The following is a 72089-nucleotide window of genomic DNA, read 5'->3' on the forward strand; positions in this document are numbered from 1 at the left end:
AAATGAAGTTATGCAGGTTGTTTCATATTGTTCTTCGGAGTTTCGAAAATTCATTAACAAAAAACTATTTCACTCATAAGAATAAAACAAGTACTGTACGAAAGAGTACTTCAAATAGTTTTTCCCACATATACTAGGCAGTTAGTAAACCATTTGCTTGCTAGGCGTCGACAGTAAAGAAAATGGCTGCCACGCGAAGTGAGAAGTCGTTTTGTGTGTTAGAATTTCACTTGTCAAAGTCAGTAATTTCTGTGCAACGTGATTTCGGTTGAAATTGCATACGGAACCAAGTGATAATTCAATTCGTGCATGGTATAAACACTTCAGTGAAACTGGTTGGTTGTGCAAGCGAAAATCAACTGGTCGTCCATTAACTTCAGAAGTCAATGTCGAACGTGTGCGTGCAAGTTTCATTCGCAGCCCGTCAAAATCTACGCTGCTGCAGGCAGAGAATTAGGAATTCCGAAAACAACAGTGTGGAGAGTTCTCCGTAAACGTTTATTATGCACACCGTACCATTTTCAATTAATCCAGCGTCTTTCTGATGTTGATAAAACACGTAGGCTTGATTTTTGTTTACAGTTACAGGAAAAGATTTTAGATGAAGGTTTTGTAAACAAGATAATTTTCAGCGATGAAGCTACTTTCCATATTAGCGGCAAAGTAAACAGTCATAACGTGCGAGTTTTGGGAACTGAAAACCCACACGCTTATGTGGAACACATTCGAGATTCCCCGAAAGTAAACCAGCAAGATGGTTGTCTCGCCCGTTTTCATAACCAGGTTCGACAGTACCTTAACACATCACCTCGGCGCTGGATAGGACGTGCGTCTGAAGAAGACACATTATGCTATGGCCACCAAGATCACCAGACCTCACGCCATGTGATTTCTTTCTCTGGAGTTACGTGAAAGGTAAGTTGTTTATCCCACCAATGCCGCATGATATCGCTGAGCTAAAGGATCGCATAATCAATGCAATCAACTCTATCGAAAATGACATGTTAGAACGAGTTTGGCAAGAGCTAGACTTTTGTGTTGATGTTTGCCGTGTTACCAGAGGAGCACATATTGAATATTTTTATAGATTTTAACAAAAACTGTTTGAGTCCCTGCATCACCTCATACAACTTTCAATTAGGTAAGTGAAATACTTTTTTTGTACTGAATTTTTGTAACTCCTAAGAACATTATGAAACGCCCTATACTTTAGTAAAAAGTGATTGTATCATTGTATATATATAATATACATAAGTTAAAAAATAACTGAAAAAAATTGGTATTTTATTGTGTGAAAAGTGATAAAAAATTGGTAATGAAAGGGTGAAGGGTCATACTAAAAATCTGAGGTAAGGAAGAAAAACTGATTTCATTTTAAGATTTAGTATAAAAAAATACTTTCTAATTCACCCACTTTTATCTCAGTTGCAGATTTTTTTTTGACCTGTGTAATTAATTAAAGAAGCTGTGGATGCAGCACTTGGTAAAGGAAGAAAATTACAAAAACAGACAAGATTGTTAGACAAGTTTGCTCCAGCCAATAAAAAAAGAAATGCTATGAATAATGTATGTACACAATGTTTTGGTGAAATTACTATGGATGAATTTGTGCAAGCAATGTAAAAGTCAAAGAATAGTAAAGTTGCTGGTTTTAATGGTGTGAATACAGAAGTGTAATGTTCCATTTGTGAATTTTCCACATTTTTAATGACTGCTGGAGATATAAAATTCCTACGACTTGATAAATCTATATTTAAGAAATATAAGTGAACCAAGTCCTGGCAGTATTGGAGTATAGTCTCTTGAACAAACCTATAAACTTTGCAGTTCAATATTAAATTGACATTTATTATGTATTGTAGAATCCCTAACTGATGAAAGCCGGATGGGTTAGGAAAGGTGATTTTGTTTTGTTGCAGTGTTTAAATTAAAAGATTTAATTGCAGAATACATTTGCCCTTTGTAGATTGGGAGGAAGCTTTTGAAAATGTGTAAACACCTTTGTATTAACAGCTCCCCACAGTATTTGGCGGAACATAATTTGAATGTACAACAAAATAGCCAGTATAATTGAAGTAAGGAAATGGTTAAGTTCAACAGGTAAAGGAGGGCTACTGCGGAGAGTAGTTTGTCTATTGCAATTAGTAATGAAATAAAACTTCCAGATGAGGAAATTCCAAATCATGGTGTTTGAAGGCAAATGGGCTGTACCTTCTAAAATTGTTTTACAGGATAGAATTCTGAAGCTGGTATGCAAATTTAAATATTTGGGTTATGACTTATTGTTTCATCTGGAGCAGTATGTTAAAAATAAATGAAATAAATTTAGCATGTTGTCTGGGGCTACCCACAGACATTTAAAGGCTAGAACAAAAAAAGAGACAAAATTAAATTTGTATAAAGTAATGGTCATACTTCTTTTAACAGATAGATGAGAGATATTGGTTACAAATAGAAAGGGCAGCTCAAATCCCAAGCAACTCAGCTGTGAAGGAATGTTTTACAAACACCAAAGGAAATGAAAAATTCACAGTGAATTTTGTACATCACACAAACAACTACGATAGAAAATCAAAATAGATTTGACAACTTTAATAAATTCATTGTTAGGCAAGTCATACGCCAATATCAAGTGAAGCAAGGTCAACGCCCTATACTAAGAAACTTAATGTGTCTTTTAAAAAAGAAAATTGATTTTGCAGATGGAATGTATGTAATTACAGAAAGAAGGTTGGCAAATTATATACGCGGACAAAATATACCGGCATTCAATGCATACTACACTATGTTTTTGGATGAATAATTCAATGGATTGGTGGGCCCCTGCTCCAATTTTTAATAGCTAAAAACTATTATTCTTCTTGCTGGTTTGAAAAAGGATTTGTTACCAAAGCATTGCTGATTTTTTAAAATCTGGATATTACCATGAACCATGTAAATGAACTGCATCATAATTTTTTTTGAAAGAGCAGGCATCAACAGCTACCGTCATTTGCTCGGTGGAAATTTATAGCATATTAAAAGATGCTATACCTGACTGAGATGCAAACTACTGCACAAAATGCTGAAATGTTACTTACTCAGTCATGTCAGTCAGTTAATCGTGCTTATTCAAAGTTAATGTTCTATCAAAAAAGGACAGGATAGATGTCTTAATGAACAGTTTAAATCCAGAACTTGACATATTAATTTCAGACAGTAAATTCAGATTTATAGTGAATAAAATGGACCCCCTAATTTCTCAACATTCCTGCAAAGTACTATGGCCTCTGCTTTATTACCTGGATCTGAGCCCTTTTGAGGTGATCTGGACAGTTATAAGAGATCACTTTACTAACAATAATGTGATTTATAAATTGGATACCTGTGTCAGTTTAGTATATGAAATGTAACTTTGATGAATAAGGATGACCGTTGTCAAAGGTGCACACTTGTAAAATTTAAATGAAAAGTATTGAGTTCGGATAGTACTCAAGTTTTAATAAATAAGGTAGAAATAACTAAAACTTACGAACAAAACCAATAAATACAAAAAGTTATTAATCATTATGAAAGTAAAGTAATGGGGTCTCTGCCTTCATCCGGAGGTCCCGGTTTCGAATCCGGTCAGGCATGGCATTTTTAATACGATAAAAAATTCCCATGCACAAGCTTCAAGCTTATGTGGTGAATTAATCATCAAAATTAAATGAAAAAAGTCTTATGGGCTGATGTCAGAAGCGCTTCGGTGTTGACCGGACTTTTCGTATTCAGTCAGTGTACAGTGCTCGGCTCTATTCGAGTGTGCGTTAAACACATTGATCAAGAGGTGGGAATCCCGGTATAAATATTATTAACAGAAGTTGAGCTTTATGAATAACTGGAAATAATTACAGTGAAGACGGGAAATAGTGATTCTAGCGATGGTAATGCTGATGTCAGTAACAATGATGAAGAAAGCAGTATTGAAGAGTTAGCAAAAATTTCTGATAAATTTTGTTTGTTATTTGTAAGGTAAACTAAGGTACCTTTGCGATTAGATGGGAAATGATAGAGCACAATAAAAGCGAGTGGACCAACATCGATGTTCCGCTTACTAGATTGGTCAAGGCATAGAATTACTTTCCTTTCCTGGCTTCGAAGATGGTCAACTGCCTCCCACAGAATGTTCATCTGTTTCCTTCACACAGCATTACAACAGTTCGTTTTTGTACCGGAAGTTCTAACAGTTATATTTTATTAAGGAAAAGTTTAATAAAATCGCAGGCTGAGTAACGTGATCCATCGCCTTAAATAAATATTCTGTTTTCTTTAATTTTTCCGTATTTTGATGCGTTCAGCTACGGCTGTTCATCGATAATGATTAGATAATTGATAATAATTTATTACCATATAATAGCTTTTATTCTTTACCTTTTGTTTCAGTATGTTTTTTAGAATAGCAATTGCAACTGGCATGAAATTTCTGTCTAAAAATTATTCAGGTGATTTTTACAAATATTTGATAACGGACGATTAAAAGGAGAGCTTAAAACTATTTTTTAGCTTCTGAGTACACCGGTCGGTATTGCTTCATGGCATGAGATGAAATGGAATTTTTTTAGCGTATAAAATGCCATGTCTGACTGGAATTCAAACCCGGAACCTCTGGAGGAAAGGCCGAGACGCTATCACTCGCGCTACGGTGGCCGGCGAGAGCTTAAGAACTACCAAAGGAAGGTAACCTAATCGAACACACCATAACAATCATTCAATTTCCTCCTTCAATCATTTGTCACAATCCGAGTTGTTCATTGTTTTGTAGGTTATAGTGCGATGAAAGTAACAAAATATTGTTAAATATTTGATGCGATTCTGTGCTCATTGTTCATTTTGTCCCAATATTAATATTAGAGTTTGTTATTGTTAACTTTTTGACATTTTGTAACTTTGTGTTAAAGGCAGCTAGCCTTTTACTTAACGTTTATTTTGTGAGACAAAATGCGTTTAAGAAGCTATTTTGCTTTTTCCAACTTTTACCAACAATCAGTTGTATATTTTTTTGGTAATTCTTTTAATAAAAGTTTTATCAGTATTGTGAGAAATTATTCAGTTTATGATAAGAGAAGATATATACACAAAGATGGCTCCAATGATCATGTCTGTGAGCATAATGAAATATTCGAGGATTATTTATTGGACGAAGAATCTTCGAAACCCGTGGAATCGCCGAAAAATTCAAAAATTCTTAAAGCTGCCATAATAGGAAATCCTAATGTTGGTAAAAGTACATTAATAAATCAAATAGTTGGAAGACAGGTGTGTAGTCCTTTGTTTTCTTTAGTGTATTGTTTAAATTATTCTTATCACATACATTAGTTGTAAAAACATACTATTCTTATTGTTGGTTTACTAGTAACTTTTAAACGATATTAACTGTAACTTCAGATTGTACTTTTAGAAATTAAATATAGCTTAATGTTTTTTAAAGGAATTAGTGGGCTGTTTATGAGTTTATTAAAGGGCAATTTGTTTTGTTTCAAGCCCTTTGCAAGATAATAGTACTGTCTTAAATGTGTCATCCTGTTAACTGTTTTTATTTGAAATTAAATTGGAGACAAAAAATTATTTGAAATTCACTACATAGTGAGTAATCTAGGGATTTTCATCAAAATAATAGTTCCTACTTGTTATTAAAACATTTTTTGGTAATTATTTAGAAAGAATGACACATTCAAAAGTTAATAATCTTGGCATATGTTGTTATGGTCATTGTGTTTAATAATCAATAAACAAGGAAAAAGTGTTTTTTGTTAAAATAATTATGATTTTTTTTTCAGTTTTTATTAACGTATGAGAAGGGAATAATAGTTAATTATGACACAAATATTACCATTCAAATAACTATATTTTTATATACTACATTCTAATGGAAATGAGACTGACATAGAATCAGTACAAAATGAGTTTCACCTGAGTTTCCCTTGTAAGCTATACAGTTCCCTACCAAAAATTTAATTATTCAGTACTCTAAGTGTAATATACATTATTTTCGGACTAAATAATTGGTTATTGTATACAATTATTGACTCGGCCTACCAACTGGCCAATTTAATATTTAAATTTAATACTTTGCCAACTAAGTATTTAATTTAATATTAGATGAGGTTAGCAAGCGACCTAAGTAAGCATTAGGTTATGTTTGATGATATTGTACAAAGTTTAGAAACTAATGTAATTTAATTTTTGTAAATTAATTGCATTATTTCATTACAATCTATCAACTGAAATTATACATGTATATAAACCTTATACATGGATTGTATGAAAAATATAAACTGTAAACACAAGAATGTTACAAATTCAAAACATTGCCCTCACTGCTATGGGAGTAAGTCATTTTTTAATTTTTAATTTTAAAATCTTTATAAGTCAAAACTACAATAAAGTGATACGAAGATTGACCTTTAAATGTATATAATCTTGCTAAATAATTACCAAACATTTTTTGTTTTCAGATTTTTGCCATATCTCGAAAAGTGCACACAACACGATGCAGAGCTAGGGCTATTTATATTAGAGGAAGTACACAGCTTGTGTTTTTAGATACACCTGGTCTTGTTACTGGTTCTGAATCAAGGAAGTGAGTATTAAAATTTTCATTGATAATAATATGAGTGATATGATATGAGTATTACTATTAATAATTTTATCCTATCTTTCAACCATATAAATCATATATATTTCAAATGAAAAATTGCATCCAGTTTATTTTAAATGAAATATATTTTTGGCTTATTTTCAGAATTCTATCCCACAAATTTTAATGTAATGTACTGTTTATTTATTCTATTAATGAATGCTTCAAGATAAATGAAAAACTAAAAAACGCAAACTTAATTGAGTCTGGAAAGAGAATGTATATTACTGCTATTAGACATAGCCATTTGAATACATAGCTAATTATTAAAGAATTTTGTTTGTGTAGAATGAGTCATTAGATAAATAATAGAAAACTTGATAAGCCTGTTATTGTGAGCTTAGAAATAAGATGTATATTAAAAAAAACATTTGCTCAATTTCAGTGATAATTAGCTGAGATATATCAAGTTAAGCTTCTGAAAATGATTTTCCATGACAGCAATGAGATTGCTGTTAGTAAACAGTAATATGGAACAGTAGTTATTCTTTTAAGGAACTAATGGAAGTTCCTTAAAAACATGGGTTTTATCTGGTTTTATGAATAGTGTCAGGTCAATTGAATTTAATTGTATGAAAATTCTTAAAACTTGAAGTTGTAAGGTTGTTTTCTCCATCCCAGTAGAAAAGCTTCTTTGCTACTTTTTAAAAAGATGCTTGCAGAATAAAGGTGATTTATAGTTAGTCAGTTAGATGGCACCACTGAAAGGAGAAAATAAATTAAATTTATAATTAACTTTTTATAATAATTAAATATAATCTAACCAAACTTAAAAGTGAGTGTTGGTAAAGTTTGGTTAGATTATATTTATTATAAAAAGTTAATTATAATTTTAATTTATTTTCTCCTTTTAGTAACACCATCAACTAACTGACTTAATTACAGTGACTAATTGACGAACTACAGATCAGTTGTGGGAATCTTCTTGAAAATTACCCCTTTTTTCATATAGATTTTGTGCTAACTATTACAACCTTTTTGAGAGAATACAATTTCCCATACGTCTTAAATTTTTATAACATTTAATGAAACACACCAACAAACCCTAGAAAAAGTCTTATTATACTTGCCACAACAGGGCTATGTTAAGTTCAAGTTAAAATACAGTTTGTTCCACCAGGTAATTGCCCTGAAGTTTGAAAAGTTTTATACCAACCAGTAATTTTCAACAATTATTTACAGTAAATATCTTAATAAATATCTTCTGTCTGGAAATAATGAAATGTACAAATTATTTCAAAATGTGTTTATAATTTTGAGTAACTAACTGCTTTGGTGTAATACCTCAGTTAGGTGTAATTACTCTATTATCTTTGCTGGTCCATATTTTGTAATAAATAAGACATTTCCCAGTTTGTGATTAAATATTAATTTTAATAAGATGTAATGATCATTGTTGAAAAGATACATGTTAATGAATATGCATATTGACGTTAAGACTGAACAATTTATAAATTAATAAAGAAAAAGAGAGTGAGTCTTAACACTAGTTACCAATCTATTTTTGTTAATATTTAAAAAAAATTATTAATGAAATTTAAAGGGTGTTGAATTATATCATACACTGTGTTTTCTTAGAATTGTTTTATAAAATGATAGATTTCATAATTTTCTTAGCTAATGCTTAAAAAAAAGAAGTCTTCTTATAATATTATTATAATTTGCCTTAGTAGGCTAATGACTGATACTAATTTTTAATTATTATAACTTTCCATATGATTCTGTTGGTGCTATCTGAATTTGTCTTGTCTTAATTTTTTTGTTTACCACTTGAAATGTCTTATAAATAGTGTTATATGAATTTAGGATGATTTTAGATATTATTACAATGGCCTAAGCGTAAAGATTGCTAGCCTAGAGAAAACAAGCACAGTTACTTGAAATATACCTATTGCTAAGCTTATCTAAAAAAAATAAAAAATTGTAATCTTACAAATCTAGTAAATAAGAAGCAAATTATTTATTAAATAGTGAATATCAGTAGAAAATAAAATAATAGTACTTACAAGGGTAGGCAGTCAGCTTAAAAATGTTTGTTTGTTAGTGCCCTTTTGCAAGATGATATGAGAGGGTGTCTCATCTTTAAATCCAGAATGGCCGTTTTCAACTTGGCCCATTTCAGAGTAAAATACATTTAAAGATTTTCAAGGTTTTGGATTCGATTATCCACATCAATTTTTTTTTAACTTTTTTTCTTACATATACACTACTACAGATGATTTTTTAAAAAATAATTTATATTAATAAAAACTAGAAAAGAATTATATCAATTTCATGTTTTGCTGATTTTATTTTATTTGAATGTAACAATTATAAACCTAAATATCTTTATGAACATATGAAGGATTAACAAATAGACTTTGTTTTTTAAAACTTAAAATAATTAAATAAATAAATTTATATATTTAAATTTTTTCAAGTATAATAAAACAAAATCCTGCCTTTTGTTAATCCCTTGTTCTCCATGTGACTCTATTCTCATTTTTAATAAAGATTTTTACTGTTAGATGACAATCTATAGAACATTTATTGTACGCACTTGTTAGAACATGTGTATAGCAACTGGTTGAAAGACCTTTTTGACTAGGTACTGTAGATGAAATTTTAATGGTACTTGAAAGACAACTGTTTAACTGGTTTTTGATAGGCTCAGTAAATTTAACTAGATCCAATAGCAAAAGACCTTAACAAACTCATCAGCAAGAATGTTAGCAGATTTTCCATCTGCAGAGCAGACTGCCACTACTGTGTTCAAGAAACAGGATGCCGAATCTCTGAGCAACCCTTTTATTTATGAATTTATAGAAGCATAACAACACACTGCAGATCAGTGAGGCGATCAAAAATCGCTTGGGAAATCTTCAGTCATCCACCCTATAGCCCTGACTTAGCTCTCAGCAACTGTTTTCTTTTTCTTCACCTTAAACATGGCTTGCATCACAAAGGTTTGACGATGACAGCGAATTGAAAAATAGCATTAGTGTGGTTTATGTTGCTGGTGGTGGAGAGTCTTGAGGGAATGAAGAAGCTAGTGAAATGCTATGAAAAATGTGTTGAAGGCAGCTATGTGGAAAAGTAGTAAATAAATGTCATTTTTATCCATAAGCAATAGTTTGTTCATATCTTTGAGTTTGTTTTTATTTCAAAATGAACCTTACTTTAATAAAACACGCCTCGTAACTTTGCTAAAAATTTTCCCAAAAAATAGTGCTGCTCATAAAATACTGGAATTTTGAAAAATTAAAAAAATGCAAAATATTGATGAAAGACACTTCTACCGAGAATGAGCTAAGTTCTGTGGAATACAGAAATATTTTTTATTTACTGCAAGTTTTCTAATTTAATTTTTTTTAAATATTTGCATAAAGATACAATACTATGAATATCTGAATAATGTCATGATATATTTAATTTCGCCATAGTAATCCAGTAGTTAGAAATGAAGATGATAAAAAAATGGGAAATCTTAAATTGTCTGTGTGAACAATGTCTCTTTTGTATAAAAAATAAAATGATAGACAGCATAGTTAAATCATTTAATTTAAGTATATTGTTGTAAACTAATTAATTAGATTTATTATCTTTATATAATTCCCATTACATTTTGTAGGTCATACTTAATAAGTCTCTAATTTTAGTTTTAGTTTTCATTAATTAATGGATTTTTTTGTAATAATAATTTTTCTGTTATATTAAAATTATTTATACTAAATATATGTTATATTACAGGTATAATTTAGAAAGATCTTTCCTTAATGATTGCGAGTCATCAATACAGGAGGCCGATGTTGTTTGTATTGTTCATGATGTAGCCAGTGATCATTATAATGATACATTAGATCCAAAAATTTTAAGATTGCTTCACTTTTATCCCAGTAAACATACTATATTAATCATGAACAAGGTAATTATGATATGTTTATATAAAATCTAATTTACTACTTAGTAAAGGTATTGTATATGAAGATTGTTTGCATGTAGAAGCATTGTTGCTTGTAGGACTGAATATTGTAGGGTTAACATGCTGATGTGCAGCAGTAATATTTTCATCTTTGTGTAGAAGGCAACAACATACCCCTAGTAAGTTTGTTATTTGATGTTTCATATTCTTGAGAATGGCTATGCTGTTTACCTAATAATATATTCGAACACTATGGCTAGTATGTAAATTTATATAATCTTTGCTAATCCATAGATTTATTATATTTTATAAAATATTACAATTACACAATTTATTACCATTGATACATGCAAATTCCGATCGCTATCACAATCTGCTTTAAATAGTGATTACAGTTAAATTAGGTATTGAAATTGGTGTGTTAATTTAAATAAGCTAGTTTTGTCTTACCATAATTTACATGTTTATTCATAAATGTGTCTATATATTTATTTTAATATTTTTCCATATGTTAAACATATTAATATGTTTATTAATATTTTATTTATTTCTGATACTTGTATTTTATTCTCTGTATTTTGTTACTGTTTGTCATATGTAAAAAGGTGATTAGTAATAATAGAAAAGTTCTTTATTGTATTTTTTAATGTTCTAGTGTTCCAAAAGTGTTGGTTTAAAGGACTTTTACCAATTTACAGTTTCGTGAATGCCACTTTTTAAAATTTATTTTAATGGCAACACTTTATATTTAACAAAAATCATTTGTCAAAATATTTATTGTTTTAAAAGAAATAATATTTCTTTTGTATTATTTTGAATGAATTTTTTATATAATTTTTTTAAATTCTTTGCCTAATTTTGTTTTGTTATGTTTATATTTATGTATTTTACCATATTACATATGAAGTCTGTAGAATAATAGTGGGGTTTTAAGTGGTTATAGCTTCAGAACAAAGCATTCTAGTAAGATGAACCATATGTTAATCAAAGAGAAACACTTTAAGTTATGTGTATGAAAGCTAGCGCATGCGTGTTGTGTTTCCAGTACATGCAAGCAGCACGATAGCGTTAATCATCATGTTTGCAGTGTTCAGTATGTGTTGTGGCTTGCTATGTTTGAGTCAATTACACGTGTTAGGTCCAGAATACCGTTGTATGTACAATGAAGACCCCCCCCACACGAAAATAACATTTGGCAATGGGACAAATAACTCAAAGAAACAGGCAGTCTACTGAAGCAAACACATCCAGGATGGCCATCAGTGACTGATAAAACAATTAAAGCAATATGAACAAGTTTCTTGCGTAGCCCATAGAAATCTGTGTGGAAGTGTTCTAGACAGTTGGGCATTCTAAAACAACTGTTCACAATGTGTTAAAAAGGTTACATTTTACTGCATACAAAATTCAGGTGTTGCAACAACTTTATCCACAGGACAAAGTTTAATGATTTGATTTTTCTGTAAACATTCTGGATAGGCTAGAGCAGGATGATTTTTTAAACAAGTTCATTTTCTGTGATGAAACAACTTTTCATGTTTCTGGACAAGCACATCAGCATGTTGTTCTTATATGGGGTACTGAACTTCCACATAACCGTTATTGAACATCAGTGTGAAAGTGAAAAAGTGAATGTGTGATGTGCTATTGGACAAGCTAGAGTTATGGGCTCCTTCTTTTGTGCTGAAGAAACAATTACATGGAACATTTAGAAGCGTATGCAGTACCCCAGATACCGGAGAATTCCATTTCCATTTAGATAGAGCTCCTCCACATTTTGCCATAATTGTGCAGGATTTTCTTAATGAAACATTTCCTCAGCATTGGGTCGGTTGAGAAGGGTGGATTACATGGCTTCTGTGATCTCCAGACCTTATAACTCTCATGGATTTCTATTTTTGGGGTTATGAAAAAACACTAGTGTATTTCGTTCAAGTTTGAAATGTGGACCATTTAAAAGAAAGGATCACTGAAGCTGTTTCTTCTGTCATGGAGGATGTTATCTAGCATGTATGGCAAGAGACTGAAAACCATCTTAACATGAGCAGGGAAACTATGGTAGCATATATTGAAATCTACTGAACAGGTAAGAAACGGAGTATTTCTCTATCATTTAACATATAGTAGTTCATCTCTCTACAGTGCTTTGTTCTGAAGCTATAACCATTTAAACCCACACTATGATTTTATGAACACACTATATTTATTTTATGGGACTTGGATGCTTTAATATTTTTTTTGTGGATTTTAGTGTTATGATGTGTTATTTTTTAAAACTGTAACATATTTCATTTTTTATTTTACTTATGTACTGCTTTATTATTTCATCTTTTTCTATACATTTAGTGCTTCCATAGAGTTCTATGCTTCATGATGTTTTTAAAATGACTTTGTTTGTATAGAAACTTATGAACATATATTGTTGAAATGTGGACCATTTAAAAGAAAGGATCACTGAAGCTGTTTCTTCTGTCATGGCGGATGCTATCTACCATGTATGGCAAGAGACTGAAAACCATCTGTTGCGTGTTTTTGGTTTGACAGAGGATAATTGAGAAATTACACAATTAAAATTCTCGCAAGTGCAATTTATTTATATTTAGTATCTTACTAATCATAAAATAAGTAAATTATAGAACACAAACTATAATTCTGCATCTACTATCATATTTACAATAACCAATAAAAATTTATATAAAATGAAAAAGTGAGTGCTATAGTGAGATTACAGTTATAAAATCAAATAACTTTATAAGGATTGTGTACTTACAACTAATTACAAAAGAATCTAGCTTATACTTTTATCAATGAATAGTGACTTCATTGATACATAGTCACTATTCATTGATAAAGGTATTATACATTGTTGTTTGCTAACATCCCTCTGTTCATAGTATTGAATAGCTTCTTGTACTTAGCTGCAGAATGAACCTTTGTTACAATTGGAGTATGCTCATAAGTATTCTTTGCTTGTGCACTTGACTGCTTGAATATTATTGTATACTGTCTCTCTTGCTGGCTTCGGCAGTACTTATATCCCTTACACATTGGACTTGTCCTGATATAACAGCTGCTGATCCAACCTGTTGTTCATTCAAGCGTAATGATTTGCCTTAACCTTATACATTATTCTAAAAATTATTCCCATTGTTCCTCTTTGTTGTTGTTTCTTGAGTTTTCTCTTTCTAAATTTGTTTGTCAATTTAAATTCTTCATTTTCTTTCCCTCTCTTCATTCTTGCACTTTCTATTACCAAAGGCTTATCCACTAATCACAGTGTATATGTCGTAATTTAGAAGTAAACAGTTTTTTTTTAACAGATTGATTGTATAAAGTCAAAACGAGTGCTGTTAGATTTGGCTGATGGACTTACATGTAATACTATGAAGCAATCTAAACATCATAAATCAATTAAGAATAATGTTCAGGATTGGAGCCCAAAAACAGAATTGAGTGTAGAGAAAGCAATAAAGAAACAAAAAGGATGGCCCTACTTTAAAGAAGTATTCATGGTTTCTGCTCTTGATAGAAATGGTGTTGGCGATATAAAGGTAATACCTATTTGACAATTTTTTTTTAAAGAAAATGCTCATTTTTTATGTGATTAGGTGCATACACAGATTACAATAAATACCAGCTAGTATTTTTATTTTCTGTGCATGGGATAATATTGAAGTTTTAGCCTTACCTTTTTAATCCTAAGTAATTGATAATTAATTTAATTTTTGCTTACTTTTTTAAAGATCCCTTTAGGAATAACTACACTGAATTTCAGCTTTGGAGCTATTTAGGAGTAGTGAAGACTTTTCCAATTAATGTAGATGATAAACGGATTTTGTACCTCAGCAGTATGTTACCACCAGTTAAAATTTTTTAGCACTTTGCATTATAAAGTGAAAATAAATAAAACTTTTTTATTTTATTCTCTTAACACCAATGACTTAAGGGAATAATTCTCTGTAAAGATAGATAATGAAAGACATTTTTATAGAATTTCATATCAGTATCTGATTCTGAATCTCTGTTTAATTTAAGAAATATCCAGTGAATTAGTTTAGTTTCTTGACATTATAAAAAATTCTTCAGGCAATTGTTATTAGATTACATAGATTCACGTTATTGTATTTTTATGTCATTTCTTTAATTTTTGTTTTAGTTATTTTCCTTTGCTTTTATACTTGAATATACTTAAAGTATACTTTTATACTTGTTTTATAATTGCATATAACACTAACAATAAATTACCACATTTATTTATCTATTCTGTTTCAAGTAAAGTAATCCTCATTTAAAATAATTATATGGGCTGGTTATGATATCAGTATAAAAGTTATTGTTTAATCTGAAAATGTGTTTATAAATTTCCATTTACCAACTTTCTCTGTATCTGAATAATTTGGTTGACCTGCCAGTCAGTTATGGGCAGTCTCTTGTAATTAGTCTATATATAATCCTGAAAATATAAAATACTTAACTAGGCGATTACCAAGTTTAGAGATTTCCAACTATCCTGTTTCAGTTCTTAACAATTCATCTGTAATTAAATACTTTTTTAAGCTCTTGGGAAATGCAGTAGTAATTTATACCCTGTCCTATTTTTGTATTTTACAACTTTTAAAATATTTTTTAACTTGTCATAGATAATATTAAAAATCTATTTTTATTATTTTTTTTAGGAATATTTATTGAGTTGTGCAAAACCTGGTGATTGGCTGTTTCCACCAAATGTTTTCACTGATCAGACTTACATCAAAATGATTGAAGAAACTGTACAAGCTAAGTTATTCGATAGTTTACCCAATGAAATACCATATAACTTATCCACACAACTTGAGTATTATGATCAGGGACGAGAAGGTATTTTACAGAACCTAATTGTACTTTTACATTAATAAAACATATATTACTGATATATCTTCATCTCCTTTATAATATATGAGTCTGTTCAGAAAATAACTGAACTTTATTTTTTTTAATTTTTATTATTAATTTTACAAATTATTGGTCCTTGTGTCCTTCAAAGTACTCTCCTCCATTATTCACACACTTTTCCCAGCAGTGTTTCCACATTGCGAAGCAGTCCTGGATAGCTTTATTTGAAATGGCCTGTAAGGTCTGTGATGAATTTGCTTTAATGTAATCAATAGTCTCAAAACGGCATCCTTTTATCACTGATTTTAATTTTGGAAATAAGAAACAATTGTAAGGAGCCAGGTCTGGCAATTAGGGAGGCTGAGGTAGGAGAGTCATCTGTTTTTGACACAAAACTGACGAATTAACAAAGCTTATTTTCTGAACAGACCTCGTACATATTGTTTTAGTGTATTTTCATTTATTTTCATTAGTTTTTTTTTTTCAGGTACCATTACGACTGTAGTTTTAGTTGGATGTAAAACACCACGTATTGAAAAACTTGTGATGGGAGCTGGTGGTAAAAGAATAAAGACAATTGCCAGAGCAGCTGAAGAGGATTTATCAAATATATTTAGAGTGCCAGTTAGATTAAGGGTTGTCGTTACTAAAAAGCGAGATAGAAAAGTTAACATTGATGATCTTGTTAAAAGTGGCAGTTTAGATGTTCTTCAAACAAATTAGTTCTTATTTTCTTGTTTAGTAATTAATTATGTTTAATATTGTAATTATTTATTTTTAAATATTTTGTTGTGTACATATTACTGTTATGTAAAATAAAAGAAATCAATGTATAAATTAAATATTTATAAATATTATTGGTTATTATTTTTGGTTTGGTAATGCTTAGGTTGTTGAAAAATAATTTGGAACTATTTTTGTTCTCAAATTTCATACATTGTTGTGTTATTTTTATCTGTTACTCCGATAATTAGCATTGTGGATTCTGAAGTTTTTTTTTTTCATGTGCTGCTTCTTTCTATAGTTTGAGATTTTACAAATAATGTACCTGTGATAACAATTTTTAATCATTGTTTATTATATGGTGTTTGACCAGTAATTTACAAAATGAAAAATTGGAACAGTTTTTTCAGCTATTTCTGTTTTATTAATTGACTTCAAAAGAAGCTTCTTAATCTGACAATAATTTTTTCATATATTTTCAGCCTTTCTAATGATATGTACAGATTTTAATGGTTCTTTTTCATTAAAAAGTTCCTTTGGTGGTCTTGTCGTAAGATTCTTCCAAATAATAATAGTAAAACTTTTTACATGAAATATTTTTACGTGATCACAGACTGTTTTAAGGTATTCTTTTTTGTTATCATTACTTAGTATTGGAATAAGTGGTAATGGCACAATCAGATTTAATTTTGTAATTCAAAGTGTTTTATCTTAAATTTCAAGAAATTTAATTCACTTTTTCGGATTTGAAACAGCTTTATCTTATGCACAGTAATTGTTTCTTTGCATTAATTTTTTTTTATTATCAGGACACAGGTTTCTTGCCTTTTTTCTTCTCTTCATATGGGAGTACTTTTTAATAGGCTTAAACACATTTTAAGTAAAAACTTAAGAGTAAGTAATAACTTAAGGTCTTGTAGGGTGTGGTAAATTCTTAAAACAAGAGTTTTAAAGTTTTTTTACTTACTGCTGTTATATCACTTTTCTTATCTAGTTTTTGTTTCATTATATTAAATCATTTTTACTAGAATTATAATCAAATGTAAGTTATCTGTTGTTGTTTTTGCGGAATAGCTAATGAATAATAAAAATTAAATATTTTAGTTGTACATCAGTTTTACATTAAAAATCCTTTTTTTACTCTAAACCTGAGTGTATTATTAATAATTTTTTATGAATTCTCTTACAATCTCATTTTCTTTCATTTTTAACAATTCATTTGTTTTTTTTTTCTTTTTAATTAACATTTCACTTCTTTGTAAATTCACCATATCATGACTTATGATTTGGTTGTATGGGCTTTTTGCATCATGGGGAGTTTTCTGATGGTTGTTAATGATTTAATTCATTTATATCTGGTTAGCCTGTTCAGAAATAACTTGTTTATAATGCCAGAAATGTGGTATAGTATAAAATATGCATATGTTCAAATTGCATATCATTTTATGTGTAAAAGGAATATAGTATAAATAGATTTATGCAGATATACATTCCAGAATTATACTTTTTCCTTGCATTCATTTTGTATTTATGTTTAAACTTTGGCAGCAGTTGAATTTAATGTTAGCTTGAACCGTGATAATTAAAATAGCGTTAATCATAATTCTTCTGAATTTTGAAATAAGTGCAAATAAATTACTCTTCATTTAAAACCCTAAAAAAAATATTATGTTCTTAAACATTTATTTACTATCTACTTATAATGATTTTTATTTTTAAAGCTTTTTTTTTAATTTTCCTGTACTATTTTTTTATCTAAGAACAAATTTAATTATGCCAGTTTTTATAGTAACTTTTGTAATACATATAAATCTTTTTTAATTTTACTTTCTTTGTATCTATAATTATATAAACAATAAAACATTTTGTTGTACTAATAATTGAATGTCGTTTTGCAGATGTGAAACCTGAAACCCTTTCAGAAATGGGAATTCATAAAAAGCCTGAAAATAAAATACAGTATGTGAAATTACTACAAATCACTAAGGCTTACAGACCGACATTTTCCTGATTTAATTCCTTGTACTCCAAGAAAAAACCATCCGACTCGAAGGTGTATTGTATGTAATAAATTCAGAAGAAGAGAAACAAGATACTATACTGGTGTCCTGATTGTAAAGTTTCATTATGTATTATACCATGCTTCAAGGATTTTCATACAATATGTTAACAAGCAGTGTCTTGCAGGATTATACTGCATTATCTTTTAACTTGTCATTTAAATACATCTGTAACCATCTCAGGAAATAGTATTACTTAAATTGGGAAGAAAAATAAGTGACTTAGTCCTTTTTAGACAGATTTTTTTTGTAAGTTACTAAATTAAATTAAGCTAAAAGTGTCAGGTTTCTCTTGGTTTTCGGCATAGTGGCTATGGAAGATAATGCCCCTTTAAATTAAGAAAAAATCTTTTTTTTACTGATATTATAATTTATTATTAATTTTGTAATAACTTTTTCAAGTTTTACTTTGAAATTGAAATAATTGTCCATGGCAAAATAATATTTATAAGTATAATGCTGGCAAATGAAATTAGAAAATGGTCTATTCCTTTATTTATTCTTTCAGAGCTGGCCCTTCTTTTCTCAGAATGTTATTGATTTAATAGAATATTTTGTTAAACGATAATTAATAACACGTAACTTTCATCTAAACTCTTTGAGGTTGCTCTTGGAAGAATCTTTGAATTTTAATTGTGTAAAGTTGGCACATAATCTGTGGTGCATAGATTATGTGTGAAACGTTTGTATGGTCTAGTGATATGAAGATATTTATTATATTTATTCTCTGTTCTTATGAGAATGTTTAGTATATTAAATAAAATTTCTAATTAAGTGCGAGTATTTTAATAAATCTTATAAAATATTATAATTTTTTTTTCTGTTAATACAAATTTGATAATGTGTAAACCTGATAATGATCAGGTAATGTGTATTTTGTCAAGTATACCTGCATACTTATGTGTAATAAAGAGTTTTTTAAGATCTATTTTGACATAAGAAAAAATTAAAGAACAAAGAATTTGCATTATTTATTTAACCTATATTTCATGAAAGTTACATAAATTTTTGTCCATTTCATATTTTTCTGTAAGTTTAATTGATAAGAAAATAAAGATTTTTTTTACATTTTGGCGTTGTATGATAAATATGTATCAGTACTATAAGTGAACTAAAAAACTACCTTAATATAGTAACTGCCTTAATATTATAGTAATGAAACGTAATTCATCCAAAAAAAAAAATATTTAAGATGATTCCTTAAGTCATCATTATTAATGTAAGTTATTATTAGAAAATAATTAAAATGGTTAATGCTAAAATAGTGTAACAATAAAAAGGAAAAGAAAAAAATGATTAATAACATATATATGTTTCATATACTATGAGTTATCTGTTTCATGACTTCAGATTAGGTTTCAAAATGTGAAACAAATTAAGGGAAAATTGCAAATTAAAATTTCTCTTAATATTTACAAATAATTAATTATGAAGTAAAACTATAATATGATTATTTTTATAATTAATTGATATTATTAAATTAGTTTGAGCTGTGTAGTATTTTTATAAGTAATTGATATTATTAAATTAGTTTCAGCTGTGTAGTTAATTGAATTGTATGCTTGTTGGTGATAATATATATGAGATAACCAGATTACATTTTGTAACATATTTTGGTGATTTAATATTGTACTATATAGTGTACTGGGAGACTAAGCAGCATATCCAAGCTTGTTTCTCATTCATAGAAACGTTTTAAAATGTATTTTAACCTAATTTGTCCCAGAAAATTTTGTCTTGAAATAATGAAATCTCTGCATAACTATATTTATGCATGACTGGAATGATTTATCATTGCCAGTACTACATTTTTTTACATTTGCTGTATTGTCGCGTGGTACGTAATATTGTAAGTTTGTTTTTTTTGTACTTGCTTATGTTTGTTAATTTTTTCATGGATGATAATTGGATTTTTTTATTAATAAATAATATAATATTTCTTATTTGTTGAATGTTAATTTTTGTTAGTTTTGTCATAGAGTGTAATAAAATATTTTGTTTAATCTAGTCTAGCCGTTACATTTATCATAAAAAAATCTTTATTCAAGGTAAAAATTAAATTCTAAATCTAATTTATTTGTTGTTCTATCAAACAATAAGCCAATTTACAGTAGCATTTTTCTTATTTATGGCACATCACAGGAAGTACGATAATTACAGTTTAATATTATTAAAAATGATAAAAATTTGCTTTTAAATGAACATATGTTTTTTACGGGGAAAAACATGTATGTATTCTTCTTCAGTAAAAACTTATATAAAAAAAAAATTCTGCTTATATGTTAAAGCAAATTGGGATCTGACATAAAAAACTGTTTAATACTCTGGCTCAGGTACTTTTTGATGTTATTACAGTTAAATTGCAGTAAGTGTGATAGAGAAGAAATTTTTATGAGATATATATATATATATATAATTCTTTTTTCTTTAGTTTTATATATGCCGTACAAATATTACTATTATTTGTAAATAAACAGGGTAAGCTTCACATTTTTACGTGAAATTTATCCTACACATATATTTTTATGATGGTAAACAATTATGTGTATGTTTGTTAATATAAAAAAAATAATCATAATTATAATTATAACCTTTATTACAGTATTATGTAATAAGAATCAGAAACTAAAATTTTACTTTAATTTATCAACTTTTCCATAAAAAAATCACTTTGGAAAAATATTTATATTTTCTCTGTAACAAAAGGTCTTTTTTAAATTAAGGAAGATTTAAAGTATTATTTCCTACTGTCAGCAGTTAAACAGGACCTGATTATTGCAAACTGTGTAAGTGAAATGACATTTGAGTTCTGGTCACAACATTAAGTGTAGGCATTTGAGTGCAGTTTGAATTTTCACCCCAGTGTAAAACATTATGATATTTTTTAGTGTGTTTGCATTAATTATTTAAATAAATGTTTGGGTATATTTTCTTTTTAAATACTTTAAATGTTCAAAAATAAAGTAAGTATTATAAATGTTTTATATTGCCTTTATCTTATTTTAAACTAATTTTATGATTATATACGTACATCATTCATTATTTTTCTATTTATAATAAATAAATTTTCTTCTTTCCAGATAAATTATTAGAACCTGAGTTTAAACCAATAAAACTTCCTCAACACTTTCCTGATAGTGCCGATCCATTAAGTGTAATGGAGAAACATTTAACGAATGATATAGATGCAATTAATAATCTAGGAAGAAATTTTCCAAATGCTTTTGAAACAATAAGACTTGTAGAACAACACTTTCCAGATGATGCTAAACCAATTAGACTTTTTGAAAGACATTTTCCAGATTTACTTCCTAGTACCCCAAAAAAGAAACATGCCGCACGAAGATGTAAAATATGTTGTAAATTAAATAAACGAAGAGAAACTCGATATTGGTGTCCGGATTGTAAAACTGCATTATGTATTACACCTTGTTTTAAAAAATTTCATACACAGCGTTAAATCTATTTTTAAAATTTTCTTTTATATTTCTTTAGATAATTAGATTAGTTGAATTGATTATTACCAAATACAGTTCAAAGTGGAAAGTATTAGTTTTTATGTCTGTGCATTTTTCTCTTACCTACATCAATTCAAATCTTTCAATTCTGGGCTGGCACTGGATTCAATTTTTGTTTGAAACATGGTATGAATGGATATCAGCTACCAGCAGAATTCACTCTCTTGGTAAAACAAGTATACTTTTACTTATGTCTAAAAAAATTTGTTTTTACAGAGAATTAGCCCCAGACCTCTTGATTGAGTGAAATATCACTCAGCTTCTGAAAGAGTTTATAGCATATTGATTCCATAGAAATGGTATTTCTTTCTCAGACATGGTACTGCTGATATGTTAAATAAATTTACAGTTAATATAATCCACCTTACCAGCATGTTGATGAACCAACACTTGTGAACTGAACTTGGTGATTATTAATACAATTTTATTTTCCATTTGTCAATTTTGTAAAGTTTATAATGGTAGTATTAATAGCATACAGAAGTATATGAAGTGTTATATATTTTTATATTTAAATACAAATGTTTGATAATTTTAATACAAATTTTATGCTTATATCTTGTAAAATTGTATTTATATTTTGTGGGGAAAAACATTAAATCATTTTTGTTAATAATCCTATTTTTAAATAAAAGCTCTTGCTAAATAAATAAATACAGTGAAAAAATAGCAATCTTTTTCATGATCATCTTGTTTTAAAAATAATATTAAATTATTTAAGATAGTATAGAATATCATGTTCATAATTGGAATTAATTTGTAGAAGATTTGGTTTAATTCTTTCAAAATTAAATTTGTTAATTTAATTTTTCACAGATTGTTTTTTTTTTTTTAATAATTTTTAAATTACTTCATTTTATTTGATTTTAATAATTTAAAATTTGGTTTTAAATTATAGGGATCTGTGTTATTTTTAGATACAAATGATTATATTTTAAAAATGCACTTTAGACGTCAAAAAAATGTCAAAGAAATAAAGATTTTTTTATTAAAAAAAAATCAATAAAACAATTTAATTAAATGTTGTTGAGTAACTTTTGATACTAAAATTTGTAACTTTTATCCTCAGATTTGTTTAATCTAAAAATTACAGTTCTGTTATAATTAATAATATGTATAACAAACTATGAAGATTGTTTTGAAATAAATCTCATCTGTAAAAATTCATAAAACTATGATTTATGTTTCATTTTAAAAGTTTTTTTTTAAATTTAATAGTGTACACAATATATTTTGCACAGTTATTTTTGAGACTGTTAATAACCACATGGTGGAGTCTTCCTGTAGCAGTTTTGGAGTACTGTTTTGCTCTTTATTATATTTCACTTGAATATAAAATTAAGGACACATACAAAAACTGGGGGCTGTAATTTAAAATAAATTATAATTCAGAAATTTTAAACAGTTTGTATTTCCAAAAATAAAAAATCCCTTTTGGCTTGCTGGAAGGCAGAGGTAGATTTTACTGGTGCTAAGTAGGGTATAAAAGGATTTCCACCTTAAAGTTAAGAAAAACTTCAAATTAACTCTATGACAATGGTTGCATGTGAAAAAAGTTTCACATGTTTAGCATACAACAAGCCCCATCTTCTTACAATTCCAGCAACATTTTGGTCATTCCAAAAGTACTAATGATCACTTTAAACCGATTCAATTCTGTGCCTATTAAGGGAGGTTTGTTTTTTTGTCTTCAAAATCCCATTTTTTGATGATCTCAAACATTTTTAGTTAAGGCTCTTATCAAAAGAATAGTAGGAGCTTTAAAAAAATTTGATATTTTACTTACGAAAGTTATAGAGATATTTTGTTTTTTCAAAGGGGCCCCCTATTTCCACCCCAATGGTCCGATTTTGCCCATTAACGAACTCTACTGAGATTTTGGGTCGTTATATTATTTGAAACTGATTGGCAGAAAATTATGGCAGTTATCGTGTTTACAAGAAAGTGAAATATATGTCTATGTATATATAAACTTTTGAACTGACGGTGATTTTGGGGGTCTGGGGGATGAGAAATGAGAAGATATGTCAATATTTTCCAGAAGTTGAATCATGGTATCCATTACAATAGGTAGCTTTCTTATGAAATCTACCTAAAAAGAGTACAAGTCATTTAATAATTCTTTGAAATTTACTCAAGTTTATCGAACAAATTTCATGATTTTGTTACAACCCTCTTTACATTAAATATTTATTTTTAATTATAAATAATTTTTTTTTGTATTTTTTCATGAACTATATTTATTTAACATATTCCAGGAAATCTTAGGTCAGTATTACCTAGATTCTCATTAATCCACTTGTCAGCTCGTTGATTTAATTGAGGTGTAAATTCTTCCGACCATCCACCAGTTATCCCTGGAATATTATGAAAAAAATATTAATTACTGTTTAATAACAATAAAAAAATAAGTTCCATTATTTTACTACAATAATTTTCAACATTCTTCAAGAACTACTGATTGTCTTTAAAAAGAGAGATATGACACTGAAAACTGCCAAATTATCAGTTAAATTATCAGTTATTTATTACCACCAAAATATTGCAAAATTGTAGAATAGTTGTTTCAGAGGAGTAGGGTGGATTTGAAATAGAAGATGATTTGGTGAACAATTTATTCACTCTTTATACCTAGCTGGAAAATAAATAGAAAACCTGCTTGGCTTTAGTAATCAAATAAACCTTTTATAAAGTTAACAAATCCTAATTTTAATCAGATAATGAAGGAGAGAAAGTAGTAGAAAGTTTATATATTGGATTAATATTGAAAAAAATATAGATTGGTAGTAACATTTAACTTAGAATTAATAGATATAAGAATAGGATACTGTTCCCTTGTATAAAATTGTTATAACTGTTATCATAAAATGTAACTTACATTTTTTTGTAACAAAAAGGTTAAGTCCTCATATTTTAATAATTTTAAATATCATGCGTTCAAATTAATAAGTTGAGATAATTCAATATTCTCTCTAAATTATCAAATAATTTAGGTTTATAATGAAATGAATAAATTTATTCTATTCAAAAAGGTGATTATCTGACTTCCTAGTATCTAGACATTGTACCTTATCCCATTCATACCTCATGAGTATAGTAAAGTGGAACTGTCTACCAACAAAAGATTTGAAATAAGATTTTAAGATTGGAATATAAGTTTCTTATATATTGGGGTGGGCACTGATTCTGTAATATGCTCGTTGAACGTTTATTGTCATTAGATGATTATTGGTTTCAATTTGTAGGATTAATATCATTACTCATTTTATTTGATTCTGTTTATGTATAATTATTCACCTTTTTAAAGAAATAAACTTTCAGTGTATTTTCATTCAAATCCGCATGAATTTGAAAATAGTGACTTGGTATCTTAATTTTTCTGTATCTGTGTACATTCTTTATGCAAAGCCAAAATATATTTTCACATATACAAGTTATGGTTTTATATATGTATATAATTAACATTTTTTGTAAATGTTTATGTGGGTGAAACAAAGTATTATACAGTTATAGTCCTTCTTTAGAACAATTATCAGAGTGAATCTAGATAATTCACGTAATTATTAAAAAAGTATTACCATTCTGTATAAAGCAGATACATGAAACTGTAAAAACATTCTTTGGTTTTAATAGCCAGCTGTAACAGTACATTGTTTACATTACCTTTTAAAACTTAACATTTGGGTTGTCAGGTTATGCCAGTAAAATAATGTTATGGTTTTATGATTCAAAATAAAGATTTTGGAGATTACTGGTTTTTTTTTACTGCATTGTTCATGTGTGTTATTATTAAAAAGGTGTAATGTTTGTAAGTATTAATGTATGAAACATCTGTGTGTATGTCCTATACAAAGATGCTTGCATATAAATCCAGAACTGCTGGATCAGTCAGATCGTAATGATTCTTTTAATGAAATTTTTATTAACATTTTTTGAATTCATCTGTTTGTTAAAATACCAAGAATTCTGCAATAATTAATTGATAGAAAATATCCAACTTACAGAGAATTTTATTTTTCAGTGTCATTTTTTTACAGCAATTTTTTGAAATGCTGATTAAATCAATGTCAGCAGCGTTCTGCAAGTTATAGTTTTATACCAGAGCACTCTAAAACATTTATCATCATTAATTTTATCATTTTCTTTATTCTTGTTATTTGTTCTATCTTTTGCTCTTTAAAATAAGAATGTAAAAGTATTTTAATGAACTATCTCCTATAGCTCAATGGTTTTTATTTACTATTGCTACCAATTTCTGGAATTTTGTTTCCAGTCACTACTTGGTTTGCGCATAACATTGTAATTTTTCAATTTTTGTAACTTTTAAGCTTTTTTTATTGATAATTATATTTTGTCTCATTATTTTAATTGTGAATAGAATAAAGATGTTTTGTTTTGTACCTTTTTCTCTTGATGATATGTTAATATTTCTGTTATCTGTAAGTATTATTGGTATCATTACAATTTTGACCTCCATTGGAGAGTTGTAACTGCTCTGCCTTTCATCTGGAAGGTTCTGGGTTCAAATACTGGTCAGATGTGGTGTTTTTCACATGAGAGGTGATGAAATGCATCACCTCTCATCCAATAAATATAATTAGGCATAAGCATCTGGTTGTGAACATGAATAAATAAATAAATAATTATTCTTACTGCTAACGTTCATATATTTTCTTGTTTTTATGAATTTCTGTTTATCAGATGATGTTTCATTATCATGGGCTTTTTTATACAGGAATTGAAAACAAGATACATATTTTGTTTAACATATCCCTTAAGATGACCCCTTAATATCTTCATAATAATAAAAAGAAATACCGTAAATTTGCCTAATTACTTAATTTTATTCATTATTTTAAGAGCGTTGTTTTTTTACATTACCTTTTCGAATAAATCCTTGAGCTCCGTTATTTAATATTCCAACTTCTTTTAGTGACTGAAAGTTTACAGCACGATTTTGTTTAAAGTTTTTTATGTCCAGATATTGTTTCAAGGCTTGTACATCATCTTTAGTAAGTGATTTACCAAGAAAGTCTGCTACTGTATGTAATGTTTCTCCTAGTTCCTGTAACAATGTTTTATTTATTATAAAATTTACTTAAGAACTTTAAAATAATGTATTGATATAAATATAAAGTAGAATTTTTGACTCTGTGTGTTTATTAATTTGCTGATGTTCATTAAATTCTTAAGAATTGCTGAGTCTGATTAATATTAAATGGTTATTTTATAACTGTATTTTTATAAAAATGTTTTAGGTATACATTTACCTACTTAAAAGCATAATCGAGTGAGCAATGTTATTTAATCAAGAGGCTTTAATTAAAAGGATTACATAATTTTTTGTACAAAAATAGTTTGTTGCTGACTGTCATGTTCCTTAAGAGCTAGATACTAGCTAGCTGTATAGCATCTCTGTATAGAAAGGATTTAATAAAATTTTATTTTCACCATTTTGTTATCAGTACACATAATTATTTTTCATTCTTTTTGCTGTTCTCCATTCATTTCTGTTCTGTGCTAATCTTTTAATCTCAGCCTTTTGCTGCTGGCAGCATTCTCAGTTATCTTTATATATTCTAGTCATTATCTTCTACAGTTTTTATTTTCCAAACATACCTCTAATATCAAATCAACTAAAACTGAACATCTTAATACTTGACCAACTAATGACGTTTGTCCTTTTACAACATTCTGTCACAAATTTCTCTCTGCTGGAATTCACAAGACTTCTTCAATTTGAATTTATCAACAGCCTAATTTTCAATATTTTCTTTTAAACACCACATATAGTAATTCCTCGCTCAACTTCTTTCTTTCACAATTAATTGTCTTTGTTTTATTTTTATTTATTTTCCGATTAAATTTCTTTCCTAGAAATGAATCCATGCTTTTTAGTATTTTCTTTTAAATCGTCTTTGGTTTCTACCAGAACAGTATCATCAGCAAATGTTAATTCTTTTTTCTCCATAGATACTCTATTTTCAAATTTTCCCTTCACTTTTCATGATGTTTCTTTTATGTTAAGTTGAAAAACAGGGGTCAGACTATATCTTTATCTCCATTCCTTTTTGAATTGGTGTTTACCTTTCTTTATCTTGTAGTATTATAACTGTTACCTGATTTTTGAGCAGATTATTTTTATACCTATTAAGTCCAGAATTTCCAACATGTAATATATCTGTGTACTGTTTTAGAATAGCAGCAGTAGTATAAAAAAAAATTGCATCATTTAATGTGCAAATTATGTTCTCAAATAATTTCTATTGATGTCTTCTAAATTTTTACTATCTTATATTTGTTTAATTTATTTATGATCATCCTACATCTTCTTTTTTATTATTATTTAAGTATACACTTATTATTGTTAATGCTTATTTGCATTTTAATCATTTTTGTTCATAAATTTTTGAAGAAAATAAGTAATTTTTCATAAATTTATATTAATTAATTTTAGTTATTTTTTATAAATTTTTTTTTCATAAATTCAATTTATGATGCTGCTCTGATCAGTGTTTTTTACAGTGGTTCGACGATACATTTTTGTAATCCATGGCGTAATACATCTACTTATTTTGGATGTTATCTCTTGATGCACAGTACATTATTGATCTGAATAAAGTATTTTTTTTTTTTTTTTTTTTTTTTTTTTTTTAGTTTTGTTGTAATTTTAAAATTAGAATGGTGTTATTAGTTTGAGGATTAGTAGTTATACACTGTGAATTACTGAAAACCATTAATAACCTGTAAAATTGTAAAGATTGTTCATAGTAATGCATACTGTTCTCAAAAAAAATTATACTGTTACAAAGAAATAAGTGTGGGATATTTTTCAACATTTAATTAATTGATTATAATGAAATTTTACTATGGTTTTTTTTTTTTATTATAATTTTTGATTATTCTTGATTTTTGTGCATTATTGTTTAGTTAGTTCTCTTGAAGTTAATAAATTGTTATTCAGTTTAGTAAAGCATTTTTTTTTCTATACAATAGTATTGATTGAGGTAAAACATACAGCTCTGTCCTGCTTTCAGATTTTTTAAAAGACTTCTATTGCTATATTAATAATATAGTATAGTATATATCAGTATACTATAATAGATTATTATGGATATTTTTAGGTTTACCAAATTTATGTGAATTACTACTTATTAAATTATGATGTTTTAAAACTAAATTAATTCAGTTTTAAAGTATGTACAATACTAAACGATTATACTTGTGAGCAACAGTGTTTCTTTTTTGCTGCAACTTTAAATTAATATTTACAAGTCACTTTATTATTACTATGCCGATTTCTTAAGGTTTCCTTCTTTTAATATTCTATTTTAACAGTGGAAAGTGTTTCCTTAAAGTTTTAATTATTCATAATTAATCAATTATATTCATAAAATAGTTTACTAGTTTACCTTATTCATATTTTCATAAAATAAGAATAAAACATTTGGATGATGTCTATGATTCCATCCTTCTTTAATATGTGACCAGTATGGTGTCCAGGCATCTGAAATTGATTAAAAGAAAACACATTTCTGTTTTATTTTATTTTTTTGTTTTAATCGATCAAAAGGAAATTTATTTTAATACCTTAAGATCTTGGCAGTATACATATATGCTGAATTATTCTTTAAATAAATTAAATAAATTATTAAATAAATATGTAAATAAATGTATTGCCTTATGTAATGGAAGAAAAAAGCAATACTACCGCCAAAAAAATGATCTCTACTTCCATCAGATTTTTTCCAGTATTTTGAAGTTTCCCTTGTCCAAACAATGAAATTTCTCCATATCTCAGTTATGGTTTAATCTATAATCATGAATTATTTCGTGTTGCCTCTGTATATTTATGCAATTAATTGTAATAAATTTATGAAAAAAAATGAGAAGTGGTAGAGAAATATTGATATATGATAATGTAGGTAAAATTAGCGATGAAATTAATTTTTTTTTTATGATTTTGCGTATAACAAAGAATATGGAAATTTTTTTGAGGAAAAAATCTTCACCCCAAAATTGGAGTTTTATAAATTTTTACTTTTTCACTGGATAAACTTGAAACTATTATTTTCTTCAATCAATCCAGGATAAGGCCAATAACCTGTTACAGCATCACCATCTCATCCTCGGGGTTTTCCAATATTTCTTTCTAACTGCTGGTGCTCCATTGTTCTTTGACGTATTTGCATTGGAGAAAGCTTGTGATTGTCTCTTCATATAATTCAATGCTTGATCAACTGTATGTGTTACTTTAATATTCATTCATGTATGTTCATTTCTGAATCTGTCTTCCTTTGAAACACCTTTGATTGATCTGAGAAATCCCATTTCATTAAAAGAAGATTAGAATGGAATTGAGAAATTCTATTTTCATCCCATTACATCTGAGGTCCTTCCTTCTAGTCACCCAACAATCCAAACCATACAGTAAGATACCAAGGCTATGACTTAGTAAAATTGAAGGTGTGTCTGTAGTCATTTTACCTTTTATTGTTCATCTTATTGTATCATATTCACTGATAAACAGGTTTTATTAAAGATATCCCTATCTTCTGCACAAGATAGATCACATCAGAGTTACTGGAAACGTTGAGTTTGCTGAACGGATACATTTCCTATGACACTCTTTGTCCTGAAATGAGTAACTTCCTGAAAATGCAATAATTTGCATCTTTGGTGGTAAAATCTTGAAGGCATATAATGCAGATAAGTGGATATAATTTATGAACAGATAATAAAAACCATCATCTTTTTAATTTCATCATTAGCAAAAAGCATTGTATTCAAATATTCATCTTCAACTTTAATGCACAGTGATATGTTATCCATTTTCCAAATTCTTAGAAGATTATCTAAGTAGATTTTAGACAAAATTGAGGACACTGCAACCTTATTTAACTCCTCTGTTAACTGCTATTTTCTCAGCTACTTTGCTTTCAGTACCAATCAATATTCTTGTGTTTCTACAAAAACTTTGGGAGATCTTAAGATTTATTTTCTGTGATAGTAATAGAATACATTTTACAGCCTGTTCTTACAGTCCATAGAGTGTAGATACTATTTGGAGAGATGAATATCACATTCATTTAGGAGGGTTTGACTTGTTGAAATCCAACGGTATAATTTAGATCTACAAAAGAGCAACATAAAACCACATCATTCACTCTTCCAAATAAGCCTCAAATATTGCTGGGAATAGCATTGCTATTTTTATGAGTGATTTGTAGTGTGATGGGTCAACCATAACTGCAAGGTTATGCATCATCCAACATGTGAATTATCATTATCATGTGCTTGCATCATTGAAAATACCATTTGTAGTTTCAAATAAAATGCACAATTTAATAAATTTAAAATCTTTACAGCAAATTGTGTTGCATTATCTGAACTATAAAGAATCTAAAACAGGAAAGTGCGATTCAACAAAAACTGAATATTCCTTATTAGATCTACGCAAAAAGTCAGATCTATAACCTGAGATCATGTCCCCATAACTCTGGAACCATGTTTGGTTTGCAGAAGATTGCTATCCATGGAGATTCTGTAACAACATCAATGATTTGTACAGGAAATTCACATTCCCATTTTCAGGAATGGTGTCAAACCCAATTTAAGCATAAACAATTAGACCTACCATTACACTTTATACAATTTGTCAGTGGGCACAATAAACCAAAACCCAAAACAGAATGATCTAGTGTGAGGGGCTGCTCAATTAACTGCTACAAGACTATTACCATGATTTATCAATATTAAGCAAACCAGTTATTTTGACTGATTTTACATTCATTTGAGATTTGAATTCCATATTTTCATGATTAACTTCATTGTAGGCAAGAATGGATTTTAGCACATAAATTAAAAGACCTGACATTTTAGTTCTGGCGATGCTATATGGACAACTTAAGTTGTATTAAAGATACACACTAGTTTTCAAGGCAGAATTAAGTTATCCTTTTCTATGTATGTGATATTTAGTCGCACAGGAGACCAGTATACTGGTACAGCTTGGTTGCACCAAGGTCAAAGTTGAAGTTCAGACAATATATATTAACTGAGTAAAATTCAGTGCTGTTATGCTGATTTTTACTAATTTACCAAATTGATTTTAAATATTTATTATTGTTGTAATTTTTTTTTTAGTCATAAAATAAGTAAAGTCGTAAGAGTGAAAGTAATATTCAACTTGAGTCGCTGAGGAGGAACAGGTAAAATTTTAAGTTCTGGGATGGTAAAGGTCAGAAATGCGATTACCAACAACTACTTTATGTTTAGTTGTTACAAAGTATTATTTTATCAACACTATCAAATGATACTCGGAATAAACCAAAAAAATAGAATTTTTGAACTCTAATGTTATAATCTAGTTCTAACTGCTTTCACTTTTTTTCAAGTTTGGTCAGCTGAGGACCATGTACATTACATTCATTTCTTTTTCTTTTGAGCATTTTTTTCTGCTCTTATGATAGTTCTTCATTCTTTTATTTTGTTTTTGCCTTCTTTCTTCTGACTATATGTTGTTTATTTCTTTTTTCTTCATTTCTCAGAATTCTTTGAAATCTTGTACCAGTTTTCTGGATGTCTTTCTTATACATTTTTCTTTTGATATTTTACATTTTTTTAAAGTCTAAACCACTGAGGTCTATTGAGTTCTGTTCTTTTTGTTGTAAATTTGGTTAAACATTTGTTTTGTGAACCTGTTATTCATTCATTCTCATAAAGTGGCTGAAGAATTTGCATCTTTTTCTAATGGATTTTATTTTTTAATAAATGTAATGGATACATTTATTAAAATAAAATGTATTTTTAAATTATTCTATGAAAGCTTTTCCTCCTTTACAATTTGATTTGTTGTAATCAAAATTGTTGGTGAATGATATTTGTATTTTCAGCATGTGGTGTCTAATTTAAGTTAATTTTTTAAATATTTTCTAGTGAATGAAGTTAATTGCTTTATATTTAAACTAAATACATTACACATTCTTTTCTTATCTTAAATACCATACATTATGTACTTAAAACACATACAACATACATATTATTTAATGTATTTTTTAAATAAATTTTATTGACTACACTCTTAATCTATTATTACTACTTTGTGGTTAAATTTTCCGCTAATAATATATTAGCATATTATAATAAAAATATAAATTATAAATAAGAGCAAATTAATATTGTATTTAAATAGTTATATGTCAGTATAAATACAAATCATATATAATTACTTACAAATTATTATTAATACTTAAAATATATTATTGCAGAATTAATAATTTGTAGACTTAAGAAAAATGTAAGAAGAAAATTTATCAAGAAAACTGAATGAAAAATAATAAGATAATATATAAATTAATATATTGTTAGAAAGAGAGGCAGTAGTAGAGTATAGATGACGGAATGAGATTCTTATCAGATTCAGTGGATAATGTTAGAGATTAACAGTGGATAATGTTAGAGATTAATTTAATGGAGATTATGTTAGGAGGTCTGCAGACTGGTGATTTTTGGAAAAAGTAGTGGTGCTTAACCTTTGCGAAAATGAAAGGAAAAGAAAAATATATAAATTAGAATAAAGACTGAAGATAATCTTAAAATAAAAAGCCACCTCTTAATTAGTATAGTTGTAATACTCTGCATGGTAGTTCATTTAATATTATTAATAATTTTATATACTCATATTAGAATATAATAAACTTCTTATCAAAAAATTATAATTCTCTAACTTCTTACTTTTTGAAGCTGATGTCATATTAAGAAGTAACTCAGCAACTTATTAACATTTATTTTGGTACCGACTTCAATAAGTAAAATTTTAAAGAATTGGAAAAGTATTTTTCTTATTTTTAGTATGTGTTTTAAAAGTACATTTTAGTTAAAATGTTTTAGTTATAATTAAAATATGAATAGAAACTACTACTCATATAATTTATGGGCTAAACTATTGAAATATGAATATAGAATGTAAAACTGCTAGATATATGAAAAAAATATGTTTACTAAAAATTTAAATGGCAAGAAACCTTAAATCAAGTAAAAGAAATTTAGTTTAATGATACAGACTAACTAATGAATATGAACTAAGGCTTTCTGAAATTTGCCAGTGTGAAATATATTTTTACCAAACGTTTTCTGACTAATTTTATTTACTATTCAAATACATTGAATATCAGAATGAAATTGGCTTACCAGTACTGCCCTGCTAAGCAGAAAGGCAGTATCTGAAAAAACACCATATTGAGAAAATCAGTTTTAAACTAGCCGTTATGATATTTTCAAATTTATTGTATGGTTTTTGTGGTTTCTGCAGTTATTTTGTCTGAAAATTCATTGTATAGCAATAAAATTAAAAACAAATGTTTTTTTCACTAAAAAAATGCAGATGCTGCTTTTTTACTTACATCTCTAGTTATATACACACCACTGAATAAATACAGTATCTGCATTCCTATCTAGTACTACTTAATATTTTATAGTAAGTAAGAAACTCCTATCTGTTACATATGATAACAGAATAAATAAATACAGAAAAACAGAATTAAATATTTAGTGAAAAAAAAAAAATTATTTTAAAGAGTGAAATATCTTCTAAAATTATCACTTCAACAATATTAATTATACTGTTTTTTTTTATTATTCATTGCATTCAGTTTTTAAAAAAGGATAAAATATTTATTAGTGGTTGTTACCTTTGCATTTTTAGCTGGTGATTAGTTCTTGAATATTTAAATAAAATTATTACCACAAGATTAACATATTTAAAAATATTTCTTTTGAACACAATATACTTACTTTAACACTAGTCAAATTTTTGTTTTACTCAACTTAAATGAATTCTGTAATAAAATGAAAACATTCTGTTCCTTTTCATGATGTAATTTGTTTGACATAACATGTTTAATTAAATTGTCTCTTAAAAGCTAGTAATTGAATTAAGTTTAGTAGACTGCCATATTTTCCCAAAATATTTTCTGATTTTGCGGAATAATGCCCTGTAGGGTTTTTAAGATTTTATCCCCTTTTCACGAGGACTCTTGTGTATTTCAGGAAAGGGGATTTTTTTGTGAATTTTTTCTGCAAAAAATCTAATTTTTGATATGAGGAGCTGTCATCATAATCATTTTTAAATTGCAAATAAAATTGCCCCTATTTTGACTCTAATTTTCACTATATCTTTCAAATATTCATTCTCACTTCTGTATTTTAACTTATTTTTTTGAACTGTAATCTTTCCAGTTGTAATTGTCATAATAATCCATACAAACTGCTTCAATATTGCATTAGTTTGCTGTAGACACTGCAGTTACAAAACCTCTGAAGTCATCAGTTTTTTTTTGTTTTTTTAATGAAAATTCCACCTGATGATGAAAACTGTCTATGCTCATGAATGAGTGCCCAGGTTCAAAATAAAAATAGTTATTTCAGTAGCTGCTATCATATGAATTAATAATTGTTATTAGGAATGTAGGAAGCACCAATTTTTGTTTTGGTTTAAGCAATTGTCCGACCAAATAATAAAATTGCTGGTATTTATGTACGTTTATTAAAAACATGTAGAAGGCACTAATGATATCTTCTTTATTTGACCGCTTACTTCTTTGTGCTAAAGAACTGAGAAAGGCTTTAATGTAGTTTTCTTCCCCACAGGGATGAATGTCTGACGATAAGTAGTTAGTCGTGGAGTAAAAGGAAAGTGCTTAAACATATCCAGTCTAGGCAGCATGATAATTTTCTGCAAATCAGAAGAAAAACAAACTGTTCCATCAGGCAACTTAATATCACCTTCTGCATATTTATGATAAGCAGATCTTGATTTAGTTGCTGTATTAATGTGGTTGTCCATGACATGACAATTAAAATCTATATTAGATTTATCATGTTAATGAAAGTTGAATTCTTCACACCTTTTTCACTGTTCATGGCCAAGTTTTGCAAATGATATTTTGTGTTGTTTTACAACTTTACGGTATAGTTCATACATAACACAATTTTTAAAGTTAGGGTCTTTTTCCAGGAAATGTGAATGCATTAGTTTTATGTTAACATCACTTGGGAAGATATGTTATATCAGGTGCGTTTTCTCGCCTGTAATGAGAGATTTGGGGATGGAATGATTCAATATATACAATTATTTCATAATTTTTATGAAATTTTTATGCTTTTTTTTATAAATGATTTCCTCTCTGATCAGGATTTGGTATAATGGAACCTTTAGGTGTTCCTAATAAAATATTATGCAGCATTTTGTCATTTCTCTGGTTATACCTTAAAGCAAATATTAAAATAACTACAAATTTCATGAACTTTTTCATCTTCTGATTTGAAAAAAAATACTTATATCTGTTTTGCTTAACTGCACTTTCAGATGTTCTTTTCTTTGTTTGTAATTGTTCACAAGAATTTAAAATGAATGCTCTTTCTTCTAGCCATGAACATCCCCAGAACTGGTTATTAATTGCAATTCTATAGCCTTAATTTATTTTTAAAGCATACCTTTTTTGCACATTTCACCACAGTTAGGCTTAACTTTATGATTTAGTTTCTTAGTCTATAATTTCATTTTCTTCCTTTCACAAATACTTTCATCATATTTTTCTGTTTTCTTATTTGGATGTTAGGATTGACTTTATCTGCTTTATTATCATCAACAATATAAATTTGTGATGTGCTGCAGCAAGAAATTTCTGTTCCATCATTTTCACTGATTTTTTTTTTCTTGTCTTCAGTCATTTGACTGGTTTGATGCAGCTCTCCAGGATTCCCTATCTAGTGCTAGTTGTTTCATTTCAGTATACCCTAAACATCATACATCCCTAACAATTTGTTTTACATATTCCAAACGTGGCCTGCCTACACAATTTTTTCCTTCTACCTGTCCTTCCAATATTAAAGCGACTATTCCAGGATGCCTTAGTACGTGGCCTATAAGTCTGTCTCTTCTTTTAACTATATTTTTCCAAATGCTTCTATCTTCATCTATTTGCCACAATACCTCTTCATTTGTCACTTTATCCACCCATCTGATTTTTAACATTCTCCTATAGCACCACATTTCAAAAGCTTCAAATCATTTCTTCTCAGATACTCCGATTGCCCAAGTTTCACTTCCATATAAAGCGACACTCCAAACATATACTTTCAAAAATCTTTTCCTGACATTTAAATTAATTTTTGATGTAAACAAATTATATTTCTTACTGAAGGCTCGTTTCGCTTGTGCTATTCGGCATTTTATATCGCTCCTGCTTCGTCCATCTTTAGTAATTCTACTTCCCAAATAACAAAATTCTTCTACCTCCATAATCTTTTCTCCTCCTATTTTCACATTCAGTGGTCCATCTTTGTTATTTCTACTACATTTCATTACTTTTGTTTTGTTCTTGTTTATTTTCATGCGATAGTTCTTGTGTAGGACTTCATCTATGCCGTTCATTGTTTCTTCTAAATCCTTTTTACTCTCGGCTAGAATTACTATATCATCAGCAAATCGCAGCATCTTTATCTTTTCACCTTGTACTGTTACTCCGAATCTAAATTGTTCTTTAACATCATTAACTGCTAGTTCCATGTAAAGATTAAAAAGTAACGGAGATAGGGAACATCCTTGTCGGACTACCTTTCTTATTACGGCTTCTTTCTTATGTTCTTGAATTATTACTGTTGCTGTTTGGTTCATGTACATGTTAGCAATTGTTCTATCTCTGTATTTGAACCCTAATTTTTTCAAAATGCTGAACATTTTATTCCAGTCTACGTTATCGAATGCCTTTTCTAGGTCTATAAACGCCAAGTATGTTGGTTTGTTTTTCTTTAATCTTCCTTCTACTATTAATCTAAGGCCTAAAATTGCTTCCCTTGTCCCTATACTTTTCCCAAAACCAAATTAGTTAGGAGAAACCAAATTGGTCTTCTCCTAACACTTCTTCCACTCTCCTCTCAATTCTTCTGTATAGAATTCTAGTTAAGATTTTTGATGCATGACTAGTTAAACTAATTCTTCTGTATTCTTCACATTTATCTGCCCCTGCTTTCTTTGGTATCATGACTATAACACTTTTTTTGAAGTCTGACGGAAATTCCCCTTTTTCATAAATATTACACACCACTTTGTATAATCTATCAATCGCTTCCTCACCTGCACTGCGCAGTAATTCTACAGGTATTCTGTCTATTCCAGGAGCCTTTCTGCCATTTAAATCTTTTAATGCTCTCTTAAATTCAGATCTCAGTATTGTTTCTCCCATTTCATCCTCCTCAACTTCCTCTTCTTCCTCTATAACACTATTTTCTAATTCATTTCCTCCGTATAACTCTTCAATATATTCCACCCATCTATCAACTTTACCTTTCGTATTATATATTGGTGTACCATCTTTGTTTAACACATTATTAGATTTTAATTTATGTACCCCAAAATTCTCCTTAACTTTCCTGTATGCTCCGTCTATTTTACCAATGTTCATTTCTCCTTCCACTTCTGAACACTTTTCTTTAATCCACTCTTCTTTCACCAGTTTGTACTTCCTGTTTATAGCATTTCTTAATTGCCGATAGTTCCTTTTACTTTCTTCATCACTAGCATTCTTATATTTTCTACGTTCATCCATCAGCTGCAATATATCGTCTGAAACCCAAGGTTTTCTACCAGTTTTCTTTATTCCGCCTAAGTTTGCTTCTGCTGATTTAAAAATTTCCTTTTTAACATTCTCCCATTCTTCTTCTACATTTTCTACCTTATCTTTTTTACCCTTACCTCTTGCGTTGTCCTCCTCAAAAATCTTCTTTACCTCCTCTTCCTCAAGCTTCTCTAAATTCCACCGATTCATCTGAGACCTTTTCTTCAGGCTTTTCACTGATATTTATTAAATAATCTACATCAGACTGATCATTGTCAACTCCAACATCTGTACTATTTGTAATACTAATGTCAAGAAAACTTGCGTCAGAAGAATGTTTTTCAGTACTAGAAACAGTTTATGCATTGTACATACTGCCTTTTTCCTTAGTAGTATGTAGTTACTGCCTTCCTACATAGTTTTGTCTTTATTTTCATGCTGATGCTGCTAACTTCTATTGCTGTATCTCCAAAACCACAGTAGATACAGAATTTTTGGCTAGTTTACTGAATTTCTCATCCCAAAATACATAAGAATCATTTTTAATCTGAAAATCGTCATTTTTATAGATATGCCTTTTTTCGTAGCAGGGTAGTATAATGATAGTTTTTCATTAATCGTTGTGGGTTTCATTTGTAGCAAGAATTTCATCTTACAAATTATGATCTCTATAGTCGAGCATATTTCCATAGAGTGAATGAAGAAATAAATAAATAAATACTATTTTACTATACAAATGGAAAATCGAAGCAAAACAATAATTAAAAAATTTAAATTATTTACAAATTGTCCTTTTAGATAATGTTTCAAGAAAAAAGTTACAATGGGACCATGAAAGGAACTTTCTCTACAGAATAAAAGAAAGAGTCAGATGTGCTTGATTAAGAGTAAGGCTTGCACATACAGCTCAAATTGTTTTTTGGGATTACCTTTTCTGAAGCCTCTTAAAAAAAAGAATTAACTATACAATATTGTTTTAAGTAGATAGATTTTAAATTTAGGAGTAAAAGTTTTCCTTGTAATTCTCAATAATTGGTTTTAGGAACACTTCAGTACAAAACATGTTGCTTAAATCTACAAATTATAATAATTTTACATGGTGTGCAGTGACTATTATACTTACAGAAAGTAAATTAAATGCGTACAATCATGCACATTGTATATCCACATTCACAGAGAACAAATGAAGATACAAAAAGTAATAATAAATCATTAAGTGATAATAATAATTCAAATAATAATAGCAATTGATAAATTGATTGACTGAAAAATGACTAATTCAATAAATATAAGAAAATATGGTAAAATAAATTTAAAATTATGTAGTTGGTTTATTAAAATTAATCTTTCATTTTTGAACATTCAACTCCTTTTAAAACAAAAGTAAACTCCTTAATTACAGATCAGAAATATTCAAACATACACTTTCACAAACATATGTGCTATAAATGAATGTATTGTGCATGCGCACAACATCCTCACACCCACACTTATAGTTAAAGTTAACCGAATAAATATTAATAATATACTTGATTTGGTTGTTAACAAATAATGTTCATTATTAAAACAAACCATTAAAATAAATATTCATTAAATTTTCTTTTCCATTAATAGGTTTTATTCTTAAAATAATTAAAAACTAAATCATTTTAATCTTCACCTTCTCATGTGAATCAATTGAAAATAAAAATTAATACAGTATAAATCCATACATACTTAATTATGTATGGATTTCCAGATAGTTGGAAAAATTGGCCCTAAACATACTCTATAAATCAACAACACAGGTCATTAATCATACTGCGCATATCACTTCCCTTACAAACATAACTAATCAGATCATTCATTTTCTCCTGATAACTGTAAAAGTTAAATTTGCCAATATTAATTAAACTGGTTTTGCTTTTACTTATTTTCTAGTATAGACCCTGCTCTTGCATGAACTCAAATCTTTTTAATAAAAACAACCATTATTTTAACAAATAAAAGCATCTTATACTCACTTAAGTTACGCTCAAAGTAATCCCAGTGTTTTTCAAAATCTCCTTTAAATCCCTGAGTTTTAAATAATTTGTTTAAATGATAGTAAGACACAGCAACATCTTTTGGATTTCTTGCAACATATATTACCTAAAAAATTATTTGTGATGTATTATTATTTTCTACTGCATTTTACGAAAATTATTTTTCTATGAGTAATATTATTAGTAATCTGTTTATAAATAGTAACTTTATTATTGTGGCTTATAATAAACTGCCAAGTAAGTGATTGATTTCCTCAGTTAAGTATTCTGTTTTTGTATTATATTATACTTATGCAGAGTAGAAGAAAGCAGTATAAAAATTTTAAATATAGTGAATAATAATGCCAGTTATGTAATTCACCAAATAATCCAATTATAAAAACCAAATATTTTACACCGTTAGGTCGAAATTAACATTTGTAACCGGTATACGGGAGTTCACTAAATGGAATAGTTTAATTATTATTAACTTTTACTTATATGACACACCAGAAATCTAAACTCTTGTTAATCAGCAATTCACAAAGATACGAATAATACTGATCTAGTAATATGAGTAATAAAGGGACTTTTACTCTATCCAAATGTTTCATGTAAAATTGTTGAATTAATAATTGTATAAATATTTTATGTTAGTAAAAACTAATATTTCAGTAATTGTGTAACTGTCCACTTTATTAAAGAATTGGAGAATTGTATCTCAAATGAAATTAGTTTAAATGAAGTGCTGCAAAAACTGTGTGTGTGTGTAATTTAATAGGTGTACAAGGAAGTCCTGTATTGTCCACATTAAGTCTTTTTAAACTAAAATTATTCAACCGACAAAAACATCTGAACAAAGTTGTAATAATTTCCTGGCATTGGTTATTTATTCTTATATAATAGAAAAATAATCTTTGAATAATCGTTGAATTGTAAAATTATCATTATATTTTTAAACAAACCAAAGAAAGATTAAAAAATTAAAAAAATCTGTATTTTATTAATTCCTTTCTGCTCTCTCACCTCTAAGATGACCTCTCAAGAAAAAGGTTCTGATGTTTCTATGTTTAATATGATAAATGGAGGAAACTAAAAAAGAATCCACTGAAAAATGTACAACCATAAACAAGTTTTCTAAGATTTCTTTCTTGGGGCTTGGGGCATAAATTGTGATGAATTTTATTGTAAAATTGTTATTAAATGTTAATTACTTAAACTTTTAATAGTATTTAAAGTTTAAACAAACCAAAAAAAACATTTTTTAATTCAAAAAACCAATATTTTTAAACTTTGATTGGCTTCCCCACCCAGAACATTCACCCAAAGTATTTTTTGGGGGTTCACTTGCAATACTATTATGCCTAGAAAGAAATATTGGTTAAAAATATGCAATAAATAAAAAGATCATTTTTCTCAATTTTTGGGGAAACTTTTTAAAAATTCTAAGATATGCATGTACGCATATACTGAGCTTAATATAAAGTGGGGTTATGTTTACAAAATTTTGAGAAAATTGACCCCAAAAAACATACCTCCCTGGAGATATTGACTCCAAAATTTTACCCACAAATGCTCAATACACATGAATCTCTACAAAATTTCATAAAAATTGGTTTATGCAGTGAAAAGTTATTAAGCTTCAAAGATGCCAACATATGCTGGTGTTTTTTTTTTTTTTTTGGGGGGGGGGGGTCCCTGGGCAAGAGATGAAAAAACCCCATCCCCAATTTTTTTTACTGATTACTAAACTTGTTTCTTGCAGTATAACTCCAGAGTTTTGATGCCAGGAAAATTGAATCACTTGAATTTATTTAATTTCATATTTATAAAATGTACTTTCGAAAACAAATATTTTCACTAAAAAAAATTATTTTATTTTACAATTTTAATTATTTTACTGTTTGAGCAGTGCCTCTTTGGTTTAGATGGGAGACACTGTTTTCTTCTTTTTTTTCTAATGAGATTGATTTCACCTTTTATGGAGTCACATAATTTTTAATCTTATTGCCAACCTTACAGTGTGTTTTCAGATGGTTTTTTTTTTGTTGTAAAGTATTGGACAGTTATATGTAGTATACCATTATCCACTACAATATTTCTCTCAATCTGGAATTGCAAGGTGAAATGTCTACAAAACTTTCTGCAGAGTATATTTTAAGCTTGGAAATCATAGCTTTGATTCAGTATATTGAATCCCTTACTTGCCACATGTGTAATTTTGCGTGTGCATAACTAACTGTGCACAACATATCACATGTGTCCCTTTAGTTTACATAATGAATAAGTCTATCATAATCTACTGAGAATAATTAATTTTGATTGAATGAATAGAATAATAAATATGATCCCCATTTAAAAACAGAAGTTAAAATAAAGTTCATTAATATAAATATTTTCTCTTGTTATTGGTAATAACAACTGGTATTTACTTACTTAGCGAGTCCTGATCTGATACTTTGTACATAACAAAATTAAAATATTTCGTGTGATTAAATTTAACCATAATATTATTATTACTTAAAATATTATTCTGTCACAAAACACGTTATAAACACCATTACAATTCTGCAATTGGTTTTGTCTGCGGTCAACTATATCTGGAAGCAATAATGTTAACTGAACCTCAATAACCAAAACATATCAATAATATAGATATTCAAAATTCAAATATAATTGAAAGTAACTGTTTGAGGCTGCTATTAGTTCTTTGATACTATTTTCCAGCCACTATTCTATTATTGGGTTCTAAGTAATAACAACCCCGATTATCAAGAAATGTAACAAGCCAAGATACACTAAGAGCATAATAAAAGATGCAGCTGGCTTCAGATCTTGAATCAACAAAGCTGCACCACCGATCCAAAAAGTAAATAAATTATTTGATATAGATTTATATTTTATGCTGTCAGAAAGAGTTGTTAATTTACAATCAAAATTATGCAAGATCACCGTATATTAAAATATTGACAATTGTATAAATGTCTCTCCTACTTATTGAAAATTTAATTGTTGATGGAAACCTAAGAAATTAACTACTGTAAACTCATACTATCAGTCTATTTTTGTATCAAGTTAATGTAATGAAGTGTTCAATTTTTGTCTAATTTCGTAACTGATTAAGAAGAAAAAATAGCATTAAATAATAAATGTATAGTTAATACAAACCTTACATCCAGTTTCAAGTAAATGTGGTGGTAAAAGACTAAATGGTAAATGTGTTTTTATAAAACGTGGTTCTGTCATTTCATTCAGCGTTTCATAAGCAGGACATATTATTTGTTTGATTATTTCTAGTTTATCTGGATACCCCTCATTTTCTTTTAAAAACTTTTCCTTTAATTCTTCATGAATAAATGTACTGAACCTATAAATAAAATATAATATATAAATAAATAATACAGATTGAATTTACAAATATCTATCTATCTAAATTGCCATATATATACATTTATTAATGGCAATTTTATTTTAATTGTTATAATTATTAGATAATTTGGATGATAAGATAAACCTTTATTCTATGACTAAAGAAAGTGGTATTTTTAAACTTGCATAAGTTGTTTTTTATGACAAATTTAAATTCTAGTTAATGCTGTAACTAGTGTCTGATTAGTTCCATTACAGTCTCTCTTCAATATTCTTGTAGTTGAGAATGTACTAACATTCTTACATACAAGAAAGAGTAAAATAAAAGAGGAAATGATATAGAAAACTACCAAAAATAGAATATGAAAGATTTAGGTATACAGAAACTGATTTATTTACAGAAGGCAAAATATAATTTACAGAAATAAATCACACTTTGACATTTTGATCAGCTATTATGATTTAAAAAAAAAAAATATCTTTGAAATACATGAGAGTATGTTTTGAGTAGATAATTTTGGATTTATTATCTCATTTTTTTTGTTACCAACGCATTAAGATTCAGTAGTGAAGCAAAGAGTGAGTTAGAAGTTGAACTTATTTTAATCCTATACCTAAAACTACTTATTATTGTGGAAGAAAAGGAATTTGTCAAAGAACTACAGGTTTTTTAAAATGAATAACTATGCTGAACTTTTACACAAATTTCTGTACTATCACAGATGCTAATGTAATGTATTTTGACCATATGTAAATTGGCTTATATTCAGATAATGTAATTTTGTGATTACGATCTTCCACAAATCTACTTGTTTAGTTTCTTGTAATAAATATGAATATCAAAAAAATTTTGTTAGAATGATCACAATTATTGGTTCAAAAAATATAGGAACACTCATTAAATGAAGATCTTTATAGAATTTTTAGCAAATCTATCTTTCTTATCTCCCACGTACCTGCTTTCTACTCTAGCCTAACAGCTCTTTCTAAATTTTAGTTACATGATGATCTTCAAAACTGTAATAAGTAGTGAATATGACAGATAATCAGTCTGTGATTAAAATTGTATATATATATATACACACACACACACACACATGAGTTTTGTCCCAAAAGTTAAGTGTACTGATTTTCCTATGGATGAACAGGTATTGTAAAACGTCCTTGATGTATAACAGCACGTGGATAGTGACCTTGGCTGCACGTGCATACTTGTTTCATCTGGATCGATTGAGTCATGTGCTACTGCTGTTCATGTATGATTGTGCTTTATAACCTCGTTGCATTTGCAATGGAGGAAAACATTGACCAACGTTACACTATCAAATTTTGTGTGAAACTCAACAAGTTTGTAACAGAAACATTTGATTCTTTAACCAAAGCTTATGGAGATGCCACTCTATTGAGAACTATGGTTTTTAACTGCCACAAAACTTTCAAATAGGGCCGAGAAAATTTTGAAGACGACGGTTTTTCTGGAAGATCCAAGGTGAAAACAATGATTATTGTTTTTCTCGACTGCTATGGCATTGTGCACAAAGAATTTGTGCCTCCAGGACAGACAGTTAATAGCATCTTTTACAAAAATGTATTGTAAAGACTTCGAAAATGGGTCCATTGAGTCCGAATGGACATTGCTTATGATTAGATGCTGCACTATGATTATGCGCCAGCTCACACTTCAGTTTCAATTCGAGAATTTCTAGCAAAGAAAAACATTCCCCTACTTCCAAAGCCCAGATCTAGCTCCATGCAATTTCTACCTCTTTTCTAAGTTGAAGGGTCATCATTTCGGGACAATGGAAAACAAAAAAAACTGTTACCGATGAGCTAACACTTAAGGAAATTTACTTCTGGTACTGCTATGAACAGTGGAGAATGTTGGAGCCGCTATGCAACTTCTCAAGGGTTATACTTTGAAGGAGATAACTTGTAATTTCAGGTAAGTCCAATAGATAATTAAATAAAACAAAGTACACTTCCTTTAGGGAGAAACCTCATGTGTGTATTTATTTATCTGTTAAATACTAAATGACACACTTTCAAATGAATGGAAATTTTTCTTCCAAAGGCCTTTCAGAGCTAATTCTTTATTGGATTCTAACTATATTCAGTGGAATATCTAGAATCAGTGTTATCATTGATGCCTGACTTAAAAAGAAACTATAAACATATTAACTTTGACAAATATTTTGTCAACACAAAATAGACTCAATATATTGTTTAGTTGGGATACTTAATGGTATTTCTAATTCTTTAAAGATATTCACTGTTGTCAAAAATTCTAACAAATTTTTTACTGAGGAAGGAGCAGATAAATTTAAACATAATATCAATGAAGAAAAAAAGAAAAAAAAGACTATTATATTCATGTTCTTTCAAAATCATTAATCAGATTTATATTCACTGCTGTTTAGTTAATATGTGACCATAATTTTATATTGATTACTTACTCTAGGAATGGAAATCTATTAGCTAATGGTACAGATGATGCTTTTTTAAAATTTAAATTGTTTGCAATTAACCATACAAGTTCTTGAGTCCATGTTGTTCCTGTAATTAAATAATTTTTTTTATTAGTTTTTATGAATTACCATTAAAGATATTACCACAATTACAGTTATCATTGTTAATGGGAGTTGAATGTTGTAGTATATGAAAAATGCTAAGCATGATCATGATTCAAGTGAAGAGCCTTCAGACAAAGGCCAGAGACACTATTAATCTGTCACGGAAATCAGTATCTCCATGCCAAACTCAAATTAAAAAAGTTGATTAATAATAAAATGAACTCTTAAGTATACCATTGTAACAAATTTTAAAAATGTTTAAACATTATGTAGGATAAACACAAAACATTGCACTTGAGTTTTTCCAGTTGATACTCTTTTTTCCAGTTTGATATTTCCTAACAAGTCTGTGGGATACTCTTTTTTAAATTAATTAATTTTTTTGTTCAATGTCCAATGAAAATATATAGAAAGTCATTTACATTTCATAATATTATACTAATTATTTGGGTACATCCCAAAAAATTTAGATTGTAACTTATTTTTGAACTACCTACTGGGACTATTTCTTTTTGGCTCACTCCTAGTACAACATTAAAAAATGATTCAGAGTTCCTAGTTATCCTTTGAATTTTCTCTTTGCTACCCTACACTAGCTATATTTTAATTTCTTGAAACATCCATTTCTCTGTCATTGAAGACATTCTTATCTTCTTGCAATGCCTCCACTGATAACCTAATTTGAGATTATATAATAAACTGCTTAAATTTTCTTACAATAATTATCAGAGAACATTTCTTCTCTCTTCACCAGATTATTACTTTTAACCCATATGTGGGCCAGCTGTAACTTAAGATGTTTGTTTTATATGGAAAAATAATCAGATATACAGAGTGATTTAGAAGGAAAGGGAAATAACTTGGAAACTGATTCTAGAGCTTGAAATAAGGAATAAAATTCATACAAACATATGTCAAAAAATGCTTTGTTATAGAGTTACAGTTAGCGAAAAATTTTACCCAGATTTCAGTGCACCAGGTAAAATGACATGCTGAAATGTTTAAGGTGTTGTGTAAGGGGAAATCTTCATAGTTTCTTATGTTTTTTGACCTTCAAAATTGGATAAAACAGGCCTTAGTAGTTTTCATGATATCCAACATAAAACAAAAAAAAATGGTGACCAAAAACACGTTTTATTAGGTCTGATGTACAATAACATTGTTAATTGACTAATAAATATGCAACTTTATTATCAAAACTTGTAGAGAATTTAATTCTGAGAAAATTTATATAATAAAGTGTATGAAAAACAAGAAAAAAAAAATCAAATTTTATTATTAAAAACAAAACTGAACCAAACAAAATACAACTAACTGGCTTATTTGTTTTTTGTAGAAGAAAACAGAATTTTAGCATATGTTTTGTCTTTAAAAGTTAGTTTAATCAGTTTGAACATGAAATATGTACTTATGTTGGTAGAATACCCAAGGTTAATTTAATTAACCATTAAATTCAGATGGGATCCATTGATAAAAAAATAATATATATCATTGTAAAACACAATTTTTAAATTAAAATTATGTTTCATTTTATTCTGGTGATTTTCATTTTAAACATTTTATTTTTGCATTGTAAAAACAAGTAAACCAGGTACCACATTCATTTATCAACATTGTTAAGTTGACATATTACATAAATAATTATGATAAATAATAATTTTATCTAAATTGTTTAACCTTACCAGATCGTGGAAATGTAATTACCCAAGTGTCATCTGGTTTAACTTTAAAATTATAATAATGTTGTGCTTCTTTTGCAAATTTACTTGGAAAAAAGTAACGTTCTGGTCCAACTTGAACAAAACCAGTTCTTTCTCCATTGTAATCGTTTAATAATTGTTTATTTAAATCGTCATCAATGTGTTCTATTTGAAATGGTAATTCAGCATTTTTCATGTCCATATTGTCCTGTAAATTTTAATTAAGTATCTGAAAAGTTTTGTTAATTGTAAAAAAGTAAATGTCTTTTAAATTAAAAATTAAGGTAAGAATGTTTTTGTAAGTTACTTACTTATGACTGCAGTAAACCGATAAACTTAATAATTTGCATAAACTTATGCAAATAATTCAAGAAAAAATGAATTTTATTTTTAATAATATTTATAAACGAACTTGCTTTTATAGACAGTACAATGGGATGTAGAGTTTGAACAAATTGCATACTGTTTGATGTAATTTTATTATGATCTATTATAAAAAATTGGCAGATTAAGTCACATAGTCATACTTCTTCCATACTGATATTTTCCTTGACAGCTTTTAATGACATGTATTTCAGTCTCAGTTTTACAGTGTAGCAGTTAAGTATTTTTAGTATAGTAAACCAGGTGATAAAATACAGTTTAACTTAATTACTGTGTCAAATAAATAAAAGCTTAAAATTTTCTATTCTAAAATTATTAAAGCTGTGGTTACGATATGTCTTTATACATAGTGTTAATAAAGTATGGGAAATAGATGTTGGAAAATTAGTTTTATCAAATGCTCCTACCTCAAAACCATCTATTTTTTGATATGAGGCCACCACATCCCTAAATGAAGGAAACTCAAACAGATTATAAATGGTAAGAATAGAGTTGATACATAACTTTAAAAGAATTATAACAAAAAATTATGGCATAAAAAAGCTGTAGGTTGTAGGCAAAATCACAATAATTTAATATTTTTTATAGCTAGTTTTAATAGTGGCTTTCAATACTCCTGAACTAGAGGTCTCAAACCAAAGAATAGGTTGTTTTGAGTAGTAGCATCTGCTAAATTTGATTTTTTTTTGTGTTTCACTGTTGAGTAGTTATTTAACATACATTGCAGACAACTTTTGAATTTTAATAACAGAAAGCTTTTTATGACAATTTACTTTTATTCTCCTTTAAAATGATGCAATATAATCCCAACCATAATTTTTCTATTTAAATTTTTTGAGTATCCCTCCTGGGGGCTTGAGATGTGGTGGCCTCATACTAAAAAGTAGATCATTTCATGATAGAGCATTTGTTAAATTTCATTTTTCTATGTTTAACGGTTGAAAAATAATTTAAGGGTTGCAATAATTTATTAACAACTTCATATATATATATATAACAATATAATATATAATATATATATAACAATATATATATATATATATATATATATATATATATATATATATATATATATATATATATACATATACTGGCAATAAAATTAATTACATGATAAAATACAACACCTCTAGATAACTGTTATTGGCAAAATGTAAAATTTGAAAGCTTTTGCTGGATAATAACTCTTACAGGAAAAGGGATGTGGACCCCCTTTTGCGTATGTCTACATCTTTGTTTTGTTTTATAGTTTCATTATTTGTTTTTAAAATTGTTTTTCAGCTTTTTTTATGGGTTTTAAAATACTTTTAAACTTTTTATTGTTTATTAGCATGAATCACTTATATTATACAATTGTTTACAAATAAATCATAGAAATCACTTTCAATTAATTTGAAAAAAGATTATTGTTTTAGTTTTCTATCTTTCACATTAAGTAATGTAATCTCTACTAAAAAGTGATCGTGATCTGTCTAAAACAATAATTTATTGAGATGAAAAAATGTATAAATATTTTGTAATCTATCTATTATAAAAATGTATTGAAAAAAATGATGAACATGTCTATTATAAAAATAATATGATAGACACTATTATAACATGACAATCTTTGGTAAAGATTACACTGGTCAACATAAAATTGGAACTGAAAAGGGAGTAGATGTTCTATATAGTATTTTATATGCTGAATCTGAATATGTATTCCAAAATAACCCATCATTTTTTTTTTTTTTTTTTAAACTTCTCTACTCCCCTGGGCCGGACCGACTTGATGGTATTACGCCACCCAGGGGAGTGTCTGTTACTCTAATAGGCCCTCCTCACCTACCGGCTATATACCGGCATGGCAGGTCAGGCCTACCGGTTGGCTCTTTTGAGATTTTTTCCCTTTTTTAACTTAGTTAAGAAAAGCTAACAGTCAACCCAAGGAGTCCTCAGCGGCTCATCGAAACCAGCACACCTCAGCATGCTGGCTCTCACCGCTGAGGCTGTCCACCCAAACTACAATCTAAAAACCCATATTCCTTTCATCTATAATTTTTTTGTTTAAGGACTGACCTTATGAACTCTACAACCTTTCTCCAATTCTCTACCCTACTGAGTATATGATCTATTATCTCTCTCGGAGTCTTTCCGTCAACACTAGCATTGTATCTTAGCATTTTCCATTTTTGGCAATTCAGGAAAGTATGCTCTACATCGTCACGTTCGTTACAATACATGCACGTAGGTTGATCTCTTTTGCCAACTTTGTGGAGGTATTCATTAAAGCACCCATGGCCAGTTAAAAACTGTGTGACATGGTAATCTATTTCTCCGTGGCGTCTGCCTGTCCATCTAACTATATCAGGGATCAATGATCTGGCTACCCCAGCCTGCAGCCATCTTTCCTGCCATATATTATTAATATCTTGTCTGACTTCATTATCCACACGTCCTAAAAACCTCTCAACCCTGTGTCTAGCAATGAGATCAATAGGGGGCACACCAGAAAGCACACAGAGGGCCTCATACGAGACCGTTCTGTAAGCGGATGGTACTCCAAGCAATACCCTCCTGTGTATCTTTTTTAATCTGTCCTTGTTCCTGTTAATAGTCATTGCAGGCCACCATGCAGGAACCACATACAAAATCGGTGAGATTATGGTTGTCGCAAGTAGTCTCCTTTTCGATACCCTAGGAGCTCTGTGCTTTGACATAATAACGTTTAAGCTTTTAATCATTTTCTCTGCGCTATGACAGACGTTCAATTTCGACAATTTCTTTGCAGAGTAACTCCCAAGTATCTCAATACCTGAACTTCAGCAATGTTATTACCTTCTATATATATATCCACTGCTTCCAACACCCTTCTATATATATATAGATATATTTGCACTTATCCACCGAGAGCTGTAGTCCTCTTGAATGCAGCCATCTGCCGACTATTTCGAGTGCTGAATTTGCCTTATCCTTTACCTCATCAATTGTTTTGGCCTGAATGAGTACTGCCAAGTCGTCAGCGTAAGCCAAAAGCTGAACGCCTTCAGGGTATGTCTGCTGGAGGACTCCATCAAAGGCCAGGACCCATAACAGTGGACCGAGCACTGAGCCTTGTGGCACACCACCGCACATGCTAAAAAGTACCTCTTCTTCTTGTGTACTGACTGCACACCTTAAATCTCTGAGATACTCCTCTACCTGTATCCGCAAGTATGGACTAATTCCTTTCTCTACCAGTGCTGTATTTATATGTTTCCATGCGATGGATCCAAACGCATTCTTCACATCGAGAGAAACAAGTAGAGGAATACTTCTCGTCCGCCTAGTGCCGCTTCTAGCTTCATCAGCCCAGTTCACTACTCTGTTGATAGCATGTATGGTGGATCTACCTCTCCAAAAACCATATTGATTTGCACTAATTCCAGCACCCTCCTCCACCTCCTGCACAATGTGGCCAACTAGCATTTTTTCGACAGCCTTCCCCATCGTGTTGAGAAGGCTCAAAGGTCTGAAGGTCAGTTGTCCTCCATTACCTGTGTTCTTGGGCAATAAGACAACCCTAGCCTCCTTCCAACACTCCGGGAAAGATTTATTAATCAGCCCGTAGCTGGCCACCTCAAGCATTTCCCATGGCGCTTTTTTAATAAGGCTCTTGATGATTGCCGCTGGAATCTTGTCCGGTCCTGGACTTTTCTTAACGGCCAACATGCCTCCAGCACATTGCAGCTCACTTAAGGCAAATCGTCTACTGTCACACTCAGTAGGGATACTCTCCTCAACCGTCATGCAAGGAAAAAGACTGGGTATTTCGGCACATTCTTTTGTAAGAACGGGGAGACATCTTCCAAACCTTTTAGTAATAATTTTGTAGGCCATCCCCCATGGATCGTTATCTAAATCAGCACATAACCTAGCCCAATGCTCTCTTTTTTCTCTCCTTATTGTTCTATTAAGGGCTCTTCTAGCATCAATGTATTTAATGGATGCTTCTTGATATCTCTGCCCACCTACTAGTCTGAGTCTTTGTTTGATGCGTCTTTTAGCTTGTAACGTCTGCCTCAGGTATGCTATCTCTCTTCTCCACCAATAAACCATATGCTTTTTGACTCCATTACATGACTCCCTGTCCATTTCCTGCTTGATAATGTTAGACAATGCTTCTGGCGCAAAGTTCTCCATCGTTGACAGTCTGGCAGCCACTCTGTTGGTTATCACGTCTATTTGATCAACGGAAAATCTAAGTACAGGAGTTTGATCATTACTCTTGAAACTAATGTCCTCTAGAATCAACATCGTGGCATAATGGTCGCTTGCTATGTCCTGCTGGAGGATCTCCCAGTTCCACTGTTGGCTTCTCCATCTGTTATCCAAAATTGCGAGGTCAAGAATGGAGGTGTGACCCCTGGCCTCAAAGGTTGGTGTATCATCATTTATGCAATGGTAACCAACGGTCTCCATAAGTTCAGTTAACAATTCTCCTCTTTTATTCATGTGTCGACCGCCGGTTGCCACCAATCTGCTGTTGAAATCACCAAGCATAATAATCTTTTTATCTGTGTTGTTAACTACATTTTGCAGCACATCAAGTGAACTGTTAAATACTCTACAATCAACATTAGGTGATATATATACGCCCACAATTAGCGCCATAGATGTCTCTACCGCCACTATGCCCTTGCCTCTGTAACTTAGTCTCCATGCAATTCTGTGGCTGATATCCTTAAAAGCTATGTCTCCCTCCGTGTCTGTCTGCCATCTGGATCTTGCAGCCTCATAGACATTCGGCTCGGTGATAACCAAAAAGTCAGCATTCTTTTCCGCAACTATTCTGGAGACTAGATTGTGAGACAGCGTACTCCTGTTGACGTTAGCCTGCAGTATTCTAAGCATTCTGGTTTTTAATACACTGCCAAGCCCCTGTTCTGTGTTCTTGACTATTACATGTAAGACATTTCTTAGGTTTCTGGCAGTTAGCTATTAGGTGCCCTTTCCTACCACAATTAAAGCAGAGGTTAGTTCTATCCGGGCCTTTGCAATCCTGACGTCGATGGCCAGTGCCCCAGCATCTAAAACATTTCTCCCCTTCTTCACGTATAAAAGCTCTGCAATTTGCCCAGCCTATTCGTAACCGTTGTTCTACCATTTTACAGGTTGCCTGGTAAGATGTAATCACAGTCAAATTTTTGGCTTCAGCAAAACCTGGTCTTATAGAAGAGATCTTAACCTCGTCAGTATCGCCGATCCTTGCTGTAATTGCGGCCAAAATCTCCTCCTCAGTGGTGTCGCTCTCGACATCCCTAATATGAACAGTCGTACGCCGACCAGCTCTAGTCTTCAGATCCACTTCTAGATCCGCCACCTTGTCTCGAAAACTCTGCAGCACGTTTTGAGCCCTGTATTCTGACCAGAACCTCTTGGTTTTTTCCTTTTTTAGTGAGATTACATCTTTAACGTCGTCTCTAGCTACAGCCGTCTTCATTGCTCTCAGGAGCTCTGTATATGTTTTGCCCTCAGACTTAACTACTATTGTCCTACTATCCTCCGCAGGTGGAGTAGCCTTCTTGATAAGTATTTGTCCAGGCCTAACCTGCGTGGCAGCTCCATCAGTATGTAGGGTCAAAACTTTTATCGTGTCCTCTTTTTCCCTATTCAAGTACGATACAATCTTCTTCATATAATTGCCGATGTTATTGTTCGGTACTATATAGGACAAATTAGTAGTATTACTCGAGATTCTCCTCAGAGCTTTTAATATAATATACATTGTATTTTTTTCGTCCATGTTAGAATCATAAAATATTCTATACTTGCTTCGTCTCACCTCTGTTTGTTCCAATACAGACCCAATACAGATTGCTCGTCTTTTAAGATATCTCCAGCCTTGTATTTAGGTCTTCTGGACTCGTCGTCGTCAACCACATGGACTCTGCTGACGTCGCTCAAACTGCAGGTGTCACCTACCTCCGAAAGCAATTCAGTGACCAGATTTAATTTAGTCCTCAGTGCGCTCGGCCATTTCTTTGGAAGTAGTTCTATGAGCTCTTCGTCTGTGAGTTCTTTAGAGAGCATTTATTCCATGTCGTCTTCTCTATAGATAACATCCGTCTGCGTGGCCTGCGTGATTTGGATCAATGGTGCAGACAGTTCGGTCAATGCATTTAGTCCATCGTAAATTTTCTTCAACTCTATTTCATGCCTAACTATGTATCTGTTCAAGCCAGGACCCATATGTTGTTTCAAGGCCACCATTGTGAGGCCAAGTTGATATATAAGACTGCCCAATGTTTCTGGCAACTCGTCTTCCTTCTCTGAGGACACTTGGCGGACTCTCTTTTTGTCTTTGACGTCAGTTTTCTTCACATGTGGAAGTTTCTGCGCGCTAGTACTTTGCCCGGATGTCCCTTCCAAAGGAAGCAATCCACGACGTCTCATTGTGTGGCGTTGCACTTACGGGACAACCCCAAGTCCAATGAGTACCCACACGACCTTGTGCCCCCAAAAAAATTTGTGGGGGGGTGTTGCGGGAAGGAAAATGTATTCGTTCAAAAATGGGGTCAGAAAAAAATTTTGGGGGGTCAAAGGGAAGGTTGTGAAACGAATTTATGTCCAGGAATAAATTAAATAGGATAAGTGGTTCAGGAGCTATTGTTGGTAAGGATTTCCCCCTATAAAAACCCGTAGGAATTAGAAAAATTCTCCTGTCTATGAAGAACAAGAGAAAAATTTCCCAAGTCCTTGTTTACGTCTTTTAACACACTTGTAGTAGCTTGTCTTAACACTTAAAATAATTCACTTGAAAAGTGTATATTCTAACCTAAAATACACTTTAAAAAACTAGTAAAAAAGCGTTTCTCTTCACCTTGTTGTTATTCAGATGACACTACAAGTTCACTAAAACACGGTGACTTAATATTACCTATTATAAAAAGTAATATAACAGGTAAAAAACACCGAACAAGTAAGTTATTGTTTAAACTCAAAAAACACAAAAAACTGGGTAAGTCCGTATCCGTAAACTCTTAAAAAGTGGTAGTCCAAGTCCAGAAACCAATCCTCTTATGTATCCAATAGCTAAATCCAAAAAATTAACCATAAAACCAAACTAATAATAATAACTCGCGGAGCAGTATACAAACATGTCTATTCACTGTGAAGTCTCCCACTAAAATCGAATTGTAACTCCCACTATAATCATCATGTAACGATCTTTTACAACCACTTAAACTTATTTGTTCCATCATTTATGGACAAATAATACAAATAAGTTATTACGTCTGTATGTTTGCTTTTTCAGATCTGATTTATATTGTGTTGCATGCTGTATACTTATATTTGATACATAACAGTTGAATGATGTTATTTTATGTCAAGCCAGACATATATAGACATCTCAGAGTCAATTAATTAGTAATTGAACGTGATGAAATTTTCTGAGTTCAGCTCTTGGTATGACTTGCTGTGTTCTTTAGTTGTGGTACTGGTTTTATCATACACATATTATAAAGATTGCTTCATAAGTGATGCCATAAATCTAGTGAAAGATTTTTATGACAGAACTACTTTTGGTATTATTTTATTGAACATCAAGATTTGTTAAGTTGTGTGTGTTTTTGTTTGTTTCATGCTGTGTTTTATTGCACTCCATGGTGAAAGAATTTTATGAAGTATTTTAAGTAATTAAGTATTTATAAATTAAAACTTAATTATTTTTATAATTGAGTAAGTATTTCTGTAATATTTGAATATACTTTAATTCATTAAAACGCTTTGAATTTTACAATGAATAAAAATTGGGCTTGTAAAAATTCTCCAAATATTTTTTGTTATGTTTGCAGAGTATTCATGAAAAGTCAGTGAAAACCAGTATCGAATCTGATGAAAACTGCTTACAAACATTATTTTGACTGTCCCTTGGGAGACCAAGATAAATCCTGGGCTCCACGTGTAGCATGCATCAAGTGCTACTTTAAACTAACTCAGTGGTTAAAAGGAAAAGAAGAGCATTTGCCTTTTGGCATACTTATAATTTGGCGAGAGCCTACTAACCATTATGATGACTGCTATTTTTGCTTAACAAATGTTATTGGTTTCAATCCAAACAATAAAAGGAGTATTGCTGCATACCCAAATGTTAAACTCATTGTGTGGCGTTGCACTTACGGGACAACCCCAAGTCCAACGAGTATAACTGAGGTTCAGTTATGAGACCAGTACTTCATGGTCTTGACTTACCAATTCAGATTGCTCCATTTTCTTGGAAAGAAATTTCTGATTCCCCAGAAGGCTCAGCCGATCAATCCTTAACTTCAATAGGTATTAATTACATTCCAGAAGAATCAAATACTGAACCTCACCTCATCACACAAGCAATCTAATTCGTGTCTTATATTGGGTTATTTTCTGAAAGATTTAAAGATAAGTTTTTTTTTAATGGTCCTTCAAATTTTCTTGCAATATTGGTTACAGAGATTATGGTTATTGTCGAAACAACATGCAAAACTCTTAGGTTCAAGTCTTAAAAAATGGAATTTATTAAACAAGGTTCAAATTTCAGTATACAGAAAGCAAAATAAACATTTACAGAAATACTTTAGAAGAGTTGGTTTAATTTGTTCCTACCATGAGGTTAAGGAGCTAATGTCTGAACTGGGCATTGAATGTTATTCATGATTATAGACTCATCAAAAAGAAGCTTAAAGACAGTGTTGTTGCATAACTAGAATAAGTTTTCTTCTATACCGGCAGCACATGCTGCAGGAATGAAAGAAACATGAAAGTATGTCAAAAATTTTAAAAGCTGTTAAGTATGATGAACACTCATGGCAAATCATTGCTGACCTGAAACCAATAGGGCTTCTCAGTCTTCAGAGTGGTTTTACAAAATATCTACGTTTCTTGTGTTTGTGGGATAGTTGGGCTACGGATAAACACTATGCAGTTAAAGACTGGCCAAAAAGAAATCAGTTTACCCAGGAAAGGAAAATGTCAATATTCTCCCTTTCGAAGTAGATCGTATTATTTTACCACCTCTACACATAAAACTAGGTCTGATGAAGAATTTTGTAGAAGCATTATTGTTCCTCCAAGATGTATTGCATATGAAACAATGTTATCAAGGAAGATGGTATGAATCTATGATGAGTGACTAGTGCTGGATGATAAAAATAGATTTCAGTGAACACAAAAGGAAAATAAGAAAAAAGAAATTAAGATAAACTGTAAATTTCTGAAAAATAAAGGGTAATAAAAGGTAAAGTAATTACTATTATTATTTTTGGATTCTGTTATTTAAGAAGTTTCTCAATATTTTAAAGGGTCATAACTAAAAATCTGAGGGTGACGAAGAAAAACTGTTTTCATTTTAAAATTCATCATAAAAAATATGTTCTAGTTCACCTATTTTTGTGTATTATTAAAATTATTATAATTTTGTTTTGTTACTACTCTTCCAGTAATCAAGATAATGTTGACTTTGTTATAGACCGATTTAGAAGATTAGTTTGAAAATAAATTTTAAAATAGATTTAAATTGAACTACTAGAAGTTGTTTGAACAAATTCTGAAGGTGGTATAAAAATAAATGTGGTGGTATAATAAATAAATAATTATATTTTGAGAAAATACTAATTTTTACAAAAACAATTTGAAAACATCTGATGTGGACACCACATCACTTCCATGAACGCCTATTAAATTACAATGCATATTTTTTGCTGCACTTATTTAAACTTATTTCACTTAAAAGTGAGATACAATCCTCCAATTCTTTAATAAAGTGGACAGTTACACAATTGCTGAAATATTAGTTTTTACTAACATCAAGTATTTATACAATTATTAATTCAACAATCGTACATGAAATATTAGGATAGAGTAAAAGTCCCTTTATTACTCGTATTACTAGATCAGTATTATTCGTATCATTGTGAGTTATTGATTAACAAAAGTTTCAGATTTCTAGTGTGTTGTATATATAAAAGTTAATAATAATTAAACTATTCCGTTTAGTGAACTCCTGTATACTGCTTACAAATGTTAATTTTGATCTAATGGTGTAAAATATTCTGTTTTTATTATTGGATTATTTGGTGAATAATCAAAAATGAAAAAGAAACAATCATACAGGAAAAAGAAAGATAACATGAAGAAATATATCTCAAAAAACAACAAGAAGATGAGTATGAAGGGGAAGAAAATGTTAAAACCAAAGAAAGAATAAAAAGATTAAGAGAGGATGATCAATATAAAGAGAGAGAAAATTTGAAAACTAGAACATGTACACAAGTTAAGATCAGAAGAATTATATCAAACCAAACAGCGATTAAATGATTGGCAACAAAAAACAAATTAATGAAATGATGATCAACTCTGACTTACTCTTACTTATATTGTTTGACAATGTCAGAGAAGTAATGAACTAAAAGATATCAATTTTTTTCAACTTGTTAAAAATTGGGCATGTATACCTCAGTGTATATGTTGTTCTGAGGAGGGTCTATTTTTCAGTCACTCTGTAGTTAACTTTAATGTGGATAAAATTAAACAGAAATTCCAGAATAATCAAATAAAATTAAACAGAAATTAAACTAGAATATCCAAAAATAATACGATTCCAAATTATAATTTTCAATTAACATTAAATAATCAGATGTTTCATCAGATATATTGCATATACACATATGTAATAATGACTATTAAGTAAATTACATATACACATTTTTAAAAGTATATAACATTTTATTTCACTAACAACTTCTGATTTTTTTCATATATTTTTTTTTATTGTACTTTTTTTTTGCAATCACCGGTTAATAATTATTAATAAATCAATATATTTAAATCAAAAAAAAGAAAAGTTAAAAAAAATAAATAAAAAAAGTGAAAAAACAAAAGTAGATGAAGTCTGATTCGAACCGATGTGCCTTCCCTTTAAAATCCAAATATTTCATTAATAAAAATTTTAATTTCAATTGCAATCAAAATTAAAATTTTGTTTATTGGTGGTCTAGCGAAATTGCAGATTTGTGGAGAGCTACACTTGCGGCTGACAAAAAATTTCAGTGATTGAGAAAGCGTAGACCGGAAGCAACGGAAGAACTAGAAAATGCATACAAAAGGGCTAGAAACTTTCTGTGTGCAGCGATTAAAACTGTTAAGCGTGCAGCCTGGAAGGACTTGTTTTAGCAATTAAATGACGATCCATGGGGGTGGACGTACAGGATGTTGAAAAGATTTGGTGCACCCCTCCGCCTTCTAATTCGTGGGCAAACACTAAGAGCCAATCGAGAACGCTTCATAACGGATAAGGCGGATCTGGTGAATGTCATAATTAATGAAGAGAGAAGATTCAGTATGAATAAACTTATTTGGGCGATATCTGGGACGAGCATGAACAAAAGCTCGAGACTTGACTGGGTGCCGGGATGCTTGCTAAAAGGATTGACGGCGTCGCGCCCTTGGTTCGTTTTGACGGCTCTTAATAAAGTTTTGGGGAGCGGCGTATTTCCAACCTCTTGGAAGCAGGGACAACTGTTACTGATTCCGAAGCCGACCCCGGCTGGACAAGCCCAGACTTATCGCCCGATATGTCTGTTGTCAACACTCGGCAAATTGTATAAGCGACTCCTTGCGGAGAGAATCTGGATGGAGATAGAGACAACTGGCGGCCTTTCACCAGTACAATTTGTTTTTTTTCCCTACTCCCCTGAGCCGGACATACAGTGAAGTAAAGCTCAGCCCAGGGGAGTGTCCTTCAAACTCTGGTTTTGGTTTTGTTAGTGACAAATCCACCGTAGATGTATTAGGCCGTGTGAAGGTCTGGATAGATTCGTGTAGGCCCGGTACATGGAGGACCACGAAGATTCCTTTACTGGTCCTCCTAGACATACACAATGTCTTTAATAGTATACCTTCGTCTATTATGGCTGAATTAGGGCGAAAAGAGATCAGCCCTTATCTCAGAGCGGCGGTAAATAGCTACTTACACGAAAGAGAGGTGCTGATGGAAACCGAAGAAAGTGAGGTACGGTTCCTTACGCAGGAGGATGTGCCCCAAGGCTCCGTACTAAGTCCATTATTATGGAATATCACATTTGACGGGGTGCTGCGGCTTGGTTTCCCAGGCAACGTGTCGCTGATAGGTTATACCAATGATTTGGCCTGTTAGTCTCTGGGCAGACAGAGGAAGAGATGGAACGAGCAGCCAATTCGGCGATCAGACGAATCAGCATTTGGCTAGTAGACAAATGACTAAAGCTATCTCCTCTTAAGACTCAAGTTGTGACAGTGGTGAGCCAAAGAAAAATAAGACAAATTAGTGTCAGCATAGATGGAATACAAGTTGGTATGGTGCCACAAGTTAAATATCTAGGTGTGCGGTTTACACAGAACGGCTTATTAATGGGCTCCAAATGGGGGCTACAGTCCAATAAACGGTCTAAATTATTGATGGTAGCCGTTACAGCGGTGATATTGTACGTAGCACCTATATGGTACAAAGCCCTGGAGAAGAAAATAAATGAGAGAAGATTGACCTCATTGCAGCGCTGCACTACGATAAAGATTTCTGCGGCCTATAGAACGATGTCGGCTATGGCAGCGGAGGTTTTGGCGGGAGTACCTTCTATTCGGTTGATGACCCTGCATAGAAAACGAAGATATGAAGGAATGTTCAAGACGGATGCCAAGAAACTATTATATCAGGAGTGGCCAGGAGGCGTGGGAAGAAGTACGCTCGGGCAAATAGACGAAACGGATGATACCTAGGATGGAACCATGGCTGGAGAGGGGTCATGGGGACGTGGGTTATTATATTGCCCAGCTCCTCTCTGACCATGGGAAGTATGACGAATACCTTCATCGTTTAGGTGAAGGGAGCTGCCCAACTGTATATATTGGGGCCTGATTGACTCGCCTGAAAATACATATTACGAGTGTCATAGATGGGTTAAACTTGAACAACGGCATGGTTGGAGTGGATTACACCGAATTCCACGGTGAAGTATATGATTGAAGTCATCACGGAATGGCATAAGATTGAATCACTGATGACAAAAATTATAAAGACGAAAGAAGCCAAATACAGTGAATGGAGAATGGTCTAAAAAAAAAAATCAAGACCGAGTCACGGTGATGGGTCGGGTACCGGGAACGGCATAGCCAGGCTCTGACCTCCCGTCCCAAACCTTGAGGCACGCAAAATAATTAATCAAGACCGAGTCCTGGCTGGCGGGGTGGGACCCTGAGAACGGCGTAATCGGGCTTGGGTTAACCGCCGCTTCGTAAGTTAGAGGCAGGCACATAAATAAAAGAAAATATCCAGAACCGGCAGCCCGATCTGCCGTGCCGGACATACTGCCGGCGGGAAGACCCCTTAGAGTAGGAGGACACTCCTCTGGTTTGAGTTATTCCACAAAAAAAAATATTAAAAATATTTTATGCTTCACTACAGCACCAACCCAGGGGACCTGAAAAAAGGTACTTATTGTCAACAATGAAAGTTATGGATGCTAATGAGTTTTCTTAAAGCAATAGTGTGTTGGACTTTTACTTTTTTTGCAGTTTTATTTTGAATGGCTATAAAGCCATACAAAATTTTCTTTTGTACTTCTACAGTTGGAGAAATTGTTTCATAAAAATATTAAACCTCCACAAACTAATTTCAATTCTGACATTGAAAATCTTATTCGACCAAATGAAAATTCTGTGGAATAGATTGGATTACAAGAACTTACTGAACCATTTGGAAACTACGAGTACAAAGAGTACCTGAACATTGACGACACGCTCAACACAGAGGATGTATCGTCTGACATCCGTAATCTTGTTGCTGCCTCACATTTGACTATTTCAAAAACAAATGACAATGACTCTGACACAACGATAATGACAATGATCCCAGATTTTCCATCATGAGTAAGGAAGCAAAAAAAGAGGTTAGAAAATTAAAGCAATATTTCTTACAAAAAGGTTACAAGAAGGTAACCTTTAATATCTACTTAAATAGGTACTTTAATACCAGAGGTGTAGTTGCTTATTAAAAAAAATATGTGCCAGGACTTAATTCAAACTAAAATAGAGAGCTATTTTAAATCATCTATCTAAAAAAAGTTATTTGAATCCATTTTTTATTTTGATTTTTACATTATTTTTTGTATGTGTGTTTTTATAGTATGTGTAGCGTTTAATAGTCTTGTTTACTGTAGCTTCTTTGATTTATATTTTTATAGCTTACATTGCTTTTATTTAATTTTATTATAGTACAACAATTTTATTCCATTATTTTATTGGTCGATTACACTTGTACAGTATTACTTTTTTTATTCAAATATGAACATAGAGGGCATTTTATTTTCAGAAAACAATTTAAAAAAATTGAATTTTACAAATTGTTTTAAATTAACTATTTTTTTTTTTTAATATTAATTTACATGAAATAAATTCACAATACTGTTGTTCTATTCAAAGTGTTCTTTTTTGTGTACAATAACCGAACATAATACAGTATTTAAATTTTTTTGAATAGTGGATGCCTCTAAATAATGGGCAGGTATTCCTTAGCCGTGACTAATATTGGGAAGTTTTACTATTTATATATGGTTTTTTCCCCTCTTTTCAATGATAAAAAAGGAAGAAGGATAATTTGTTGATTGTCTAAACAGTTACATCTATATTATGTAGAAATAGATTAAAACTTGTTTAGTAAAAATACTGATTAAATAGACTGCCTCAATGACTCAGTCTGTATCATTTCTGACTGATAAACCAAGGTGTCAGGTTTGATTCCCAGCAAGGATCTGGATTCTTTTGAGTTTTCCCATCAATTAAATTCATACACTGAAGTAAATGATTAAACTATTATAATAAAAAAGGTAATATTTATCATTAATTCAGGTTTCTTTATGGTGATTAGTCATGAAAATAAACAATTAAATATGTAAACTTCTCATTACTGACTGACAATTATTGGTTGCTGATGATTCAGAAATGGCTCATCTTAAACATCCTTAGTATAAATATAGAAAAAAATAAACTGATAGCATTTTTCTTCCTAAGAGGGCAACCGCAGAAAGAATTAGATCTGAAATCGCACATGGATTGAAGCAGTGTCTTTACATACAAATGCTTGGTGATTGCGAAAGTTAAATGCCAGTAATATCTTGGCATTGTTATAGATGAAATTAAGATGGGAGACCCATATTTCGTTCATTTGTAAAAACTGAAATCTATCCCTTACATATTCTATAGACTAAAATCAATTCTTAAAATAAATTAAATATAATTAATACATTGTGCATTTGTATAATCAATATTACAATACAGTTCATCAGTTTGGGGTGGAACGTTTTATTCTCACTTAAGCATTTTATTTATAATACAAAAAAAAATGATAATCAAAAATATATTAAATAAACATAGACTTTGTTCAGGTGATAAAATATATGTATGGAATTTGATATTGTAACTATAAGGCAGTTATACATTAAAAACCTAATGAGACACATTCAAGCAAACATAGGACGATTTAAATTAAGAGCAACTTATGATATTTACTTACTAAGAAACGAAACTATTAAGAAATATGAGGAGTTTCGTTCAATTTGACCACTATACGAAGACAATTTATTAATACGGTTGATGAACCTTGTACCAGATAATTTTTTTGAAGATAAAGTTATCAAAAATAAAACCAACAAAGAATTAATAGAATGGATTAAACATAGTTTTTTCTTTAATATAGACAGTTTATTTTTATTAAATACTAGCAGACCCAGCAATTCTTCGCTATTTTAGATTTGAGTACAGTAGTATAGTTTTCATTTATTCTATGATACATTTATAATATAATATATATAGATTAAATGAACACAATTGAAAGTTTGATAAAACATTAAAAAAATGAACATTACGGAACTTCACAAAATTTAACCTTTCCCTTTTTCCCTTTCTCCCTTTAACTGTCTCCCTTTTTCCCCTTTCCCTTTCCTTTTCCCCTTTCTGTGACCCTTTTCCCATTTTCTTTCCCATATTCCCTTTTCCCATTTCATCCGTTTCATTTCTTTGCCTCTTATTCCCCTTTCTGCTTTCCCCCTTTCCCTTTTTCTTTTTTCTCCTTCTCCCTTTTTCCCTGTGTGTAAATCGGCCCAGTATTTTTTTAGTCTATAGTGGACGTACATATTGGAAACACTGAAATGAAATCGTAAAATATTTAGTATAGTGTGTGTTGCTTTTACATCCAACAGATAGCGCTGTTTTTTTAAAAAAAGCTTGTTTTTACCTATGCATGTTTTTAATCCTAGGTATATAAAATCATCCGTGTATTCGAATGCAACATTGTGTCAAAATTTCAAATCAATCGGTGAAGAACTTTTGGAGATTTAAGATTTTGAACAAATGAACATTTACATTTTTATTTATATATATTTTTAATTAATTTATCTCTTGTTTTTTTGTCAAAACATCTAATCCTTAATTATTACTAAAATTGCAGTTAACTACTATAATTTTGTTATTCTCATGTAATAAAGATAACATTTTTAATGTTTATCTTTTTATTATGTAAAATTACAGGTCTGATCTATTACTATAGTTAAATGTATAAAATCTCACAAGCAGACAAAATCTTCTTCCTTTTGCTGGTGAAGCCAAAATAATCTGTTATTTGTAAAATAATATTTTTTTTTAGCTTAAGTGAATTTCAGAAAAGTATATTTAAAAAAAAATGTATAATGTTTGTATTGTATCAAATTTTGTATTTTATATTCTAATGTATTTTGTTGTAGGCAATAAATAAATAAAGTCAAGGTCATTGATCTTTGTATGACAAGTGGAGTTTTATTCATTTATTAAGATTCTGGAGTATCCTGCACAATAAATGGTCTATAAAATTAAAGGGTGCACCTATAAAAATCACTTTAATATTTATTTGTCATACATTAAGTAAATTTTTCCTCTCTGGAGAAATCAGGAAATGCCTTGTGGTCCTGATTTTGAGAAAGGGAAATTCTGGACCTTTACCTCCCTGTGGTAGAGAGGAGGCAATAATTATACATAGTGCTTATGGTAGTATATGTAAGTGGCTAACGAAGGCTGGGACCGAGCATAAGGAGATCCCATCCAATTGAAACCTGTCATAAAACAGATCTACAAGAGAGTGAGAAGTTAATTTTAATTGATTAATTAAACTAGTATGAAGTGCCTTTAACAATAATTTTATTTACAAGTGAACTAGATAATGTAATATTCAGCTATTATAGCTTCCTCAATTACACAAGTCAAATAAGTTTCATAAAATAATTAACATATTTCTGTTGTAATGATTTTTAACTACAAACATGAAAAATATTTTAAAATTTGGAAAAACAAATAAAGAGTTCTTCTTATAAAAAAAAAATATGTATATTTTTATCTTGTGGAATTTCAATTTTAAAAATGTTCCAACTTGTTCATTAATTAAAGCCTAAAAAAGACAGCAATTCATCTTATCTGGCATAGCCAGAAAGTTTCTCCAATTCAATCATTTTAAGATAATTGGGGTCTCATGCATCAGGTCTTTTTTATATTAAAATATCACTAAAGTTGATTTTAAATTAATTAAAATCGAAATAAAAAGATAATTTTTTTAAATTTGGAAGCTCCCCATCATGGGAAGGGTATTAAGTTATTTAATGACTTTATTGTTTAACAAAATACGTTTTGAGCATTAAATATTTGAAATTTTGTTTTTATTTTTGGAGCTCCCATACTCAAGGAGAAGCATTCGGGTAAAATGAATTTCTAAGAAAATAATTCCTAACAAGTGATAATAAATGAAAAAAAAAAAAAATTTCAAATTGTTTGAAAAAAAATCCCTTTTGGGACACTGGATGGTGGAGATAGATTTCACCGGTGCTAAGTAGGGGATAAAAAATATTTCCCCCTTATAGTTAAGAAAAACTTCAAATTTACTCAATACCACAATGGTTGCATATGAAAAAAGTTTCACATGTTTAGCATACGACAAGCCCCATCTTCTTACAATTCCAGCAACATTTTGGTCATCCCTTGCCATAAGGGTTGGTCATATCAAAAATTGTTTCAGACATAAGTTTTAGGTAATGTTTAGAGGACTAACAACCACTTTAAAGCGATTCGATACTGTGTCTATTGAGGGAGGTATGATTTTTTTGTCTTCAAAACTATTTTTTCCACCCCCTGACCAATGGTTGGTGATATCAAACACCTTACTCAGATTAAGTTTTAGGCCCTTATCCAAAAAATAGTAGGAAATTTAAACGATTTCAATATTTTACTTAATAAGAATGTTATAGCGATGTTTTGTTTTTTCGAAAAAGCCCCCCCCCCCCCCACTTCCATCCCCATGGTTAGATTTTGCCCATTAACAAACTTGACCGATACTTTCGGTCGTTATATTTTATTTATCAATTTGAGTGATTGGCGCAAAATTACGGCAGTTATCGTGTCCACAAGAAAGTGAAGTTTATATATAAATGTATATAAACTTTTGAACTGACGGTGGTTTTGGGGTTTGGGGGATGTGAAACGCGAAGATATGTCAAAATTTTCCGGAAGTCAAATCATGGTACCCATTTAAATAGGTAGCTTTCTTATGAAATCTACCTAATACAAAGATGCAGCAATAATTCTAAATAAACAAGGTTTTAATTTTATAGGAAGGAGTGAAAATTTCTGATAAATCTTTTTTTCAAGAAATTTAAAGAGTAAGGGCTATCAAAAAATTAAGATATTTTTGTTATCACAGACCGTTCATTGGAGTGGGACGGGCATAACGTTTTTATAGTCGTCTGAAGGCCTATCGATGTAGAAAATATAGATACAACAAACTCCTGTTAACTCCTTTTCTGAAGTAAGATATAGCTAAAAAAAGAAAAAAAAAAATATAATCATTTTTTTGTAAGGAGGGTGAATATTAAATAGGTTTTTTTTATAATTTGTGATTTAAATAAAAAAAACTTCAACTTTTGTAAGAAAACGTTTTTGCGTAAGTGCCCCATAAAGATTTGAAATTTATTTTAGCCAAAACTTTCCAACTCCTATATCCAAGTTTTGAAAAATCTAATACATTTTTTCCTCAAAGGTAATGCCTGTCTACCAAGTTTGAAGAAAATCGGTCAACGAGGTCGAGAGTTATGACCAAATGCAGGCCAGCATACATACACACAAACGTCCGTCTGACAAAAATAATTTTTTTGAATTTGGTAGCACTGGAATAAAATACTTTTTTAACAGATTATTTAAAATTAATTAAAAATTATTATTTTTTGTTAAAAATCTTTTTTAATGTCTTCTTAAAGCACAAAACTTAAAAAAAAAGATTCATTATTTTAGATTCTTTTTTACCGATCTGCATACTTTTCCGTTATAGCTATAACTGCTACTGTATTGCAGCATACATCGCTATAGTCGAAAAAGTAGCTTTCGCGTTATGTGAGTTAAACTAATTAAACTTGTTAAAAAAAGTCACTTATTAATTATTTCCTTATTACACCCTTTTTTTATTTTTATTTTTATTGGATTAAACTGTATATTGTGTGAACTGTAAAAAAATCCACAAAAGCGTTGAAGAAATGCTCTAAATGTAAACTTTGTTCAGTTTCTTTCCTAATTATTTGAATTAATTACTGATTTTGAATATTTCTTTGTCATTATTATTATTATTATTATTATTATTATTATTATTATTATTATTATTAATCTTTTATATCATTACTATATAAAAATAGAAGTCCATATTGATTATTTAAAATATAAAAACACATATAATAATGAAGCTACTAGATAGAAAAAATATTTACAAAATAAATCACAATTCAGAAGACAATGAAAATTTCTTGAGTACGTTAAACGGAATGCAGAAAATTTAGGGGGTTTCTTTATTAAATTTTGAGTTAGTATTATTTAAAAATTCATCGACAGAGTAATATTTTTATGTAAAAGGAAAACATTTTAACTGTTCGTTAAATAAATCGGTAGGAAGACCTTTTTAAATGGTATGGTAATTTATAAAAAATTACAATAGAAGGGAAATAAGATCCTTTCTCGTAAACAGAAGAATTCTATTGAGTAATATGAAAACAGTCAAATTTGTTAGAAGAGAAAATTTTTATTTTTAAAGAACTGACTTTTATCTTTTTTTAACAAAGACTGCACATTTATAAATATAGCATACATATAAGGATAATAAGTTAAAATGTTTAATATATCCATTCTTTTCGTGAACTATATAATCAATCACTACATACCGATCTAAATAAAATATTTATTTTATTAATTCATAACAGATTTAATTTGCAAGATAATTATTTTTTTTATGTAAACAATTTTATATATTCAGCAAACTAAGAATACTTAGTTAACTAAAAATTATTAACACAACCGTAATCATAAAAAAGGAAAATCAGGCTAAAAAATTGTGTGAATTTAGAGATAAGTTTCAAAATTTTTTAGATTATAATATATATTTATATTATTAAATACATTAAATAAAAATGTACTTGAAAAGTATTTCAATAAATTTAAAAATCATATTTTTTTAGAAAAAAACTGGAGACAAGTTAAAATCACAGTATTGTTGAAAAAATATAGATTGATTCTGAGCCGAGTGAAAATACTTACAAGATGTTTTGATGCTGATGAAGACTGCGTTGTAGTACATAAGCTGCTCATCCGTCTTTAATATATGTACTTATATATATGGGTGTGTGTGTGTGTGTGTGTGTGTGTTGCTCTGTCGCGCGCTCGCTTAAGGTGAAAGTTCTTTCTTTAGTTTTCTTTTTTTATTCTGTTGATCACCGATTCATGTACATAATGCAAAGAATATCATGAACCCGTTATTTTTACCACGCTGTTAAGATTCAATCGATTTCTTAACGTATACATAATAAGATAATTATTTACTTTGTTCAAAATATACTTGAAGTTTTATATATCCTGTTACCATATTTTAATAGTTACATATTTATTTAATAAAAAAAAAACTTGTAAAGCCCAGAATAACGTAGTGGTTAAGCCCATTTAAAAAAAATCTATTGTTACAGTTAAACTACGCAGACGTATTAAAATTTAAAACGTGGTGGATGGTTATATCTTATTAAGACGTGGTCACGCCGTTCTTCGATAAGGCAGTTGAAGAGAGCTGTACACTTCCTTCTTTTTCGGTGCTTCAATTTTTTTTTTTTTTTTAAGAAAGAAGAAAGATATTCCAATAGAACGAGAAAAGCGAAGTTTAGAGAAAGACAAATTTGTAATCTTTGTAATTTACAATTTAAAAATATGTTTCAATTTGTCCCAAATATGTGCCTATTCATTAATGAAATAAAATGTATTTACTCTTTAAACTCATACAAAAAAAAAAAAAAAATATGTATATATATACTAAACTATAAATACAGGAAATTAATTTATCTCAAAGGCAAAGCCTATGAACGAGTATGAATCATTTTATTATTATTCTTTAAATTTCGTAACAAAACTAAACAAAAATTACAATTACACATAATCTATTTTTCTTCTCGATAAACAACCAAACTCTTAGAATAGCACAGATTAACATATATTTTTATTTTAGTTATTCATTATTTTCTACCAGTTTACCTTAGCATTAACCAAAGAAAAGAAGTTAAATGTAATTAATTTCAGATTTTTGCAAAGAGTTTCATCACTTTACCGGAGAAGCCTGGAAAATAAATATGCAAGTAAAAAATTGTGTTATTTATTTCCTAATGTGTACGTTACAATCTGTTCAACTAGTGAACAAAATCAACCGCCCATGGCCAAATGAGATGAGGATGGTATTTATGACACGTAAATGAGGTGTAGTCTTGTACAGACTCAGGCCGACCATTCCTGAGACGAGTGGTTATTGAATCCCAGCCGCCAAAGTACATCGTTATCCACTGTCTAGTATTTAAATCCGTATAAAAGCAACAAACCGTTATTATTAGGATTTGAATCTCAGAACCTTCGACTTCGAAAATCAGCTGTTAAACAACCAATTTGCGACTAATTAGCCAATAGACAAACCCGGTGGGTTTAGAATTACGTGTAGAAAAATTATTCTGTAATTTGAGTAAAATTCTGAGATAACGGGATCCATAGCGACCCTATCTCCTCAACCCCGAAACCAATTAAAATCAAAATAAAACGGCAATTGACTTGCATTCTGAAGTCGTAGAAAATTTTATAAAAATCTACTAATCTAATCTGTTAAGATATCAAGCAAACGATAACTGATTAAAAAAGCAAACAAATTAGGTTTATCCACCCTGAATGAATTTTTCCAAAGAGACATACTAATGTAATGGAATGATTAGTTAAAGAATGTGACAGCCCAGAAATGATAAATCGTATCCCTCTGCCTCCTTGACAGATTATGATTGAAAATAATTGACATCAGTTCCCCATATACGTACATAAATCTTCGTGTCAAATTCCATCTAGTTTAGAGATATAAAAAAAAAGTCACAGGCCAACATACGTAAGCCAACATACATCCTTACATGGAATTTTTTAATGTTAAAATTGAGGATTTTGGTTAGAAAGGGGGAGTCATGAAACATCAAGGTCTGAAAAAATCTGACAAGAAAAGTATGACCAGATTAGCATAATTTCTCTTATACAGCCGGGAAAGTAAAACAGAAAAAAAAAATTAAAAAAGTTAGAAAAATAATAGAATTTAATAGTTTTTTAACGATAATCAAAAGAGAATGTCATAACAATATGACACTATAATAACTCAATAACAATATTATAGAAAAGAATTCTTTTAAGAAAATAAAATTAAGATCAATTTAATTAATTATTAATTTATTTAGCGAATTAAAGCAAAAACAATATTAATTACATAAAAAATTCATCTATAATTTTTAATTTAAATAATCGTAGATATACTCACTTTGGGATCAAATTTATTAACGTGTTAAAAATGTATATACTTGTAGAATGTCTTTCAAACTGTTAAATGTACTCGGATAGTTTCATAAGTAAAACATGACCGAGGAGAATTATTGAAAGTTTCACCCGAGGAACGAATACAGTAACAAATTTTTATTGAATATCTCACAAGTTGAATTCATGAAAAAATTTCTTTGTCGGAGTAAAATCTGGACTTTCCAAAAAGCAGCCTTTATAACATGTTTCTGAATGACAAAAATTTTATTAAAGTATATTTTCAGAATGCCTCCTTCCCAAAACTCTTATTCCATACAGAAAAATATATCGGTCTAACAACGTTAACCTTTTTTAGTTTATTAAATTAAAAGCTAGGTGGGATCGTATGATGATCCCATTTTGGTTGGTAGGTAATAACTTGCATTAAAACAAAAATTTCTGCTGATATCAGGATTATGCAAACAGAAAATAGCTGTGTGGTTTTATAAAAAGTAAACAGCACTTTCAAAATTTTTTTTACTGGTGTATACTAGTGTCACACATCGAATAATTGACGCAAAAGGCAAAGCGTTTGATACTTTAATGATACTGTAATTTTGAAGTTGTCTTCTTTTAAGCGGACAATGAATATCTTCGCATTTTATAATCAGAATGTTACCACTGTTCACTAAGAACTCAGGAAACTGAGATTGATCAAGTCAATCTTAATGATTATTTTATTACTGTACTGTACGGTACTTATTAATTTTATCAGGAAAGTTTCAGGCAAAAATTTATAGAGATAACGGGATAAATTACTGGTTAAGCGATAAGGTGAAACTG

The 72089-nt window shown here is 29.8% G+C and overlaps 2 protein-coding genes across 4 annotated transcripts; one reads left to right on the forward strand and one right to left on the reverse strand.

Annotated features, from left to right (window-relative positions):
• Positions 1-4744: 4744 nt before the first annotated feature.
• LOC142324009 (GTPase Era, mitochondrial) lies at positions 4745-19349 on the forward strand. 3 transcript variants are annotated; one of them, XM_075364555.1, is made up of 7 exons: positions 4745-5277; positions 6477-6601; positions 10388-10562; positions 13880-14110; positions 15236-15416; positions 15919-16172; positions 18053-19349. In XM_075364555.1, exons 1-6 carry the CDS (start codon positions 4960-4962, stop codon positions 16152-16154), a joined length of 1266 nt encoding a protein of 421 aa, XP_075220670.1. In that variant the 5' UTR covers positions 4745-4959; the 3' UTR covers positions 16155-16172; positions 18053-19349. The 3 variants fall into 3 exon arrangements, with proteins under 3 accessions (XP_075220670.1, XP_075220671.1, XP_075220669.1); XM_075364556.1 differs by having other exon boundaries at positions 15919-16167; XM_075364554.1 differs by lacking the exon at positions 18053-19349 and having other exon boundaries at positions 4746-5277; positions 15919-18005.
• A 4565-nt stretch (positions 19350-23914) lies between these two features.
• On the reverse strand, positions 23915-48189 carry St4 (Sulfotransferase 4). Its single transcript, XM_075364559.1, has 7 exons — positions 47976-48189; positions 46177-46276; positions 43523-43721; positions 40355-40481; positions 29145-29239; positions 26614-26797; positions 23915-24089 (listed from the first exon to the last, which is right to left on the reverse strand). Exons 1-7 carry the CDS (start codon positions 48187-48189, stop codon positions 23977-23979), a joined length of 1032 nt encoding a protein of 343 aa, XP_075220674.1. The 3' UTR covers positions 23915-23976.
• Between the last annotated feature and the right edge of the window lie 23900 nt (positions 48190-72089).

Source organism: Lycorma delicatula, chromosome 4 (genome assembly GCF_047948215.1).
Source record: "Lycorma delicatula isolate Av1 chromosome 4, ASM4794821v1, whole genome shotgun sequence".
Taxonomy (NCBI): Eukaryota; Metazoa; Arthropoda; class Insecta; order Hemiptera; family Fulgoridae; genus Lycorma; species Lycorma delicatula.

Bases quoted from the DNA above. Each gene is read 5' to 3' on its own strand.
- LOC142324009 (XM_075364555.1), top strand. From the start codon at position 4,960: ATGCGTTTAAGAAGCTATTTTGCTTTTTCCAACTTTTACCAACAATCA. The intron at 10,563-13,879 runs GTAATTATGATA...TTTTTTTAACAG, and splicing joins CTATATTAATCATGAACAAG to ATTGATTGTATAAAGTCAAA. The intron at 15,417-15,918 runs GTATTTTACAGA...TTTTTTTTTCAG, and splicing joins TTATGATCAGGGACGAGAAG to GTACCATTACGACTGTAGTT.
- St4 (XM_075364559.1), bottom strand. From the start codon at position 48,189: ATGAAAAATGCTGAATTACCATTTCAAATAGAACACATTGATGACGAT. The intron at 46,277-47,975 runs GTAAGGTTAAAC...ATTTAATTACAG, and splicing joins AATTACATTTCCACGATCTG to GAACAACATGGACTCAAGAA. The intron at 26,798-29,144 runs GTAAACTAGTAA...ACATTGTTACAG, and splicing joins TTTATGAAAATATGAATAAG to GAACTAGGAGAAACATTACA.